Genomic DNA, 70172 nt, shown 5'->3' on the forward strand with positions numbered 1-70172 from the left:
CAGAGAGGGTGAAACCTGGGTCTGGGACCACCCTGTGAGTGAGTCACAAAGGTTGTGTGTTGGAGGGCGAGCCCATCCTTGGGGACTCCAGAAAAGGGGCAAGAAACCCAACAGGTTGAATTTCTGAAAAATGAACCAGGATCGAAAATATTTTCTCAGCCATCTAGAGTGCGGTTTTAAATGGAAAACACCAGCCACCAGGGCAGAAGCATGTTTAGATGAAGAGAGTCCCTCCCTCCCCCACTCGTCTGGGAGCTTTCTTTTTGCAAAGGCAAACATATGATTATATTTATTTTGCAGGCCTTTGAGGCCCGATGGTTACCCCTGCCCTTCTCCCAGCTGGGAGGGAACACAGAGCTGGGCTTTACCACCAGCGGTTTCTTCTTCCAGGAGGTTAGGGGTGGCGGAGAGCTGCTGGGCTCAGAGAGGAGGATCAGAGTTCCAGCATCTGCTTTGGATGCCCTGGAGAAACTAAGCAAACTCAGTTTTCTCCATCTGTAAAGTGGAGGTGATTCGCTCTTCTCCTGTGGTCACCAGCCTGCAATATGGTGGGCAATAAACTTGGCCTCCTGGAATTCGTTCTCTGTGATCCTTCCCACATTGCATAGGGCTCATGTCTGTAACCCAGTAGAATACTGCAGAAACAACCGTGTGAGATGTCATAAAGGATTTGGCTTTCTCCTCCTTGATAACCTGCTTTACGGGAAACCAGCTGCTATGCTGTAAGGACATGTGAGCAGTCCTGTGGGGAGGCCCACGTGCTGAGGAACTGAAACCTCCAACCAACAGCCAGCCGGGCAAGTGAGCCATCTTAGAAGGGGCTCCTCTACCCCTGTCAAGCCTTCAGATGACTGCAGCCCCAGGTGACACCTGACTGCAACTTCTCCAGAGACCTCTAGCCAGAACCACCCAACTAAGCTGTTCCCAGATTCCCAACCCACAGAAACTATGTGAGTTAATAAATGGTTGTAATTGGTTTTGATCTCCAAATGTTGGGGGTAATCTGTTATGCAGCAATAGATAACTAGTATACTCCAATAGTCCCTAATCCTTCTGGCCTGGACCATGCCAGCAGCTGCTCCCTTATCTGTGGGCCTTGGGTTCCTCTCTATCCCATTTGTGCCACCCACTACACGCCAGAACCAGCCTTCTTTACCTTTTCTCATCTGCTGGTGGTTCCCAAACTTGTCTGAGCTTAACAATCACTGGAAAACCTTGTTAAAAATCTATAATCCCTCTAGAGGGTCTGAGTCACCCCAGCAAGTTTAGTAATCCAGCAACTCTGGAAAACTCTAACGTATGTAGAAGCTTCTTATGTGATAGTTATTCAATAACATTTTTCCCCAAAAGCTCCATTTTCACCCTTATCTTCTTAAAGGATGCCACATAATGAAGACACATGCCACAGGCCAGAAGGTGCTAAGCATTAGCCTATTAACTCTCACTACTGGTTAGGTGTGGTGGGGCACACCTGTAGTCTCAGCACTTTGTGAGGCCAAGGCAGGAGGATTGCTTGAGCTCAAAAGTTCAAGACCAGCCTGGGCCACATGGCAAAACCCCTTCTCTGCAAAAAATACAAAAAAAATTAGCCAGGCATGGTGGCATGCGCCTGTAGTCCCAGCTAATCAGGAGGCTGAGGTGAGAGGATCACTTGAGCCTGTGAGGTCAAGGCTGCAGTGATCTGTGATCATGTCACTGGGCAACAGAGTGAGACCCTGTATTAGTCTGTTCTCACATTGCTATAAAAAACAATCTGAGACTGGGTAAATTACAAAGAAGAGAGGTTTAATTGACTCACAGTTCCACTGGCTGGGAGGCATGGCTGGGGAGGCCTCAGGAAACTTACAATCATGGCGGAAGATAAAGGGGCAGCAAGCATGTTTTCACATGGCAGCAGACAGAGAGAGGTGGGGAGGTGCGACACTTTTTAAACAAGCAGATCTTGGGAGAATTCTGTTACAAGACAATGCTAGGAGAATGGTGCTATACCGTTAGAACCCACCCCCATGATCCAGTCACCTCCCACCAGGCCCCACCTCCAACACTGGGAATTACAGTTCAACTTGAGATGTGAGTGGGGACGCACAGTGAAACCATATCAGACCCTGTCAAAAAAAAAAAAAATCTCACTCCTACCCTGAGGTGGTTTGTGCCAGAAAGCTGTGGAGCCAGGACTTGAAACTAACTCCTTTCCCTTCACAGACAATTTTTTTTTTTTTTTTTTTTTGAGACGGAGTTTCACTCTTGTTACCCAGGCTGGAGTGCAATGGCGCGATCTCGGCTCACCGCAACCTCTGCCTCCCGGGTTCAGGCAATTCTTCTGCCTCAGCCTCCTGAGTAGCTGGGATTACCGGCATGCGCCACCATGTCCAGCTAATTTTTTGTATTTTTAGTAGAGACGGGGTTTCACCATGTTGACCAGGATGGTCTCGATCTCTTGATCTCGTGATCCACCCGCCTTGGCCTCCCAAAGTGCTGGGATTACAGGCGTGAGCCACCGCGCCCGGCCTTTTTTTTTCTTTTTTGAGGCAGAGTTTCACTCTTCTTGACCAGGCTGGAATGCAATGGCGTGATCTAGGCTTACTGCAACCTCCGCCACCCAGGTTCAAGCAATTCTCCTGCCTCAGCCTCTCAAGTAGCTGGCAGGCATGCACCACCACACCCGGCGAATTATATATTTTTAGTAGAGATGGGGTTTCATGTTGGCCAGGCTGATCTTAAACTCCCAACCTCAGGTGATCTGCCCGCCTCGGCCTCCCAAAGTGCTGGGATGACAGGCATGAGCCACCATGCCCGGTCCACAGTCTACTCTTAACCACTGCCCCATACCACCTCCCATAGGCACCACCCCTGTCCACTGGCTGGTGTCCCCCTGAGGGCTGCCTTCACATCCTTCTCTCATTTTGTCCCTGGCTCATCCCGCTTTGGTCTAGTTTGATCTAACTCACACTCTGGCATCTTCCCTGTGCCAGATGAGCTCTCCCTGTCCCCTAATCAACCCCTTCACTAACTTTCCCACCAGCTCTTTCCTGCCTGCACCCCTCCTCTGCCAGGTGGCCTGCCTGGGCTGCCCTCTTCGTTCTCACGCCTCCTTCTCTGTGCCTGGGTCTAGGCTAGGGGCCTCCGTGCATCAGTCTGGCCACCCTGTCCCCCACTCCTGGCTCAGTCTCAAGACTCCACAAGGGTCAGAAACTCTGAAAGGGGGTTGCTCAGGTCAGAGGCAGCCTGGCAGCAGCTGTGTGATTTGGGTTCAGTAACCTGATTTCTCTGAGTCATCTCAGTTTCCTTATTCCTACAAGGGGCACCTAAATCCTGCCTCCCATGGCTTGTGGTAAGGGCTCAATGAGACTGCAACTTTGAAAAGCACCTTACAGGCCAGGCACGGTGGCTCACGCCTGTAATCCCAGCACTTTGGGAGGCTGAGGAGGGTGAATCACCTGAGGTCAGGAGTTTGTGATCAGCCTGACCAACATGGTGAGACCCCATCTCTACAAAAATTAGCTGGGTGTGGTGGCATGTGCCTGTAATCCCAGCTACTTGGGAGGCTGAGGCACAAGAATCACTTGAATCCAGGAAGCGGAGGTTGCAGTAAGCCGAGATTGCATCACTACATTCCAGTCTGGGCAACAAGAGCAAAACTCCATCTCAAGAAAATAAAATAAAAAAAGAAGGCTAGACATGGTGGCTCATGCCTGCAATCCCAGCACTTTGGGAGGCTGAGGGGGGTGAATCACCTGAGGTCAGGAGTTTGTGATCAGCCTGACCAACATGGTGAGACCCCATCTCTACTAAGAATACAAAAATTAGCTGGGCGTGGTGGCTCATGCCTGCAATCCCAGCACTTTGGGAGGTCGAGGCAGGCGGATCATGAGGTCAGGAGATTGAGACCATCCTGGCCAACATGGTGAAATGCCATCTACTAAAAATACAAAAATTAGCCTGGCATGGTGGTGGGTGCTTGTAATCCCAGCTACTCGGGAGGCTGAGGCAGGAGAATCACTTGAACCCGGAGGAGGAGGTTGCAATGAGCTGAGATCGCAACACTGCACTCCAGCCTGGTGACAGGGAGACTCCGTCTAAAAAAATAAAGAAAAGCACCCTACAGGTTGCAAAGTGCTGTATAAATGTGAAGGGTTAGTATATATGAATTTTCAACACTGCCTTTCCTCTACCACACGCACACACCCTCTGCTGCAGTCCAGGGGTTACTTTAGTGCTCCCCAAAGCACCCCAAGTCTTTGTTCATGCCGCTTCCACTGCCCAGAAGCTCTTCCCTTTCCTCTTTGCCTGGCTTGCCTTATTCATCCTTCTCATTCCAGCTCATGTGTCACTGCCTCCATGAAGCCCTCCACTTCTTCTCCTGGCACAATTGATGCCTTCCATCTTCTGCAAGGGTGCCTTTACTGCCCTCATCATCCTACTTGTGTTAGCTTATACAGCTACCTCCCCAGTGGGCCATCTTATTCACCTCTGTTTGTGTGCACGCAGCAGGCACTCAGTATATGCCAATTAGTTCTACTTTCCCTGCTATACATTCCGGTCTTACTTAACCATAGTTTGCTGCTTCTCTTTGCTCTCCATAAACATTTCCTCATTCAAATAGGTCTTCAGGATTCACTCCTTTCCCCGCTGAAAAAAATCGCCATTCATTACCTGCCCTCTGCAAAAAGAACCAAAGTGAGGCATGACTGTGGTCTGGCACTCAGCCTCTCTCCTAGGATCTGGGACAGACAAGAAAGGCATTGGGAGGGTGCAGGCGGGTGGAAGGTTCTATCACTCCACCCCCACCCAAGGGGAATTGGCTTCGGCTCCACTGTTGTGGGGATGGGGGTGGGGGGTCAGTGTTTGGTTCTCTGGCATTTCATTTATGCCTTGGAAGTTGGCTTGGGCTGTCAGGGGAACCGGGAGGGAAGCCTGGCTGGTGGCAGGGGGTGTCTCTATGAGTAGTCTCTGACATCTCATTGGCTTTCTCCCTATGCCGAGGGCAAGATCAAACATCAAAAGCACGGCCTGGCTGGTGCCTGCGCTAATGGAACCCGGCAAGCCTCTTCCAGATGTCTGCAGCTGTTTTCTCCCGCTCCCCATCCAGAATCTTGGGCTTGGAGACTCATGTGAGCTGCTCAGTGGGTCACAGGTCCCCAGGTTTGGGGCTGAGGCTGCCTTCCCCTTCTCCCACCCATGACCCCAGTTCTCTTCTGGTGGAGACTCTCTCACCTCCCCCACTTCCCCTCCTTCTAGCCAAGGATTCTTTTAATGCACCCTCTACTGGGAAGTCCTTCTTGCTATAGAACTTGCTACTTTGCTGCTGCAACAGTGTATCTCCTGGGACTAGAGGAGGGAGAGGAGGAGAAATGCTCAGGCAGAGAGGAAGGAAAGAGGGATGCTTGGGATCATTTGACATGGGGAAATGTGGGGAGATAATGAAATATGTGGAGCTCAAGTTAATTTGAAAATGGGAGCACTCCACTTCCAGGCACTCAGCCTCTCTGATATCCTCAGAGAGGATATCAGCCTCTTAGCTGCCCAAATCCCTCTTCCCAAATGCTATAAGCTTCTAATAAGGATGTAACACAATTGAATTTATTACAAACTTAATTGTTTATAGAAATTTACCCAGCTGCAGACAGGACTGGGAGGACGGATCCAGTGGGAGGATGGGAGAGCTGGAGAAACAGATGAGGAGAAGGGAGAGGAATGGAGGAGGGATGGGAAGACAGAAAGGGAAAGAGAAAGGAGGAGAGGAACACAATGGAGAGAAGCAAGGGGGAGGGGTGTCCGGAGAGGGAATCAGAGGGGAAGAGGATGGGATGGAGAGAAGCAGCTAAAGACAGACTGGGGGAGAGTCAAGAGGAAGTACAAAGGAAGAGGATCCAAGGAGGAAGAAAGGAGAGGAGAGAAGGCAGAGACGGGGAGATAGAAGGCAGGAAGGAGAGAGGAACCCTGCAGATAGTGTGGGGCCTTGCTGCCCGGAGAGGATGGTCTCTGTCAGGGGAGGAGACCCAGACCACTGGTGCTCAGCCATACTCAGAGGACGGGGATGGTGGAAGACGGGGTCACTGGGAGAATTAGCCTGGAGGATTGCTGCCAGAGGGAGAGGAAAGAGTGTCCTCTGTAGGTGGGAGAGCGGGACGATTAACTACGGATCAGTTTCCTCCGAGGTGGCATCCCCAGGTCAGGATGGTCAGAAGACGAGGCTTTGAGTGCTGCAGAATCTGTGCAAAGGGGCTACAACCAGCTGCCTCCATCCCTTTCAGCCTGCATCTGTGAGATGGGGAGGGTCACTCTGTCCTCGTATCTCCCAGGAATGGTGTAGGATTTAGTGCCGCTCAGTTTTCAGATGGAGACCCGAGGCTTAGGGAGAGGGTAGTGATGCTTCCAAGGTTGGCTTTGGACGGTGGCAGGGTTGAAATTAGAACTCGGGTCATCTTAACTGCCAGTCAAGAGCTTAGTCTGCAAAGACTAAGTCATCGAAGGATTTTGGTGCTGATTTCTAAAGTGGCAGGAGAGCCAGGGGAAGGGTGGAGAGTTTCCGCTTGCCTGTGGCCCGGCTCTCAGTCCATGATGCCCTGCTGCCACGGCTCTGAAGAGTCCCCAACCCATGCTGGTGAGAGTGCTCTGTGTGAAGAACGGGCCCCATCAGCCTGAGAGGGAGAGGCAACATTGAGCCCTCACACAAATCCATGCAGTGGCCAGGTGGGACGCTACGTGTGGGCCTTGGAGAAGGGAAGAACTTCCAGAGACCACCTTCCAGGACTGGTGCTGAGTCAGGGATGCCTGTGTTGCAGATGTGAGGAAGGCATCCACCTGCGGAGACATCTGCTCTTATTCGATTGATCAGGGCAGTGGGCCGGCTTTTCTGGCTGAGCCCTGGCTGGATCTCGAACCTTCCAGGACCCTCTCCTCTGCTATGGGTGCTATGTCGAACTGTCTTTCTCCTTGGCTGTCCACTCCCTCATCCCAACACACATAAGCATACAGAGAAATGCACACTCTTTCATTCATTCAATAAACACACAGGAAATTAGCACATGTTAGGCACTACCCTAGGCACTGGGGACTAACCAGCACGGCGCCCATTATCCAAGAACGTACAGTCTAAGAGGCAGAGGCAGACATACTCTGGGACGATTCTACAATAGGAGGAACACGGAGCCTGGCATGGAGGAGGTGACCAATGAACTTCATTCTCACCCAGGCTGGAATGCAGTGGTGCAATCACAGCTCCCTGCAGCTTCAACCTCCTGGGTTCAAGGGATCCTCCTGCCTCAGCCTCCCAAGTAGCTGAGATTACAGGTATGAACACCACAGCACTGAATGTTTCTATTATTTTCGTAGAGGTGGGGTCTCCTTGTGTTGCTCAGGCTGGTTTCAAACTCCTGGCTGCAAGTGATCCACTCGCCTCAGTCTCCTAAAATGTTGGAATTACAGGCATGAGCCACCACACCTGGCAATACTTGTTGACTAAAGAGTGTGACCTGCCGGGCATGGTGGCTCACGCCTGTAATCCCAGCACTTTGGGAGGCGGAGGCGGGCGGATCACGGGGTCAAGAGATCAAGACCATCCTGGGCAACATGGTGAAACCCTGTCTCTACTAAAAATACAAAAATTAGCTGGGCGTGGTGGCGCGTGCCTGTAATCCCAGCTACTCGGGAGGCTGAGGCAGGAGAATTGCTTGAACCAGGGAGGCGGAGGTTGCAGTGAGCCGAGATTGCGCCACTGCACTCTAGCCTGGTGCCTGGCGATGGAGTGAGACTCTGTCTCAAAAAAAAAGGTGTGAACCTAGTGCTGGGAAGCAGAGGAGAGAGGGGGCTCACTGTCTGTGGGAGCTGGCCAAGTAGTCACAGAGGAGCAGCATTTGGAAAAGGCTTAGCAGACTCCAAGCTCCTTGAAGGCAGGAGCTGTGCCCCAGTCATCCTCGGATTCCACCACCCTCTGTAGTCTGGCAGAGAACAGGAGCGCAGTGTTTGACAAAGGAATCATGCGTTAGTCAGGAACCTTTGGGTTGTCAGTAACAGAAGTCCATCTAAGACCTGCTCAAGAAAAAAAGAGACTTTATGGCTCAACATAACTTAAATTTACTGCAGTAGGGTTAGGGTTGAGGTCCAGCTAAAGTTAGGTGCAGGGTTAAGTGTCGCCACTGACCATCTCTTGGCTCTGCTTTTTCCATGTATGGGCTTTATTCTCAATCAAGCTCTCCCAGGGAGTGGCGCCCCCACCACAAAGAAAGCACTTCTTTCCGTGTAGCCCCAAAGAAAGTCCAGGGCTGACTCTCAGTGGAGACAGTGATGTTCCTATCCCCTAACCATTTGGATGGTCGGGGATACTGTATGCAAATTTGCCCTGCTTTGGTCAGGCGGTCACACCCAGAGTGGGCAGAGGGGTGAAGTAAATTTCTCTCCATGAAAGAGTTGGAAAGCAGAGGTTTCCAAAAACAAAAAGGCAAAGTGATGCAAAGAAACAGATGTTCGTGACAAATGAATACACAAATGATTGGTTACGTGAATTGGGCCTCAAAGGGTGAATAGGAGTTTGCCAGGTAGAGAAAATAGCAAGGATCCCCTTATATGCATGTGTATACACACAGAGTCTGATTTCAATTCTGTTTTATTCTCATCCCTGGCTGTCCATTCGTGTCTGTCCGCATCTGTGTGTCTGGATCATCCTGGAAGCCCCAGAGGGCAGGGACATGTCTGCCACACTCCATCTGGGCACTGCCCAGGCCTGTCCATTTAGACACTTAATCAAGGCTGTTTTGACTCTGCAGCTGCCCTTCCCTGCAAGCAGGGTGTTCTCTCTCTTCCCCAGCAGACCTGGGCTGGGCCAGGCCACTGTCCGGTGCCAGGGGAGGGGCTGGAAGCAGTAAGGAGCCAGAGACGTGAGAACAGAATGATGGGAGCCCCTTGCCCGCAATCTCTCCTGTTCATCTGGGAATTCCTCCCTGCCCTCACTGGCATCAGCAAGGCCTTAAAATGTCACTTGTGAATTGTAAACATAACAATGTGACATTAACAGAGGGTTTTTTAAGAGGAAAAAAACACATACAATAGCGCCCTTCTGTTTTGTTTTGTTTTTTTTTTGAGACGGAGTCTCACTCTGTCGCCAGGCTGGAGTGCAGTGGCGCGATCTCAGCACACGGCAACCTCTGCCTCCTGGGTTCAAGTGATTCTCCTGCCTCAGCCTCCCAAGTAGCTGGGACTACAGGCACCCGCCACCATGCCCAGCTAATTTTTGTATTTTTAGTAGAGACAGGGTGTCACCATGTTGGTCAGGATGGTCTCAATCTCCTGACCTCGTGATCTGCCCGCCTCAGCCTCCCAAAGTGCTGGGATTACAGGCGTGAGCCACCATGCCCGACCCCCTTCTGGTCTTTGAGCACATGTCCCAAGGAGTTTAGCTGGAGCTGTGATTTCCGTTCTTTCTACCTGGTACTCTCCCTGTGCTGTGCCTTGCCTCCCAATCACAGTTTTTAATGGCTACATAAAGTTCATGGAGGGGCTTTCTTTTACATCCCTGCTCCTCTACCAGTGGCTGTTTAAGCTGTTGCTGGTTATCTGTTCCTCCCTTCACTCCTTTATCAGACATTCATTCATCCACAGTTATTGAGTATCTGCTATACAGGCTTGCTCTAGGCAAAGAGGACACTTGGATAAAAGAGGCAAACCCTCCCCAAGGGACTCAGCACCCGATGGAAGGAGTGGGAAGGAAAGCGCCAGCCACACCACAGAGTGCTGGTGACAGGCAGGGAAGCGCAGGGTGCCTGAAGTCCATATCAGTCACCCAGGCTGTAGTGAAATGGAGGGCTTCCTGGAAGAGGTGATGCCTGTGCTGGGATGAGTAGAAGGGAGTAAGACAGTCCCTAAGAGGGACATGGTAAGGTGATGAGGCTGGAGAAAGAGGAGTGATGAGTTGTTGGCCTGCAGCTTTTTCTGCAGCTGAGTTCCCTCCCCTCCCCTGCTGCCATGTCTTCATTCATTAGTTTGCTTGACTGTTCATGCAGCTCATTCATCCTAACCTGCCTTCCTCAGTGCCAGGCACAGGCTGGGCACTGTGGAGCCCAACAGGGACCTTCTGTTGGAGCCCAGTGGAGCAGTCAGCAGCCCTGTCGCAGACTCTGGGGGTGCATGCTGGAAGTGGGAAGCGGCAGGCAGCCTTCTGCCCCCTAAGATCCAGAGTTGGGCTGAGATTGAGGGTCACACCATAGGTCCTCCCAATAAAGCTTGGGTGACCCCATTGCTGGCCTGCTGGAGGAGGGGCCTCCAAGAAGGACTGGGTTGGGAGAGGGGGACCTCAAAAGGCAGAGGAAGGAGAGAAAATTCGCCAGGGAAATTAGTTTCTGAAGCTGCCTGGGCTGCAGTAATGAGAACCAGAGAAGGGGCTAATGGAGATCAGATTGCCCGGGGGCCACCTCCCAGCAGCCCCCTCCCCAGCATGCTGAAAGGAGAGGCCTGGGGACAGGATAGAGATGGGAAAGGGCCACTTTCTTCCCACCAGGTCCATCCCTTAATCTCAGCTGGAGTTGAGGGAGTTGAAGCTAGAGGAGGAGGGCCAGATGGACTGTATCCTACTAGAGGTGGTCAGAGACGGAGACGACAGGGAGAGCGTGTAGAAGCTGGCTGGCTAGTCAGCCCCAGGCCTTGGGCTCCACAGGTGGCCACTCTGTCATGCATGGGACTCTCTGGGCATGAAGGGCTGGAGTGGGGCACTCACAGGAAGAAAACCTAGGCTGCACCACTAGGAAGATTCCCCACCTGATGGAGGGGACACACTCCAGAAAGCCCTGACCTGGGATGCAGGCCATCCCTGGCCTCAGGGAGCCCCTATCTGGTGAGAGAGGTGGCTGGTGCAAAGATCTGCCTGGCTGGGAGAGGTAATAGTGCTGCCCCCTGGAAGCCACGCACGACAAGGGGATGAGACAAGGAAGTCAAAACTAGTACCGCGTCTAGGATTAGTACTGCTAGTGATAATAACAACAGCAGTCTTGAACTGAGCATTCATTTTGCGCCAGACCCCGGTTTTGCACCCATTTATCCTCATTTAATCCCCATTACCATCATTCTGCAGATGGAGAAGGCAAAGCTCAGAGAGGGGAAGTCACTTGCCCAAGGTCACAGACCTCAGAAGCCCCCTGAGCACTGGCCTTCCTCGCTTGATCTCCAGCTGGCCCTGTGACCTGGACACCGCGGGACCAGGAGCCCGTGAGCCCAAGCCGTGGCTCTCCACTGTCCTTTCTCCATGTCTGCCTCAGTCTCTTTCTCTTCTTCTCTCTTCTTAGCCATCTCAGTTCCTCCTTCTCTCTCTGCTTGTCTCTACCTCCTTTCTTCTGCTTTAATTCTGTCTCTGTTCCCCTACTTCCCTCCCTCAAGCGCAGCCAAGCAGGTCACTTGGTCCAGGAAGGTGCTAAGCAAATGCCACGGTGGGAGGTGGGGTGGGGGAGGTTCCCTGCGCTTGACCTGGGTCCCTTCCCCCAAGGCTGGGAGCCAGGAGCCAGGGCCTGCCTGCTGGGGGCTGTGAGGATGGGAATGGGGCACACAGGCCACATGACCTCTTGAAGGATGCCGACAGCCCCGGGAGAGGAGACAGGAGGATCTGGGCATGAGGCAGCTGGACTCCAGGTGGGACAGCCTGGGAGCTGCTCACTGGGTCTCCGGGCCAGGGTCATGGTGCAAGGTGGGGACAAAAATCCTCCTCCCTCCTCCTCCTTTCAATCCCTCTTTTCTCTTCCGGCCCTTCTGTTTCTTCTCGCTGCCTCCTTTCTCCTTCTCTCGTTCTTTCTTCTCACGCCTTCTCGTTTTCTCCTCCTCCCTGCATTTATCCTCGGGCTTGCATTTTCTCTCTTTCTTTTGCTCTCTCTTTCCTCCGTCCCCATCCCTCCTCCCCTTCTATCGATTAGTCTCCCCAGCTCTAGCCAACACGGAGGCCTTGGACGGTACTCACAGTCTTGCTTTAAAATTTATTGCCCAGTGAACGAGGCGGCAGATGGAAGTCTCCACCACCCCACCCCCACCTTCTCTGTCGCTTCATCCCAACAAAAGCCAATCTAGACAAGAGCGTCGTCCATCAAATCCACCAATATGGGGTTATTTATAGGCTACCCACTTCCAAGAAAGCAGAATGCTTTTTCCTCCTCTCTCTCTTTTCTCTTTGAGTGTTCACAGCTTAGGAGCAAGAGGGACGGTGGGATTCGATATTCAAGAAACTGCACGATGAGGTTCCCATCCGTCAGTTTCTAGGGTAGGGGGGCGTAGAAGTGCCTTGATTGGAAATGAATTAATTAGAAGTGAGGCTCTTCAAGTCTCCAAGTTGGGTTATTTATAGTGTTCGGTTAATTTTGATAATTAACACCGGGGAAGAATAGTGAGTTCCGGGCAAGGCTGTGCCCCCCAATGGAGACACGCTTCCCGCCCCGTCGCTGCTCCTCCCCACTTGCTCCATTTGGACTCTGTCAAAATAGGCTATTCCCTGCGGCTGAGGCCCTGGTTTTTCTAAAAGTAGAATGAAGGTGGGAAGGCCAAAGGCGTGGGGGCTGCGGTAGGGGACTCAGGCTGTCGGAGGTCCAACGCTCTAGCGCCAGGGCAGTGCCCCTCTCTGTTCCTGGCCAGATGGCCTTCCTGGAGAAGCAGGAGCCAGCTGCCGGTCCGGGTGGGATCTGCAGTGTAGCTCACGGCACTGGGAGAGCGGGAGAGGCTGCACCCAAGGTCTGGGCTTAGATGTTCATTCTACCAAAGCAACCAGGAGGAGAGAGGCCGGACCAACCAGGGTGACAGCCAGATAGCTGCCAGGTTTGGAAGGAAGGAGGAGAATGGGGAGAGCTTCTCGGAGAAGCAGGAGGTTTTGACCTGGAGCATGCTTGCCTGCCTGTGGGTGGGAAGGGCATTTCAAGGAGAGGCAGTGATCACCACCTACCAGGAAAGGGGCCTTCAGAATTTGCCAGCTACCCCCAATCTCTGTGCTGCCCCAGCCCCAAACTGATAGCTCAGCATCACCATTCCCACCACTTAATTTTGCAAGCAGCCCCTCACCCCCGCCCAGAGTGCCCTGCCTTCTCCCCTGCGAGGGTCTACCACGGTTCAAGGCTAACTCTTGTGTTGCCTCCTCTGAGCCCGGCTGAGTTGGTGGCTTCCTGCCTCCAGGGTCCTCCTCACTTTGTTTAGTGGGATTCTCAGTGGTGGCAGGGAGGGCTGGCGGTAAAGACAGGGCTCGAAAGATATAGAGGCTGGATTCTGAAGGATCCTGGATGCCCCCCTAGAGTCTGCCCCCTTCCCTGGAAGTGATGGGGAAATTTCTTGCCTGGAAGCTAGGCAGTGGGCTGGCCCGGACACTGGGGTGGTTTGGCAGGCAGAGATCACCAGAGATCACTTTCCTTCCTGGATTAAGGACCAACTCCCCCCACCAGTGCAGGGGGCAGGGGGACCACCCCAGCACAGGTACAGGAAGTGGTGGGAGGCCTTTCCCTCTGGGCCCCAGCAGCCGTTTCTGTAGTCTGCTGTCCCACCGGAGTGCAGAGGCGGGTCGGAACACGAAGAGGAGCTTCAAATGCAACCATCCAGCCTTATGCTTCTAGGGAAGCACCACTCCAAGGCCTGCCAAGGGCTGGGGCCAGACCGGAAACGAGATCATCTTCGATGGAGGGGGGCCGTGGGCTCTGCTGGTTCCTGCTGCCTGTGCCAGCTCCCCCGCCCTCCCCTCCTCCCGCTGCGGATGTTCTCAGGTGTCTCATCCAAATCCCTTCCCTTGCCACTCCCCTCTCCTCTCTTCCCTCTTGCTCTGTGATGGAAGGAGGGAACAGGGAAGGGGAGAGTCCTCCTCCTGGTGGCTTCTGCCTGCTCCCCATCTCCCTATCTTTATATGGATGCAAGCTTTACCTCTCTGCTGGCATCCGACATCCCCTGAGGGAAGCCTGCAGAGGCTGATCCCGCTGCCTCCTGTGTGCATCCACGTTCTTCAGTCTCTGCGCTCTGGACAGAGGGGCACTGGACCACCCCTGGGCTTGCCCCAGGCTGCCTGGCTGTTACTGATCCATGCTCTCGCCTGAATTCTCTGTGGCAGATGGCAGTCCTCCTTGAGGACAGTGACTTGGTCCCTCACTCCTCAGGCTGGGGGCTCCCAGTAGTGTGGAAATGAAGTATCTCTGCTCCTCACCCCACCCCACTCCAGGTCCAGCCTTCCCACCCACCACCCGTGTCCTCGCCCTGTCCCCAGTGCCCACCAGCCTCCAGGCCCTGCTGCCCTCTCCGCCAGGGCCTGTGGCACTGGCAGCTCCAGGCCAGGCCCCTGACCTCAGGCCCCACAGGCCAGCCCCCAGACACCTCTGAGTGTTTTTGCCTCGATTTTCAGCCCAGGAGCCTTTGGGGAGCCGCAATTTCGTCTCCAGCTTCCTCTGAAAGGAGAGCACATTTTTAATTAAAGTGGAAAAAGAGCTGAAAATCTGTTCCCATTTAATCATCTTGACGACCTTTTTGCTTAAGAGTTTCCAGCTGAGGTGGTGGGGAGCGTATTGGGGGTGGGCAAAGGCATTTCTCAAGACCGGACCTGGGTCGGGAAGGAGGAGGGAGAGCCTGTACAGGGATGAATAATGGAACAGGAGCGGAGGTAGCCGGGGCTCTGAGTGCCGACTCAGCACTTCCCCGCTGGCTCCTTCAGGAGGTGCCCCCACCCCGCCTCCCTCCCCTCTCCTGGGCACCCTGTACGCCGGGCTGGGCTGGACAAGAACCTGGACTCAGACTCCCCAGGGAGCAGGAGTAGGGGCCACATGGGAAGAACAGTTCCCCTGTCACAGGCAGGGGACACAGGTATGGAGAGGCACCTCTAGCGGCTTCCAGACACAGAGAATTGGGGCAATGCTGAGGGCCTAGCCCAGGCCCTCTCCACAGCACCTGCTGAAATTCTCTATAATCCCCTTCTCTGCAACTGCCTTACAGAGTGACTCAGAACATATGGCACATGTCTGTGGGCCTTAGTTTCCCCAACTGTTGATGGCCTCTGGGCTACCTTCCACTTCTGAAATCCGTCTTCCAGCCTAGAATGTGTAGCTGAGAACACTTGTGTTCCTGCCCAGGTATGACACGGTCCTGTTTGATCTGGGAACTCCTTAGACATCCCAAAGGCAGTGAGCTGTGTATCTCCCCATCCTCGCCCCCTCCCCCGCACCACCAGCCCCAGAGCCTGGGAGACGAGTTTGCATTGACGCTCCCCTCCGAGTTCCAGATCCACCTCTGTCCTCCCAAGAGCCTACGGACTGTGTCTCCCTCCTCAGAGTAGGGGGACTTTCAGGCCTTGAACTCTGGCTCCTCCTGAGCCTGGAGCTTCCTCTAGGGCGGGGCTGCATTTCTCCCTCCTCCTTCCTTGGAGGAAGGCACTGAGTTGGCATGTGGCATTGGTGGCACTGAAAGAGCTGGTGCAGGAAGAGCTGGTGACTCGGTCTTCTGTTTTTAAATTTCCAGCCCTGTCTCAGGGGTCCCCTGGCCCGGCCAAGCAGGCCTTGCAGTGGCAGGACTGGGAAGTGATCCTCCTTCAGCTCCTCCCCTTGTTGAGCCCTCCAATGGTTCTTCCCTTGAAGGGGAGGCGGGACCTAGTCCAGTCTGTGCATCTATTTGCCCTTTGCCCTCCCCCACTGGAAACCAACCCAGACAATTGCACTTGACCCCACTTACCAGACAAGTCCAAGTGAAGATAAGCTGGAGCCTGGGACGGCTCCTACTCCAGCGATTCCCGTGGGAATCTGCTGGAGCTGGAGGCCTGTCACAGCTCTGGCTCTTATCTATAGCAGGAAGGACCCCGGGCCTTGGTCTCCAGTGCTGAAATGTCATCTCACCCCTCATCCGGCCTCCAGCCCGCAGGCACCATCAGCAGCAGCATCAAACAGAACAAGACTAATTGCCATCGCTCCAGCTCATCTGACTTTCAAAGCACACTCACACTCAATACAGTACTTCCTTGACTTCTCAAAGTCATTTGGTGAGACTGGTATCTTATGCTGACTTTACAAATGAGGAAACTGAGGCTCGGAGCAAGGAAGGAACTGTTACAAGGCCACACCGTAGATAAATGATAGACTGGCACCTGAGTCTCTCAATGCCTCTTCCTCTTATCTTCCCATCGTTGACTTCATGCTGTTCCAGCCATGGTGTAGCCCATTTAGTCTCTCTTTAAAACATCCTAGCCGGTGCCATGGATCATGCCTGTAATCCTAGCACTTTGGGAGGCCAAGATGGGTGGATTGTTTGGGCCCAGGGGTTCGAGACCAGCCTGGGGAACATGGCATAATCTCATCTTTACAAAAAATATGATAACTAGCTTGGCCTGGAGCCCGTAGTCCCAGCTACTCATGGGGGCTGAGGTGGGAGGATCACTTGAGAATGGGAGTTTGAGTCTGCAGTGAGCTGTGATCGCACCACTGCACTCCAACCTGGGCAACAGAACAAGACCCTGTCTCAAAAAAACCCCCAGCAAACCAACCAACCAAACAAACAAAGCAACAAACTAACAAGCAAAACAAACAAAAAACTATCCTACCTGTCCTCGGCTGCAAAACAAAGAGCAAAAAAGATGACTGGGTCCCTCGGAACCGCCGGGTAGCCCTGCAGTGCTTCAGGGCTGGGGAGAATCCAAGTTGAGAGCTGGGAGGAGCTTCCTAGGGGAAGGTTCCCGGAGGAGGACTGTGTGCTGCAGAGGTGACGAGAGAGGCAGGACCAGAAGGTGGAGGTGAGGGGCTGGCTCCTCGACTCAGGGAGATGGCTGCCCTGGGGCATGGGGTACCCTCCGTGCCCTTCCCATTCAAGCACTTGGGTATAGCATTGCCCAGTCTGGGTACCGCTTCTCCAAGACACAAAGCCTGAGGAAGATGAAATCCCCACCACCTAGGTTGGAATGAAGTGACCGGATCTTGTGACCTTGACAGGAAGGTATGGGTGCCACATGGGGGAGGGGTGGGAGGGAGGGTGGCCCGGAAGGAAGATGACTGCAGATGGGAAGAAGGAAGCCTTTGACCAATTCTCCTGTCATATCAGAAGAGAGAAGATAGGCCAGGGCATGGATGTGGGAGAAGCTGATGAATGTGGGTCAGATGTGGCTCCTTGCAGGATAGGGTGGAGGCGCACCAGCCTCTGAGCCTGGAGCAGACGGTGGCGGAGGGCACTGTGCAACTGGCCCACTTTGATGCTCAAGTTAATCTAACTGGACTCCAACATGGATAATTCCTCCCACCCCTCTCGCTACTAATTTAGCTCCAGAATCAAAACTCGCTGACCCCAGACCAGTCCCCAGGCCCCACCCTGTTCCCTCATTGGACAGAACCTTCTTGCAGCCCAGTAGGAGTCAGCTTGGAGGTAAGCACTGCATCATGCTTCAAAGCCACTAAGCAAGCTCTGAATGGGGGGCAGCAGGTTTCACTTACCTTGCCTGGCCGCCTGCCCGGGGCAGATGGGATGCAGCTGGGGGAGGGCCCCACCTTGTCCCTTGCTCTCTCCCTGACTCTCTGCCTTGGAGATGGTTGTCTCCTTGCCCACCTCACTTCACCCCTTCTCTGTTTGGACATTGGAATTGAAAGATACAGGAAGTGATTCCCCCAAAGCAGGAAAAGTGAGAACTGGCGAAGATCACTCCCCTGGCTGACCTCCACCCCTCCTCTCCTGCCCCCTTAGCCTAAATTCTGTAAATGCATGTCAGGAGAGTCTGAGTGGTAGCTGGAGGGCAGAGTTCACTCCTCTGAGATGGAAATTCTATCTCCCCAATCCATGGGGTGGCTGCTGGTCTAGCTGAGATGAAGGCTGGAGGGGCTGGGATGGATGGGAGAAGTGACCGGGGAAGGTGACTGTGGAGGGCCTGGTGCAGAACAGTGGCCACGTAAGGTACCACTGCTTCCTTCTGGAGATCCTCGGACAAGTGGCTTAACCTCTTCAAGCCTCAGTCTCTTCTGTAAAATAGTGATCCCAATACTGTACTTCCTTCATGGGACTGAAGTGGGGATTAAGGGGGTCAGGCAGTCCCAATCAGTGTGAGTTCTCATTGTCTGCATTCCCATTTCTGCTTGGAAGTTGGTTGGAGGTGACTGCTGGGGACATGAGGCACAGGGAGCTGTGAGTCGTGCTTTGTTGAGGGGCTGAGATGAGGGACTGGAGAGGAATGGGAGGACAGGGAGGACACTGTGTGTTAGGGAGGCTGCCTTCTTGGAGGGACAGGGTGATGGTGAGGTGGTGAGAATATAGAGAAGGAGTTGCCCCTCCCATGTGATTCTTAAAGATGAGTTTGACACAACTACCACTCCCAGCTCCATGCAGAATTGCACTGATGTTCTCCGCCCTTTTTCCTTAATCACTATTGGACCAGGAAGCCTGGGGGTGGGGGAGCGGGGGTGGGAAGAGGAGTCCTCTCTAAGGGCACTCTATGGAGATGGTTCTGAGGGACGCTTCAGGAACACTGCTGCTCTCTTGGTGCCCCCTGTGGGATCCCACCTGCTGGTCAGCTCCTAAGAGCCCTCTCTCCATGCCATATCCCACAGCTGTGGCTGCAAGTGCTGAGGATTAAGAGAGAAGGGGCTGGGAAGACAGTGTGGCTTGTCAAGCAGGGAGAAACTTGGAGGCCACTCGTGTTCGGGGCCAGGAGTCATGAACACTAGAGAGTTACACTCAGGCAGGCAGTGGCTCCATGAGGCCACTGATACTGTTCCTAGGAAAAGGAAGGGCCGGTGCATCCTGCCCTCATTAGGAACCTCTGCTGCTCGTGGTGGTGCAGATGTAGGAAGGTAGGTGTTGGGGACCAAGGCTTTGGCAGTCGTGGCGGTGGTGACTATGGGGATCATAGTGATGGTGATAACTGTGGCCATGGGAGTCATGGTGGTGATAGTTGTGATTCTGGTAGCAGCGCTGATGGCGGTGGCATCATGATGTGGTCATAGTGGTGCTGGTGTTGTTAGAAGTGGTGGTGGCAGTGGTGGTGAAGGTGATGGTGATGGTGGTGATGATGGTGATGGTCATGGTGCTGGTCATGACGATGTGGTCATAGTGGTGCTGGTGATGTTAGAAGTGATGGTGATGGTGGTGATGGTGGTGATGGTGGTGATGGTGGTGATGGTGGTGATGGTGGTGATGGTGGTGATGATGATGATGGTGGTGATGGTGGTGATGGTGGTGATGGTGGTGATGATGATGCTGGTGATGGTGGTGATGGTGGTGATGGTGGTGATGCCAGTGATGGTGGTGATGGTGGTGATGATGATGGTGGTGGTGATGCTGGTGATGGTGGTGATGGTGGTGATGGTGGTGATGATGATGGTGGTGATGCTGGTGATGGTGGTGATGGTGGTGATGATGGTGGTGGTGCTGGTCATGATGATGTGGTCATAGTGGTGCTGGTGTTGTTAGAAGTGATGGCAGCAGTGGTGGTGACGATGGTGATGGTGGTGATGGTGGTGGTGCTGGTCATGATGATGTGGTCATAGTGGTGCTGGTGTTGTTAGTAGTGATGGCAGCAGTGGTGGGGATGGTGGTGATGGTGGTGATGATGGTGATGGTGGTGGTGCTGGTCATGATGATGTGGTCATAGTGGTGCTGGTGTTGTTAGAAGTGATGGCAGCAGTGGTGGTGATGATGGTGATGGTGGTGATGGTGATGGTGGTGATGATGGTGATGGTGGTGGTGCTGGTCATGATGATGTGGTTATAGCGGTGTTGGTGTTGTTACTAGTGATGGCAGCAGTGGTGGTGATGATGGTGATGGTGGTGATGGTGATGGTGGTGATGATGGTGATGGTGGTGGTGCTGGTCATGATGATGTGGTTATAGTGGTGTTGGTGTTGTTACTAGTGATGGCAGCAGTAGTGGTGATGATGGTGATGGTGGTGATGGTGGTGGTGATGATGGTGATGGTTGTGGTGCTGGTCATGATGATGTGGTCATAGTGGTGCTGGTGTTTTTAGAAGTGATGGCGGCAGTGGTGGTGACGGTGGTGTTAATGGTGATGGTGGTGGTACTGGTCATGATGATGTGGTCATAGTGGTGCTGGTGTTACTAGTGATGGCAGCAGTGGTGGTGATGATGGTGATGGTGGTGATGATGGTGATGGTGGTGGTGGTGGCATGATGACGTGGTCATAGTGGTGCTGGTGTTGTTAGAAGTGATGGCGGCAGTGGCGGTGATGATGGTGATGGTGGTGGTGATGGTGATGGTGGTGGTGGTGGCACGATGACGTGGTCATAGTGGTGCTGGTGTTGTTAGAAGTGATGGCGGCAGTGTGATGATGATGGTGATGGTGGTGGTGATCGTGGTGGTGGTGGCACGATGACGTGGTCATAATGGTGCTGGTGTTGTTAGTAGTGATGGCGGCAGTGGCGGTGATGATGGTGATGGTGGTGGTGATGGTGATGGTGGTGGTGGTGGCACGATGACGTGGTCATAGTGGTGCTGGTGTTGTTAGAAGTGATGGCGGCAGTGTGATGATGATGGTGATGGTGGTGGTGGTGGTGGTGCTGGTCATGATGATGGTGGTCATAGTGGTGCTGGTTTTGGTATAGACGCTTGTGGTTATAGTCATGATGGGAGACTCAGCAAAGGAATATCTTGATCATATCCGTACTATCTACAGTATGGTCAGTCAAGCCAAGGCGTCACATTATAAACTAACTGTTCCTATCAAATAACTAACACAATAAAACATCAGCTCCATAAGAAGCTGCATGAATCCCCAAGGCCTGCAGAATCCCCAAGGCGGCCTAGAACAGTGTGTGGCATATAGCAGATGCTCAATAAATACATGTTGAATGAATAAAAGGGAAATGAGTTCCTTCTTGTGATGAACACTATGCACTTCATTTGATCCTCACCACACCCTTTCAAAATTCCCATTTTAGAGATGAGAAAACTGAGGCCAAAAGAGGCGATTTAACCTGCCTAAGACCACACAGGAGTCAGCGCTGGGGAAGAGGGAGGGAGGAATAACACCCAGGCCGGTCCCACTTCCCATGCAGTGCTCTTTCCTCTACACACTTTGCAGCTACTCTCCCCGCCAGCACTCAGCATTACATAGTGGTCTTGCGCTTGGGTTTAATCATAGAAATACTGCTAATAATAGTAACAACTGCTGTTTGTAATTGTTCGAGTAAGGCTTAAATGATCAGGACGATGGAAATTATTAATAACCCAGGCCCAGCCATAGTAGTGTGGGTCATATTAAATTGTGTTGAGATGGATAACGTTAGCAATAATAGTAACTGAGATCATAAATTAATAACAGGAGTATTTAAATTAATGCCACACTGTCGATACCTTAGTTGTAAGCAGCTCGATGCTGCTGTTAGTACTAATGTTCCCCCTTTCTGCCTTTTATGAATTCAGCTGAGAGGAAGGGAGGTCTAGAAAAGCAGCAGGAGGAGGAGACATCTTAGATGCAGTCCCTGACTGGAAGGAGTGAGTGAATCCTTCGTGATTTCTGAAGAGGTGCTCACTGCCTGGCCTCTCATGCCCAGCCATGGAGGTGGTGGCTCACCAGCATTCGTGCTCAAAGCCACCATGATATCTACCTGTCTTATCCAGGTCAGAACTGTCCCCTGGACTTTATGGTTTACACAGGAAGGAAATTCACAGGACAGATTTTTTTCCTCCATGAATGAATGAATTAGCTTCAGCCAATCTTGGAAGTCACGTATGGACTGCCAGTATGCCCTCTTCACAAGGAGTCTTTTTTTTTTTTTTTTTTTAAGATGGCGTTTTTGTTCTGTTGCCCAGGCTGGAGTGCAATGGTAAGATTTCAGCTCACTGCAACCTCCACCTCCTGAGTTCAAGTGATTCTCCTGCCTCAGTCTCCCGAGTAGCTGGGACTACAGCCATGAGCCACCATGCCCAACTAATTTTCATATTTTTAGTAGAGATGAGGTTTCACTACGTTGGTCAGTCTGGTCTTGAACTCTTGACCTCAGCTGATCCACCCACCTTGGCCTCCCAAAGTGCTGAGATTACAGGCGTGAGCCACCGTGCCCGGCCCATAGGTGCTCCTGATCTCCCTTTTGTTTCCATAACTAGGAGGGTAGTGAGATTTTTTTTTCAAGGAGGAAACTGAAATCCGAACATGGCCAAGATCTGGGTGCTAGGATGGGCTTTGCAGACACCTCCAACCACCAACTCTGTGCTCCAGGGTCTTGATGTCTGGGAATAAAGAAATGGAGGGAACAGGCAAGGGGTAAGCAGGGGGATAGGTGGCATACTTTTTGGGTTGGGAAGCATATTATTTGGACTTTCCAAGGTTTCTAGGGCAAGACAAGTTTGGTCCTAGTACATGGATGGGTACACAGATATGAGTCCATTTCACCACTCTTCTATTTATTACCTTCTACGGAACTTTCTTGAACTCTACTGTACACCAGGAATTCAGAGAAGAAACCATAATCCCTGCCTGCAGAGCTCATAAGCCCATGGAGCCACTCACAGTCTAGTGGTGTCTATATTGTTGAAGATGCAGCTGTTTGTTTATGAGTGTCAGTGTGTGTCTGTGCTCATGAATGTGTGTGTGCTTGTGTGACTGTATACATGTGAGGGCTTGTGCAGACATGACTACCTGCATACATGCATACCTGCATACGTGCATGTGTGAATGTGTAGGTATGCACGTTTGCATGTCTGAGTCACATATGTGCGTGTGCATGCCTGCAGAGATGCATGTGTAAGACAGGTCAGCACGAGTGAATGGAGAACAGTGTGGGCACACGTAAGTGCACGAGCACACCTACAGGTGAGCCTGAGAATGTGTATTCCTATGCGCTGTGTGCACACCTGCGACCCCTTCAAACCCCTCATTTGAGAATCAAATGTCGAAATGGACTCCACCTTGAATGTCCATGGCCGAAGTCAGGCCGCCAGCGCCCTTCCCCTCCCCCTAGGACTCTGCCCAGGGACCTTCTTCACTAGGAAGTGGAGAGGTGGGCACAGGGGTGGAGATGGGGTGATGGACAGAGATGAAGGGCAGGGAGGGCAAGCGGGCATTCTTACTGATAGGGGCCAGGTAGGGAGCGAGGCTCCAGGGAGAAGGTGAAGCCAGAGGCGGAGGCAGATGGGTAAGAGAGTGAACCCTGCGGCGGGCCGCAGCCGGAGAGAACGGGAACCGCAGTGGGGACGCCCTGGTCCCTGGGCCCACAGCATCCGGGACGGACGCGCAGTAGCGCGGGCCAGGAACTGGGTACCAGGGCGGGATGGGTGAGAGGTTCTAAGGAACAGGGCGGGGAGAAGTGGCAGCGGGGTGCGGGGAACCGCACGCCCTCCCTTTGCCTCCGCTCCCCACCCCGAGGCGGCGGGGCGGGCGGGCGCGGTTCCGGGGGTGGGCGCGCTGGGCGGGGCGGAGGCGGGGCCGCCGCACTGGCTTCACCCAGCCCCTCCCGCCCGCAGCCAGAGCGAGCCGAGCCGCGGCCAGCTCCGGCGGGCGCGGGGTGCGCTGGAGCAAGGCGCAGCGCAGCCCCATCCGTCCGCAGAGCGGACTGAGCTGGAAGCCTAGCGCTGCCGCGAGAGGCGAGCAATGGGGGCAGGTGCCACCGGCCGCGCCATGGACGGGCCGCGCCTGCTGCTGTTGCTGCTTCTGGGGGTGAGTGTTAGCCCGAGGGGGCCCGCTCCCTTTCCCGGGATCAGAACTCCGAGGGGAGCGGGGCGCCGCCACCCAGGAAACAGAACAGAGCGTTGGGGTCCCAGATGCTGAGGGTGGGTGGTGGGAGAGGCGCTCTGATGCCGGGACCACGAAGGAGGGTCTAGGGTTCTCGGAGCGCAGAGGCGACCCTGAGTCCTAGGGTGGAGATGCGGGCAAGACCGGAGCACGGATGCCGGTCCTCAAGTACCGTGGGGGGCGGTGAGGGAGCTGGGAGGGGTCTTTCAGGAGGGGGGCATGGGGCTCTCGGATGCCCGGGTTCTTCAGAAGAGGACACTCCAGTGCCGGGATCCTGGACGGACTTTCCCCTCAGCATCTCTGTCTCTGGAGAGTCGCGGGATGGAACCTAGGCGAGAAAAGGAGGGAGAACGGGAAGCGGACTAGAGATGTGAGGGGCGAGCTCGGCTGCGGCGGGGAGCCCGGGACCAGGGGATGGAACAATGGAGGAGGTCGGAGGGACTGGAGGCAGGGGGGACCCGGCAAGGACAATGGGGACTGGCCAGACAATGGGGGGGAGGGGTGTCGGAGGGAGAGGTTGGGGAGCGGGAGAGCGGTGGACGAGAAGTGGGTTAGAGAGGGCAGAAGAGGGGCGACAGCCAGGGCTGCAGAGAGATGGAAGCAAAAGGAAAGCGGACGGAGCGGGGCGCGCACCCTAAAGTGATCGGGGCCCATTGAGGGACAGTAAGACGAGGAGACCGGAGGCTTGGACATTTCCCGCGCCTGTCCCCGCGCTCCTGCTCGTGGACTCGCCCAGTCCCGGAATTGTGGCTGGGATCTAAGGCTGGGAGGGGAGCACCCACTTCGCCAGGTCGAACCCTCTCCCCAGGTTCCCCCACGGCCGGCGGGCTCCTCCGACGCGCGTGTTCTCATGGCTTGAAGCAGCGCGGCGGATCGCGAGGGATGGAGCGGGTGTGCCCGGACCCCGGCTGGCGGCGGCTACGTCTCAGGGTGCGGAGCGCCCGGGCGCACTAGGCGGGGACGCGTCCCGGCAGCGCGCAGCTCTGGCCGCGCAGGAGGGAGGCAGCCGGCAGGGGGCGCTGCGGGGAGAGGCAAGTGCCGTCTGCTGCAGCCTGCGAGTCTGGGGCTGCGCTCCACCCACCGAGATGCGCGACCCGAGCGCCGCGCCCACCGCGCTCCGTGGGCTCCCGCGCCTCGAAGGGTCAGGATCGTGTCTGCGCCTCGCCTGGCTCTCGGTGCAAGCCGCTGGGTACCTAACGAGATGGGGGCGCCGGGACGCCTCGGATTCTGTCGCGCGGTGTCCTGAGCCACCAACTCGGCCAAGGTCGGCGGGTCCTCCGGGCAGTCCGACGAGATTGTCAGGTGTGGCCTGCTGTGTGGCTATGAACCGAATGCCCTGGAAGGTCCGGCCATGGAGCAGGCGTCTTCACTCTCCTTGCCAGCATCTTTCATCTGAGCACTGCGCCCCAAATCCCAGTTTTACAGATAGGGAGACTGAGGCTCTGAGAGTTTAAACGACTTGGCCAAGATCTCACAGCAAGTTGGGCCAGAGTCGTGGCTAGACTTCCCAGACCTGGTTCCCAGCTCGGCACTCCCCCACCTCTTCAGGGGGCAGCCGCTGTCCCAGCTCGGGGTCAAGGCTGCGTTTCCCAGCAGGGGCGGGGTTGACACCTTCCCCAGAGTCAGGCGGCAGTGGAGCCTGCTGGTAGGGTGGGCAGAGACCCTGTCCGGGCGCGGGCCCCACCCCAAAAGCTCAGCCCCGGTTCTTTGGAGCTGTCGGGACATGTGGCCGCGTCCAGGGATTTGGGAGTGACCGCGGGCAGTCTGCTGACTAACGCTGCCGGTTAGAGACATCGCTCAGATGCGGGTGGGCCAGCGTGGACCAGGAGGGCGGGAAGGAGGGACGGGGTGGTCTCTAGTCCGGATCCCGGAGGGACGACGACGTGGTCTCCCAGTCTGAGCAGGAGCGAGGGTCCCCGCGCGAAGACGCCAGGAAGGAGGGGAGCTGGGCGTGGAGAGCCTGGGCGCTGGAGAAGGTGGACCCGGACCGGAACCTGCCGTCTGCAGCCCCAGCGGCTCCCGCCTCCGCCTCTGCGAGCGGCTGCTCCGTCTGGGCGAGCTGTACACGGTCCGAGTTTCTTCCTGGGCCGCGGCGAGAGAGACAGCGCTGAAACCAGAGCGCGTCCCGGCGGGTCGGCTGGCGGGCCGCGCCGGTAATGGAGGCACTTTGTCATTCAGACGTCTGTAACCAGAGCCGCCGGGCTGGCTAATGCGCCTAATAGGGATGGAGCGAGGGCAGCAAATGGGCGTGCGTGAGCCGCCGGGCTGGGGTGGATGGTGGTTGGGGAGGCAGCTCCGGGGGTGATGGGCCCCCACCCCACTGTACCAGCCCAGTCTGGCTCAAGCGCCTCACTTCCTCCCTGGGGGCCCGGGTGGGGAGGCGGGAATAATCGAATGTGCTGAGTCCCTACTACGTGCTCGCACTGCCCTGGTACTTTCTCTTGAGTTATTTAATACTTATAAAGTCCTAGCAAAGTGAATTTAGTTATTGCCACCTCATAGTTGAGGAAACAGAACCTTCCAGACTTTCAGGCCCGAGACCAGACTCCCCCAGTGAGTCGGTGGTGGCGCCTTTATTGAAAGCCAGGATGCTTAACCTGGGATGTTCTCTTCCTTCCATGTGCCAGGCTCCCTCCTCCCCTACCTTCCAGATCGTGGAAGGAGTCAAGGTGCTAAACTGTCATTAGTCTGAGAGATTAAATCGTGCGCTCTGTCTTTGGCCCCACGCATTTAGAGCCCAGCCCCTGCCAGCTCTCAAGTCTCCAGGCTGCATTGTCTCAGGTCATTAGCTCCTTTTCTCGAAACTCCTCCCCCACCCCACCCCACCCCCGCCCCGTCCGAAGGGAGTGAGGGGTATGTGCTGGTGCCTCCCCTGGGTTTGCATCAACCTCAAAGGTCTTTTGACCTCCAGGTATTTGAAAACCTCTCCCATCCTCATCCCATGGCGGTCACCATGGTCCCATTCACTTACGGAGTCCTTTGCTGAATCTATTGTGAATGGTCAGGGCTGATTACACTGAAACATTCATATGGTTTCAAATACTTTCAACTGTTTTGCTGTTTCTCTCTTTCTTCTAAAAAAACGAAGATTTTTTTTTTTTTTGAGACAGAGTCTCACCCTGTCGCCCAGGCTGGAGTGCAATGGCATGATCTCAGCTCACTGCAACCTCCACTTCCCAGGTTCAAGTGATTCTCCTGCCTCAGCCCCCCAAGTAGCTGGGATTACAGGTGTCTGTCACCACGCCCAGCTAATTTTTTGTATTTTTAGTAGAGATGGGGTTTCATCATGTTGGCCAGGCTGGTCTCGAACTCCTGACTTTGTGATCCTCCCACCTCGGCCTCCCAAAGTGCTGGGATTACAGGCGCGAGTCACTGCACCTGGCCCAAAAATGAAGATACTTAAAAGTCAATTCATCTAAGAATCCTTTCGCCTTAGTTCCTTGTAAGCCTTGAAATGGCCAAAACAAAAACATTACAAAGGTTCTTAAAAATGGGATGAAATCATTCTATCAAATGTGAAATGACTAAGTGTGACACATACAAATTTCAGGCAAATGTGTCTATCATTCCCGTAAATTAATCCTTTTGGATCTGATTTTGGAGCAATTAGTCTGAACGCTAGTCACCCTTCCCTACTTGGCTAAACTCTCCCTTCCTCCCTGGGGTCTCCCTAAGACAAAACACTTCTTTGATAACTAACATTTATTAAATTCCTACTATAGACCAGACATATTTGCATAAATTATTTCACTTAATTCTCCCAGCAATCTGGGCAGTAGACATTACCAACCCAATGTTTTAGGTGAGAAAAACTGAGGTTTAGGGAGATTAAGTAATTTACCCAAAGTAACATACTATTAAAAAGCAGATCTAGGATTTTGCAACATAGGGAACACAAAACAAGCACAGGAAATGCATGGTTACTAATTATCTGACCCCTACTCCAAATGCAAGTTTTAAGAGAGGAGAGAGGACCTCAGGCTGCGGCAGAGAGAACAGGCTTCTTGGCAGGGGCGTTTGCACAAAGCCCCTACACCACCCAAGACCACTGTAGACACACCCCCTCAGCCATCCAGAGCCCAGGTCTCTGCTGACCTCAACTAACTGGAACACAGCCAATGGCCACAAAGTAGACCTTGGAGGACAGAAAAGAAGGGTCCCAAAGTACCTAAGCACCTTACGCACTCGTGTAATACGGCAATCCTATGATGCAGGTACTATCATGATTATCTAATTATGAGGAAACTGAGGCACAGAGCTCCAAACCTGACCCAGGTCGAGTGAGGAGCCAGGATTCAGACTGGCGCGAGAGCTCACACATTGTACTCAGAGGTCTGCCTCCTGGTCTCCTGGTTCGGATCCTATTTACATACCTTTTTACCAAGGCGAGTTCCACTGTTTCTTTCTTCTTTATTTTTTTTTCCACAACATCTGCCTCCCGGGTTCAAGTGATTCTCCTGCCTCAGCCTCCCAAGTAGCTGAGATTACAGGCATGCGCCACCACACCCAGTTAATTTTGTATTTTTAGTAGAGATGGGGTTTCTCCATGTTGGTCAGGCTGGTCTCGAACGCCTAACCTCAGAGAACGCCACCTGCCTTGGCCTCCCAAAGTGCTGAGATTACAGGCGTGAGCCACTGCACCAGCCAAGTTCCAGTTTCTGATGATTCAATTAGACCTTAAATAAATTAGAATGGTGGGGGAAGGGCTGCTTCAGGTCACACTCTGGTAGCAGCAAGAAGTGACAACTGATACCTTGACAGGAAGACAGGAGACAGAAAAACTATATTTAAAAAAAAAAAAAAGCTGATGGGAGAACGCAGAAAGACGAAGGTATCGTAATTTGGGAAAAGAACACAAGAGTTTCCCTGCATTGCAGACCAGAATAAGCGATGGTGTAAATACAGAGTCCCTGAGTCATGGGAAGCCATGAAGGTTTGCTCCAGAGACAGGGAAGGGTGCAGCCACCATGGTGAAAAGGAAAAATGATTAGAGCAGCAAAGCCTTGGCAGTTGGGAATCTCGGCTATCCGACAGTTGCTCTCCCAGAGTTCTGGTTAATTGAGGTCATACAGTATTTTCATGTATTTCAATTCCACATGTGCATGCATTGGGTCCCTACTGTGTGCCAGATCCTGCATCAGGCCCTGGGGCAATCCAGCTCCCCCTCAGGGAGCTGACAGTCCAGTGAGGGAGTCTATACAGTTCAGGCCAGACAAGAGCAGAGAGAACTGGAGAACAGGCTGGATGTGTAACATGGCAGCCCCACCTAATCTGCGGGCGCTGGGTGCAACAGGACCACTTCCTCGAGGAAGTGACACTGAAGCAGAGCCCTAAAGGATGAAAAGAAATCAGAACAGGCCCTTCTGGAATGCTGCCTCTTGAGGCAAAGCCTGCATCTGGGACCCCGAGGCTCCTGGTCTGCAGATGTTCCCAGCACTGAGTGCTGCTGCCGCCTGGGAGGAGGGGCAGCAGCACCAAGGTTCTCAGCCCCACACCTTAACCGCCCCCACCCCCGCCTGCAGCCTGTGCCTGTCCTGCTGGTCTCATGGGGACCACAGGCTCCCGCCTGGGTTGATCCAACCTGTCTATCCCCCTGCCTCCTCTGTTTCCTTCCCCACCAAACCTTGGTGAGACCACAGGTTATTTTAACAGACTGGAGGGAAAGGAGTGTCTTGGCCATAATCTGGCCAATGTGGAAGATGCAGAATGCCCACAACAAGCTTGTAAAGCTTCCCTCTGGTCCCACCACCCCAGAGCCATACTTCTCTGCATCAAATGAGGGCTACTTGGTCTGGAGCCAGCAAAGCAGGCTTTGGAGTTTTATTAGACATTAAGTTTTTTTTTAAGGAACAGAAATATAAAGCAAGCCTCCAGCAGCCCCTCCCCCTCCCCCCCCCGGGAATCTGGTGTTAAATTGTTCCATCCATGAGCAAAGATGCTTCAGTGGCAGGAACCTGATTCCCCTTTCCCTTGGTTTCAGCGCTGTTCCCAGTGGCCACATAGGGGAGGGGGAGGGCTGGTTGCTGGAAATCAAACCCCAGAAGGGCAGGGCTGCTGGGTAGTGAGAGCAGCCACCATCACATCATTGATAACTGTTCTGTTTCTCCTCATCCTGGTGCCAGACTCTTTGCCAAACAGCTGGTCCTTAGCCCTGGCACCAGGCTGTCGCCATTGCTGTAGAGAGATGAAGACTCAGAGGGAAGTTGGGCAGGCAAGACCCCCAGTGCAGAGTCAGGATTCGAACACAAGACCCTAGCCCTCTGCTTTCTGCTCTTGGGCATGGACACCTCGCATTTATTATTTAACATGTGAAATTAAGGACCTGGAGGAGGGCCCTGCTGGCCTTTGTTCGAGAAAGGCCCTCCTCTGGGTAGATGCGGCCCTGCAGGTGCAAAGCTTAGCGAATGGAGTTTGGGTAGGTTTCAGCTCTGCTTGCCCCGTTGGCTGGGAGCCCTGTGCAAGCTGCGGCCTGTCCAACCATTCACGACATCCCTGCTGGAAGGCCCTCTGCTGGGCCTCAGGCCGCCTTCCCATGTGGTGTATCCTTGGGATTCCAGGAGTTGCTGTCACCCAAGATGAACTTTGCAGAAGGTCAGCAGCCAAAGCTCTGACCTCACACCCGCAGCAGCCTGCATGGGCACACTGTCCCTCATTTGCCTTTCTCCCTGTCAGCTTTGATGTGCCTAATGCCTCCCTGGTGAGCTCATCCCAGCCCAGGTGGTTCTAATAGAAGGCAGTAGGAGGGGGGTGTTTGATTCCCCGGAAGAACCCTCCCCTTTCTCTTGCCAGTCTGACCCTCTGATCTCCCTCCATCCAGGTGTCCCTTGGAGGTGCCAAGGAGACATGCCCCACAGGCCTGTACACACACGGCGGTGAGTGCTGCAAAGCCTGCAACCTGGGCGAGGGTGTGGCCCAGCCTTGTGGAGCCAACCAGACCGTGTGTGAGCCCTGCCTGGACAGTGAGTAGAGGGTAGCGGGCAGGAAGAGGGGAGAAAAATGGGAGGGAGGAGAGGGGAGAAGAGGAAGGGGTCTGGGGAGGAGCATGCCCAGCAGAGGCCTTATTAGTGGGCAGGCTCCCCTGCCCACCACTGTAAGGTCACTGGAAGTGGGTCTGACCCAGTATAGGAGGCAGATGGGAGAAGCTGAGAATGGAGAAGGGAAGTGTGCAGAGGGAGGAGGGGAACCCCATGGGGGATCTCCAGGGGGTGCCCATTCCCAGCTCTGAATTAGCCAGAGACCTGGTAGAAGAGTGTGGCCAGGCAGGGAGGAGTAGCTGATGCTAGGACCAGCTAAAAATATCATCTGCACTGCAAAATCAATGGCTGCCACTTACTCTCGCTGTGTTTGGGGGAAGGGAGAGGAGGATCAAATCCTGGCTGCCCTGGAGACTGACCTTGGGGGATCCTGGGGCTGTGGCTTCTCCTTCCTACAAGGCCAACACTTCTCCAGCTTTGACCAGGAAGCAGAATTTTCCTGAAGCAATAGGGATGGGGATCAGGGCGCTATGAGGATGTCCGTACTGTGGGGTGACAGAGGGGAGTGGAGGGGAGACAGGGAGCTGTGCCCATTCCTGCCTGGGATTTCTTTCTTTCTTTCTTTTTTGAGAGGGAGTCTTGCTCTGTTGCCCAGGTCGGGAGTGCAGTGGCATGACCTGGACTCACTGCAACCTCCACCTCCTGGGTTCAAGCGATTCTCATCCCTCAGCCTCCTGAGTAGCTGGGACTACAGGTGCACACCACCACCCCTGGCTAATTTTTGTATTTTTCGTAGAGATGGGGTTTTATCATGTGGACCAAGCTGGTCTTGAACTCCTGGCCTCAAGTGATCCACCTGCCTGGGCCTCCCAAAGTGGTGGGATTAGAGGCGTAAGCCACCATGCTCAACTCTGCCTGGGATTTTTTTCCGAAAGGGAGAGAATCTCATCTTCCAGGGCTAGTGGGTCTGGGCCCCTTGGCCCCAGTCTTGTCCAGGGTCTGAATCTCCTCGTGCTTTTGAGTCAGTCCCCCAAGTTCTAGTTGCTGCCTTTGGGCTGTGGGCTCCCTGCCCTTTTCCTGATGCCTGCCAGTCATATTTTGCCTTCTACCTGGCACTCAATGCCCACCTGGAGGGCTCAAGGGAACCATACTCAGATTATTCTTTAATCCTTGGGAATAAGGGGATAGCCACCTGCATCCCTCGTGTTTCCTCTGGATGCCCCCCGAGTCCATCTGTCCTTCAGGCAACCCCAACTCTTGGTGTGCGCCAGACACGCTGTTTTCCCATCTCTGTGATTGTGGATCTTGTAACCCCATTCCCCAGTCAAGAGATGCCTGGGCGTGTGTGTGGAGGGGGACATTCTCCAATGCCTTTGCCATCTTGCTGTCTGGCCACCTGCTCTGGTCCTGGCCTAACAGAGTTTCCATTCTAGGGCAGGGGTGGCCAACCATCAGCTATCCTAGAACCTCCAAATCTGCCTCTCTCGCTTCTGAGACTCCAGCTGGGGGCTCTTCTCCTGGGACCTAAATGATGGGAACCCTCTCCCTTCAGTCAAAGGATCTTCAGCAGGAATTGGGGTGAAGGAGACCAGGAGAGGAAGTTCCAGAATCTCTGGAAGAGAAGGGAGGCAGGCAGAGAGGTGGCTTTGAGAATCCTCCCTCCCACTTCCTCCTCTCCCCTCCCTTTTCCCCATCCTTCCCTATCTCCCCCTCCTCCATCTCCAGCTGCGTTAACAGGCTGCCTTTACAAGCCCACTTTATGGGATGGAGACCCCAGTGGACTTTCCCTCTATCCTTAAAACGTTTCCACAAGGAAACCTATTAAGCCTCTGCCTTCATTCTCTGCCAAAAAAGACCACACTTTTCACACTGCCTAAAACCCTCTCCCAGGAGTTTTCTGCTAATTTTCTGTGTTTTGCCATGAGCAGGGTTCTCCTCTTCCCCTCCTGTGTGACTAGGCCCGCCCTCTGTCACACGCCAGCCAGCTAAGACCCTCTTGTTTGTATAGATCAGACGCCCTGCCTTGGCTGTTTGTGTTTCTTTCTGCTGTCTGACCGTGTTCCTACCACCAAAGTTCACTGTCCTGATCGCTGCCCACCCCCACGGGGCCCAATCTTTATATGATCCCAACTATGTGCCAAGGCTTTATGGCTGAATTTCATTTATTCCTCAGAACCCTGTGACTGCAGATATTTCTCCTTATTTTTACAGAGAAAGAAAAAGCTCAGAGAGGTTAAGTAAAACACCCAAAGACACACAGCTAATAAGTAATGGAAGTGGATTTTGAATCCAGATCTGCCTGCTCCTAGGAAAAGAGATTTTCTGTGTTTTGCCATGAGCAGGCTTCTCCACTTCCCCTTCTGTGTGACTAGAAGGGGAATTCTTGGCAGGGTTCCTCTGTCAGAACGGATTTGAAACTAAAGTATCTCTCCAGGCCCTTCTTCCTGGGTCTTTTCGTCTCTCCTCTACCCCCATTTCTTGTTTCTTTTCTTCTTCTTCTTCATTTTTGAGCCAGTGTCTCGCTCTGTTGCCCAGGCTGGAGTCCCAGTGGTGCAATCTTGGCTCACTGTAACCTCTCCCAAGTAGCTGGGATTACCAGCGTGCACCACCATGCCCAGCTAATTTTTGTATTTTTTGTAGAGATGGAGTTTCACCATGTTGGCCAGGCTGGTCTTGAACTCCTGGCCTCAAGCAATCTGCCCACCTTGGCCTCCCAGAGTGCTTGGATTAAAGACGTGAGCCACCATGCACAGCCTCTGTCCCCAATTCTACCTCTTTCGCTTCTCTCTGGCTTCTCCTTCTTTGTCTCCCCTTCCCCCGGCCACAACCCCCAAGCCAGTGAACCCTTGCTCTGTCTTGTCTCTGATGCCTTTGAATAGTGTTGAGACCCCCGCAGGCCTCGGTTCCCCCCAATGGCACTTTAGCCTTTCTGCTTCTACTTCCACATTCTGAACAATCTATCCTCCCCTGGTTCTCAGGTTCCTAAATCTATGCTCTTCCTGTCCTTGGAGCAAGGATAGGTCCTGCCAGATCCAGGTTGGCACAGAGTTTTCCACCCAAGGCTGGAAGGGGCAAAGAAGATCTGGCCCTGCTCCTTCCCCTCCCTGAAAAAGGAGGCGAGGACCCTGGCATGCTCCCCTCCTTCTCCTTATTCTGGAGTGCACATCCACTAATCAGAAAACATAAGTGAAGAATGAGCTTGGACATCTCCCTTGCATGCTGGCCGAAGGGGCAGAGGACTGCATGTGCAGATCTCAAAAGGGTTATCATGTACAGTTGTGCAGTTTGTGTACTGATCAACAATATCCATCTGAGAGAGCAAATGTGGGGCTAGGAGGCAGCTCCCTAGCTTCAGTGGCTCCTGCCTTACCTGAACCCTCTTGCCTACAGATCCGTCCCCACCCTCAGGAGCCAAGCCCTTCAGCAGCGCGTGGGTAGCGCCATGGGTGGGAAATTCTTCTGTCTAACCCTGGTCACTCCCATTCAGGCCGCACCTTAGCCCACACCTATGTGGAGAGGATCTGAAGGCAGATGATGCGCCAGAGGCTCCCTAGGGGAAGGCCTACCTTGCCTGGACTGGGTTAGCAGCCCAGCTCTGGCTGGCGGGGAGGGCTGGGTGGGAACCACGTTCAGATTATTCCTTAATCATGCTGGGAACACAAACAGGCCTGGGATTTCTCAAAGAGAATTTGCTGAGAAACTTACCGGCACCAGCTCGGTTATCCCGGAAAGTCTCCGGGCTAGTGCTTCTGGGGCCTGGAGGATGGGGCTCCAGGCCTCCTCCCCCTTTCCCAGTTGGCTGCCACCAACTTTCACAGGCTGGGGGTCAGGGTCCATTGGAAGAGGGTGGGAGTCGATGAGAAGACCAGGCTGCAGGAAGGAAGTCAGCGTCCTGACAGGCCATGGGAGAGGGAGAGACTCCAGCTCCTGCGTCCGGGGCGCCCAGAGAGCAGACGACTAAATCTGGTGTCCGCTGCGCACAGGCGTGACGTTCTCCGACGTGGTGAGCGCGACTGAGCCGTGCAAGCCGTGCACCGAGTGCGTGGGGCTGCAGAGCATGTCGGCGCCTTGCGTGGAGGCCGACGATGCCGTGTGCCGCTGCGCCTACGGCTACTACCAGGACGAAACAACCGGGCGCTGCGAGGCTTGCCGCGTGTGCGAGGCGGGCTCCGGCCTCGTGTTCTCGTGCCAGGACAAGCAGAACACCGTGTGCGAGGAGTGCCCCGACGGCACGTACTCTGACGAGGCCAACCACGTGGACCCGTGCCTGCCCTGCACAGTGTGCGAGGACACCGAGCGCCAGCTGCGCGAGTGCACGCGCTGGGCTGACGCCGAGTGCGAGGGTGAGCGCGGCTCCGGGGCGGGGGTTGGGGGGCGCGGGGGTGGGCTGGGTGCATACGGAAGGGCACCTTCTGGGGGTCAACAAGGACCCCGCCTGGCCTGCTGGGGCAGCTCTGTGACCTTGAGGCAGCGTGCACCTTCCCTGAGCCTCAGGTCCTTCCTGAGGGAGAAAGTTGTTCCCGATTCTTTGTCTCACCAAAGAACCCTTCTCACTATTTCCTTCTTTGGGCTAAGTGTTTGGAAAGTGGGCGTTCTTAGCGTCCCAGGCCTCGGGTACTACATTGTAACTCATCCTCCGGGGCTCATTTCTCTGTGGCTGCCAGCTAGTGATTAGATGGACAGCAAGCAACTTGAAGATGGCCACTGCCCCCAGGGCACAGAACAGGAGGGGTCTGATCCTTGAGGCAGCCTTTCTGAACTGGAAGGGCAGCCTGAGGACCCTCAGGAGCTGGGACCCTTTGACTCTGAGCCCTGGTCTAGGTCCATGGTGGGTTTTGGCTGTGGGACCTGAGGTGGAACTCACCCTGTCCTTATCTGATGCTAGGGAGTCCACTCCTGTCTCTGGGCCGCAGTTTCCTCACTGGTCATGCGGTTACCAGGGTTGGTGTGGGTTAGGGAACACACAGTAGGGCTGGCCCACTTGAACTTGCTCTGTCTAGGGGAGTGGTCAGCAGTGTTCTGCAGTTTAGTGAAGGACGAGGAGGCGCAGGGAACACTAAGGGTGGCAGGCCTGGGGCTCAAAAGCTTGAGGACAAGGCAGAATATGCTTGGGGCTGTCAGCTCCAGGGGTGATGGGAGCCAGGTGTGCCCATCTTAGCCAGACACAGGCCCCAAGGAGATGGGGTGGTTCTTGGGATGAGAGAAGGAAGCCCCATGGGAGCCAGGGCAGACCTATTTTTGTCTCTGGTTGGTGATGTCCGTCTCGGGGGAGACAGGTGGGCTTTTCCACTATGGGAGAGGCTGGCAGTGCCTTTACATCCTACCCATCATCCTGTGGCCATGCACACACTGAGTTATTTCCCTTTGAGACCTAACCTTCATCCTCAGGTTGCCTTTACCCTGAGCAGGCAGCACAGCACCTCCTGCAGTGAGCCCCTAGTTTGATGGGAGAGACAGCCTTTGCCCCAGTCTAATGAGAGAGATGGTCCCAGCACTTGGTTTCCAGCTGAAGGAGAGGCAGCCCTCACTTTAGAGATTCCCCATCCTGATGGGGGCAGCAGAGCTTCTGCCTCAGTCAGTACCCAGATCTCCTGCCCCTGGGGACCCTCCAGTCTGACAGTGGCTCCAGCAACCCACACCTACCTTCCAAGTCCGGCGATCTCTGGCTCTAGGAGCTCAGGATGGGGAGGGCTATTATGCTGGGCATTGAGCTTGGCCAGGTTGAGCATGAAGCTTCCTGCCTTGGGGAAGGGGGTGGAGAAAGAATGAGGAGTAGGATGTGGTGGTTCTGGTGGCAATTGCCATGGGCCAGGAGACAGGCAAGTGGCATCAGGCACCAGGCAGAGCACAGGGAGGGTTTTAGCAGCCAGGTAGCAGGCAAGCAGGCAGCACATTTCTGTGGGCAAGTCCAGGCCAGCCAGCGGAGGGGTTGGGGGGACCCAGGGGTGCGGCTAGAGCAAAGAAAGGTGGTGGCTGGGGGAGGAGCAGGCTCTGCCTTTTGGGGCATTCACAGATTCCTCCCAGATACCAGCTCACTTTCCCAGCCACCCTGAAGGAGGAGGGTGCTCCTGAGGGCGTGTTCGTCCAGGACCCTGTTCCCCTTTCAGCTTCAGGCTCTGAAGGGTTAAATGTCAGCTCTGGGACAACCGACCATTTCAGGAAATGGAATTTGATCCTTGGTTTGGTTGCCCCCTCACCTCCAGCATACCATACTGTCCCGCATGTACGTTTCAGGTGTCAACATGGTGACTCACCCACCCTCAGGGCAGAAGGGCTCCCCCCAGCCCCAGTGAAATTCAGGTTGGGTAGGGGTAACCTGGTCCCTCCTTCCAGCCCGGAAATGACTGTCAGGACCTGCTAAGGGCTTAGTGGGTTGGAATGCTAGTGGACACGGCCACATCTGGATCTCATCCCCCCACCCCGGTCAGAGGGGGTTGGAGAGATGAGGGCAGCTCCCTGAGAGTCAGTGCCGCCTCTGGTCTGGCCACGCCTTGCCACCCTCCCAGCCCTCCCCTACCATGCTCTGATCTAGGTGATGGTCTCATTCACCGGCACCCAACCATGCACACTCCTTCAGCCTCTGGCTTGGGGTCGGTCTGAGCTGAGCTGTGTCTCCAGCCTCTGGGCTTGGGCTGCCCCCCAGCTTGCTCAGTCCCCTGGCAGAGCAAGAGAAGACCCTCCCCAGTCCAGCACTCCACCTGGGGCTGCCAGAAGACAGGGCTCCGTCTCCTTCACTCCCTCCACCCCTCCCAGGACTGAGACGGGAAGGGTGGGATGGGGTGGCAGATGGCAACCCCTCACCGCTGGCATCCAGATGGATTCCAGATTCATATCTGGGGGATTTGCCCCTCAGAAGGTGCTGAAAATCGGCCTTTGAAGCATTTTCATCTTGAGTGGAAGAGGTCAGAAGATGGGTGGGCAGCTTCCACTCCTGCTTGGGTGGGCAAGTGGGGGTTGGGTGGGCAGAGCTGGGAGCAAGGTACCCTCCCCTTCACCCCACTGGCATGTCCTGTCTGCTTTCCCTCCCTGCCTCAGGCATGGGAAGCGAGGAGGGACGGGGCAGGGAACTTTGCCCAGACAAGTATCCCCAGGCTGTCCAGAGCCCACAACCCCTAGCACTGCCCCTGGCTGTGTGGCAGAATGGAAAATCCCACCCACCAGTGCCAGGAAGGGCTGGGTCCCCTGCCAGGGAGGCTGGCAATGCCCACTTAGCATGAGAGGTTCTAGGTGGGTGGCAAGTCACAGTCAGCCTCCTGCTGAGGCAGTGAGCTGGACCTGCCTCATGGGCCCCCTCTCCACACTCTCTCTGCTTTCTGACCAAGGAGGGTTGGGGCTACTTGATGCTGTCTTCTCTGGGTGGGAGGATCAGGCTGGGTGGGAGGTTCAGGCTAGGTGGGAGCCAGGCGAGACAGGACACAGAGGCTGGCCACTGTCCAAGGGCTGACTGGAGGGAGGCAATGCAGCTGCCCCACACCCCTCCTCTCCACCCAAGCCTAGAGCCTAGGATGTGAGAGTGGAAAAGTTGGGGAGGGAGAGCTGAGGTGCAGCTCCCAGGGAGGTGGTGTGGGGGAAGCACTTCTCTGACCAGACCTGAATACCCTCTTCTTTCCTTAGGACAGGAGTGACTAGGGTCATCTAGGATAAGCTGGGGCCACAGACACATTTGCCGGAGTGATTCCAGCTCGAGGCCTCTCTGTGGCCAGGCTTCTTTGTGTGTTTGCTCCCATCCAGGCCTCTGGGTACCCAGGGAGATGGAATAGAATTCCAGGACCACAGCCCCAGATGGAAGGGAGCTTTGAGACGGTCTCTTTTAATAGCCCCATTAGATAGATGAGGACACTGAGGTCCTGAGAGAAAAGGGGGCTGGGCCAGAGTCACCCAGCAAGTCAGTGATGGAGCTGAAGCGGATACAGCTCTGTGCGCTTACAGGCCTTGCTCTTCAGCGTCATGACGTCAGACACACAATCCCAGCCCCAACTCTGTGCATAACAGCTGGGCATAAGAGACCTGGAGCCAGGGCGGGGACACGGGAAGAAGGCTGCCCTAGGTCAGACCTAAAAGGGAGGGGCGGGGAAAGTGGGTCCTCACTCCTGTGGCCTTTTCTCCCAGAGATCCCTGGCCGTTGGATTACACGGTCCGTACCCCCCGAGGGCTCAGACATCACAGCCCCCAGCACCCAGGAGCCTGAGGCACCTCCAGAACAAGACATCATAGCCAGCACGGTGGCAGATGCAGTGACCACAGTGATGGGCAGCTCCCAGCCTGTGGTGACACGAGGCACCTCTGACAACCTCATCCCCGTCTATTGCTCCATCCTGGCTGCTGTGGTTGTGGGCCTTGTGGCCTACATAGCCTTCAAGAGGTGAGAGAGGGCATGGTGGGAACGGAGAAGGGAGATGTTTGCCCTCAAGGAAGACTTTGCCTTGACCTTGACCTGAAAACACACACACTCTTTTTTTTTTCTCTTCTTTTCTCTCTTTCTCTTCTCTCTTCGTTTTTTTTTTTTTTTTTTCTTTTTTCTTTTTTTTTTTTTTGAGATGGAGTTTCGCTCTTATTACCCAGGCTGGAGTGCAATGGCGCGATCTCGGCTCACCGCAACCTCTGCCTCCTGGGTTCAGGCAATTCTCCTGCCTCAGCCTCCTGAGTAGCTGGGATTACAGGCACGCGCCTGCATGCCCAGCTAATTTTTTGTATTTTTAGTAGAGACGGGGTTTCACCATGTTGACCAGGATGGTCTCGATCTCTTGACCTCGTGATCCACCCGCCTCGGCCTCCCAAAGTGCTGGGATTACAGGCGTCAGCGACCTCGCCCGGCCCACACACACTCTTTTAACTCAACCCCAAACCAAACTCATCTTCACTCATCATCTGCCGCCCCACTCCAGGGTGCAGCAGCTCAGCAGGAAGTGAGGGGAGAGGACCCACCCTGTCCTGTCCTGTCCTGCCTCCAGCCCCTCCCACTCCTACGCCACACCACTCCCTGACTCCCAACCCCCCACTGCTTATGTCCTCATCCCCCAACCTCCTTCACCCCACCATCACCTGTGTGTGCGTGTGTCTCTTCCCCATCCCTTGTCACACTTGGAATCCAGGAATTTGGGAGGTGCAGGAACTCCCAGAAAGCATTTTAAAGCTTTAAATGCATTTTCCATTTTTACTAAAAAAAAAAAAAATCAAAGTAACACATGCATGTTTAGGAAAATGCACACAAGACCAATATCTTTCAAACAAAAAGTAAAAGTCCCCTTCTATCTCTTCAAATCCTACTCCCCTCCTTACTGGAATCTGTTTGGAATGGATCCTTCCCATTGCCAACTACTTTCTGCGTGTCTTTTACAAACATGTATATAAACCTTTTATAATGACATGTAAACACAGAGGGCTTTTTAGGTATCAGTGGGATCACATTGTACATATTCCATAGCTTACTTTTTCCACTCAGTCTCCCTCAGGAGACCTTTCCTCAGGAATGTAGATTAGCTGATCGTTTGTAACCACTCATTCAATAGTATGGATGGATGGTAATTTATTTAGCCAGTGCCCTATTGATGGACATTTGTTTTTTTTCCAGTTTTTTGTTATTGCTTATAATTGCAGAGGAAATCTTTGTATGTATTACTGCCCACATGTGGGAGTATTTTAGAAGGGTAGATGGGGAGAAGTGGAGTTCCTCAGCACTGCTCATTTCAGGAACATTTACTGAACACTTACAGAGGCCCCCTCTGCCCTCATGGAGCTTTCAGGGTAGGCGGGGGCGGGAGGGGGGGTGAGGGGGTGTTGGGGGGTAGATATGTAAAGAGGAGCCTTAGATGCTGAGGTGGCGGTTAATAGTTGGGCACCTGCCATGCCCCTGGCCCTAGCGTGGCAGAGCGCAGATACCTCAGCTGCATCGGCCATTACAGCCCCTCTCCCCGTGATACCCGGCCTGTCCTCTGCCTCTGCCTCCAGGTGGAACAGCTGCAAACAGAACAAGCAAGGAGCCAACAGCCGGCCGGTGAACCAGACGCCCCCACCAGAGGGAGAAAAACTCCACAGCGACAGCGGCATCTCTGTGGACAGCCAGAGCCTGCATGACCAGCAGCCCCACACGCAGACGGCCTCAGGCCAGAGTGAGCAGGGGCCTGCTGGGGAGCTGAGGCTGAGGAAACAGAAGCGATTAAGATTAGACTCTAGGAAGGACTGGGGGGGGGCGGTGCGCTGGCTCAGCGGTGCCCCTGTAGATGGATGGAGAGGTTGACTGAGGGGCATGGGAGGGAGAGGTCCACTCCAGGGGAGGGACTTGGAAAATGGAGGCTTTTACAAGTTGGAGCATCTAGACTCATCAAGCTAATTGTCCCCCCTGGGGGCTAATTACTGCTAAAGTAGCTGCAATTAGCCTCCTGCCCTGGACTTCTGGGGAACAAGTAGTTAAGTGTGTACCCTAATTAGTGGCCCACAGCCCAGCTCCCGGACCCTTGCTGCAGTTGTCTGGAACTGAGAAGTCCTGTCTCCTCCTTTGCCTCGATTAATTGCTGGTGGGGAAGGGAGGAGGGTTGCGGGTAAGAATTGGGCTGGAGTGACAGGAAGAAGGGACAATGAGTCCCCCCAGGTGCCCCAGCCAGGACCTCGTCTTGGCCCTAGACCTCCAGATGGGGAGGAGCACTGCCTCGGCCCTTCTTGGGCCTTACCCTCATGCCCACTATTGGGGAAAGGGGTTCAGGGGTAGGACCTGACTCTCTTCTGGGTTTTCTGCAGCCCTCAAGGGTGACGGAGGCCTCTACAGCAGCTTGCCCCCAGCCAAGCGGGAAGAGGTGGAGAAGCTTCTCAACGGCTCTGCGGGGGACACTTGGCGGCACCTGGCGGGCGAGCTGGGCTACCAGCCTGAGCACATAGACTCCTTTACCCACGAGGCCTGCCCCGTCCGCGCCTTGCTCACCAGCTGGGCCGCCCAGGACAGCGCCACACTGGACGCCCTCCTGGCCGCCCTGCGCCGCATTCAGCGAGCTGACCTTGTGGAGAGCCTGTGCAGCGAGTCCACTGCCACATCCCCTGTGTGAGCCCAGCTGGGGAGCCCCCGCCCCGCCCCACATTCCGACAAGCGATGCTCCAGCCAATCCCCGTGGAGCCCGCAGCCCCACCCCTGGGGGAGGCCCACCTGGCAGAACTGAGCTCCTCTGGGCAGGACCTCGGAGTCCAGGCCCCCAAACCGCAGCCCTGTCGGTGCAGCCCGTGTGGCCCCCTCACTTCTGACCACAATCCCTGTCTAGCGAGAGACGTGCCCCTGCTGCCCCCCTAGCCCTGCCCCGCCCCCTCACCGTCTCAGGCCACCTGCCCCCTTCTCCCACACTGCTAGGTGGGCCAGTCCCTCCCACTGAAGCAGGTGTCATATCTGGGGGGCTGACACCAGAGATGGTATTGGGGGAAGTGACAAGGCCCCAGAGACTCAGAGGGAGGAACTAAGGAACCAGAGCCATGGACTCTACACTGTGAACTTGGGGAGCAAGGGAGCATCCCAGTGCCCTCAGCCCTCCCTCAGTCCCCCTTACCCCCCACCCCAGCCTAAGATGAAGAGGATCAGAGGCCTGTCAGAGCTGGGAGAGGATTTCAAAGCTCAGCCCACCCCCCTCATATAGATCAGTGAGGCCCAGAGAGAGGCCATGACTCGCCCAAAGCTGCACAGCAATGGGAAGGCCTCTCTAAATGAGGGGCCTCAGGTTTGCCTGACGCCGGGGGGAAGGTGGCAGGTGACCCTCTGGGAAATGGCTCGAAGCCAAGTCAGCTTTGCCTGCCACGTCTCCAGACCCCTGTCTTTCCCCGCTGCCTGCGCACCTGTGGAGATGAGATGCTTGCCTAGGGCCTGGTCAATGATGGAATCAGGTTTGGGGTTTGTGGAAAGGGTGCTGCTTCCCTCTGCCTGTCCCTCTCAGGCATGCCTGTGTGACATCTGTGGCATGGCTCCTGTCTGCTGCCCTCCATCCTGGCACAGCCCCAGAGCCAACACTGGCCTCTAGAATCAGCCTAGGGGTCAGGGACTAAGGACTCCTCACCTTGCAACACAGACGGATGTACACACACACAGGAGGAGAAACCTCATTTTTCTCCATGAGTTCCTTCTCTTGGGCTGAGACCGGATCCTGCCTGGGGCAGCTGCCAGAGAAGCTTCGGAGGGAATTGAGGTCTGCTGGGCTGTCTTCACTCGCCCCCGGGTTTGGCGGGCCAAGGACTGCCGAGGCCAGAGCTGGCGTTTGTTTTTGAGGGCCTGCACGTGGAGGAATGCTCCCCCACCCCCCTTCCCTGCAAGTACGGGGTTGGCTGGGCCCAGAAGGTTGCGATGAAGAAACGTGGGCCAGTGTGGGAATGTGGCAAGAAGGAATTGACTTCAACTGTGACCCGTGGGGATTTCTCCCAGCTCTAGAGGACTCTGCGAAGGACTGTTTTTTCCTGAGCTTGGCCAGAACGGGGCTGTGAGGCCTCGGTGGCCTTTCCACCCACTCCCTGTCCTGTTCTGTTTTGCCTGATGTTGGAATGAGTGTGGCTCCCCTGTATTTAGCATGACAAGCCCCAAGCAGACTGCGCACTGACAGCCACCCCTCCCCAGCCCAGGGTTCCCCCAGCCCTGTGGATGGGACTAGGAGCAATGTAGTAGATGGCAAGTCTTTGACCTCAATCTGTGATGAGGGGAGGAAACTCACCTGTTGGCCCCTCACCTGGGCACCTGGGGAGCAGGGCAGAGTCAGCGTATTTATTTTCCTCCCCAGCAGGTGGGGAGGATATTTGGGGGTTTGCAAGTATGTTTCAGCATGTGTTTCGTTCTGGGGCCCCTTTTTTCTCCCTTTGGGCTGAGATGGAACCCTTCTGGCCCCTCAGCTGGAAACCATGAGCTCCAGACCCCCAGGAACCCTCCTGTTACCTCCCTTCCTTGCCTCCTGTGTAATCATTTCTTGGGCCCTCCTGAAACTTACACATAAAACATAAGTGATGAACATTAAATAGCAAAGAAAGAAAAATAGTGCAAAGAGATTTTCTGGAAGTACACATGGTTTGAGTTGTTTGGGATTGGGTGTGTGGCAGGGACCCAGGTATAATTTCCAATTCGGTCAGTTCCTGCCCTCTTTTCCCCCACACCAAATGGGGAAGTTTTAACAGAAATCCAGCAAGTTCCCATGTGTTGCTACAGAGTTAATTTAAGTGGGGTGGGGAAGGAGTAGGGGCCTTTTGCTCCCAGATCTTGGAGAGGGAAAGTGAAAATGGCCATGCAGGAAGCTGGCCAGCTGTGAAGTTGACCAGATGTCAGAAGTGAAACTGACCACAGGGGAGTCAGAGACTTGCCAGGAGGGCCAGGTCACAACCCCACAGCTCCCAGCCACCCACATGGCCTGAGACACACACACACACACACACACACACACACACACACACACACACACACAGGAGTCAGAGGCTTGCCAGGAGGGCCAGGTCACAACCCCACAGCTCCCAGCCACCCACATGGCCTGGGAGACACACACACACACACACACACACACACGAGATCTGGCTCCAGATTGCTTGGCGGGAGACTGGCTGGCCTGGCCTGGAGTTAGGCAGGCAGGCCCCTCCCTTGCAACTCTCGTGGGCAAGGTCCTGCCAGACTGGCTTCGGGCCCCTCCTGGCCCAGGCCTGGGAGCTCCTAGGGCTGCAGGGCTCCTGGCCCCAGGCCTGTGCCGTCTCTGAGGCTGGCCGGGCAGATGGTCAGAGCTGCTCAGCCCCTGCTGGTTACTTGGCCAACTCCTCTGGCAGGACTGGCTTGTGGTCACTGAAGAAGGCAAAGGGAGGCTTGCTCTTCCAGTGAAAACAGCAAACAAGCCTGCTTGACCTCCAAATCCAGGGAGAAAGGGCCAGCCAGGCCCAGCCAGAATCAGACATGGGTGGAGGGGAGGTTCTCTGTCTTCCATTCCCCTTCTGCACCCCCAGACTGTGAGGGGCTCAAGGAAGATGGAAGGTGTTGCGGGAGATTCAGAGTAGGTAAGAGAAATAATCCTGGTACTTGGAAAATCAGTATGATGGGGAAGATCATCTCTGTCTTGAGCGAGGCTCCCACCGAAAGGAGGAGACAGTCCCAGAATTGAGGATATTCTAACCTGATGAAGGAGGCACACCTCCTGTCCTAAGGGTGCCCCCAGGCTGATGGGGAAATATACTGTTCGTAAGAGTATATCTCCACTCTGCCCAGTCTCTCGTCTGATAGGGGAGAACCCGATGCTGTCCTGTGAAATAAGGGGGACTCGGATCCCTGCCTTCACTGGCCTTACATTCTTGAGGGAGATAGAGCAGACAGGCCCTATACTGTGTGCACTGCTATACTAGCCGGGGATCCCAAGCAAGACTCACCGATGCCAGGGGTCAGGGAAGGTTTGCCAGAGAAGGGATATGGAAGGCGAATCTTTAAGGATGAGTGGAGTTAAGAAATCAGAGGAGAGTGCTTCTGGCAGAGGAACCAGCTCAGCAAAGGGCCCCGGAGGGCACCAGCGTACAGCACAGGGGCCCTAGGGAGGCTCCAGGGCCTGGATCCCAGAAAGTGAGTGGGAAGGTGATCAGTGGTGCCCATGGGGAAGGGCTTGTGAAGAGACACACTAGGGGGTCTGGACTATATTCTTGGAACACCAGGGAGCCATTGGGGATTTTAAGTATAGGAGTGCCATACACAGACTTGTACATTATTATTTTTTATTTTTTAAAAATTTAAGACAGGGTCTCACTCTGTCACCCAGGCTGGAGTTCAGCGATGCAGTCTCAGCTCACTGCAGCCTCAACTTCCCGGGCTCAAGTGACACTCTCACCTCAGCCTCCGGAGTAGCTGGGACAACAGGCACGCACCACCACACCTGGCTAATTATTTCATATTTCTTGTACGGATGGGGTTTCGCCATGTTGCCCCGGCTGCTTTTGAACTCCTGAGCTCAGGCCATCCTCCTGCCTTGGCCTCCCAAAGTGCTGGGATTACAGGTGTGAGCCACCACACCCAGTCCAGACTTGCACTTTAGAAAGCGCTAGCTCCAGCTGCAAAGTGGAGGGTGCTGGGTGGGACACGGTGGGCTGAGAGGCGGGAGTCGGTGGCAGCCTGAAATCAAGGAGGGAGCATGGGGGTGGTGAGAAGAGGGGCTTTTAAAGAGCTCCTCAGAGCAAGGGGCATGCGGTGGCGGGTAGGCAAGGGACTGACACTGACACCAACACCGGCCAGGCTTGTAGGAGTGGGAGGGCTAAGAACCTTCCAGACATTTGGTGCACTTTGGCTCTGCGTCCTCACCTACATCTCATCTCCTTGTAATCCCATGTGCTGAGGGAGGAACCTGGTGGGGGTTGATTGGGTCATGAGGGTGGTTTCCCCCAGGCTGTTCCTGTGACTGAGTTCTCACAAAATCTGACAGTTTAAAAGTGTGTGGGCTGAGTGCGGTGGCTCACCCCTGTAATCCCAGTACTTTGGGAGGCAGAGGCAGGTGGATCACCTGAGGTCAAGAGTTCGATACCAGCCTGGGCAACCTGATGAAACCCCGTCTCTACTAAAATACAAAAATGATGGCCTGTGCCTCTAATCCCAGCTATTCTGGAGGCTGAGGCAGAAGAATTGCTTGTGCCTGGGAGGCGGAAGTTGCAGTGAGCCGAGATGGAGCCGCTGCACTTCAGTCTGGGTGACAGAGCTAGACTCTACCTCCAAAAAAAAAAAAAAAAAAAAACAACCAAAAAGATGTGAGGGAGGTGCCTGCTTGCCTTCACCTTACCCCATGATTGTAAGTCTCCTGGGGCCTCCCCAGCCATGCGGAACTGTGAGTCAATTAAACCTTTTTCTTGGCCAGGCGCAGTGGCTCATGCCTGTAATCCCAGCACTTCAGGAGGCCAAGGAAAGTGGATCACTTGAGGTCAGGAGTTTGAGACCAGCCTGGCCATGGTCTCAACCCTGTCTCTACTAAAAATAAAAAAAATTAGCCAGGCATGGTGGCACATGCCTGTAATCCCAGCTACCCGGGAGGCGGAGGTGAGAGAATCGCTTGAACCCAGGAGGTGGAGGTTGCAGTGAGCCGAGATTGCACCATTGCACGCCAGTCTGGGTGACAGAGCAAGACTCTGCTTCAAAAAAATAAACCTTTCTCTTTATAAATTACCTAGTCTCAGGTAGTTTTTTTTTTTTTTTTGAGACGAAGTTTTACTCTTGTCACCTAGGTTGGAGTGCAGTGACGTGATCTCAGCTCACTGCAACCTCTGCTTCCTGGGTCCACGCGATTCTTCTGCCTCAGCCTCCCAATTAGCTGGGACTACAGGCACATGCCACCATGCCCGGCTAATCGTTGGCCAGGCTGGTCTCGAACCCCTGACCTCAGGTGATCCGCCTGCCTCAGTCTCCCAAAGTGTTGAGATTACAGGTGTGAGCCACCACACCTGGCCAGGTAGTTCTTTATAACAGTGTAAAAATGAACTAATAAAACATGGTACTCAAGATTCCCTCCACAGCACCCCCATCACATTGTAGAGAAACCCTCTTTGCCTCCTTCCATTTTCCCTCTCTCTTTCCCTCTCAACAGCTAAAATGCTTCACCAGCTTTCAGCTTACCAACCTTTTTTATGTTTTAAAGAGATGGGAGTGTCCCTATGTTGACCAGGCTGGTCTCAAAGTCCTGGCCTCAAGCAATCCTCCCATCTTGGCCTCCCAAAGTGGTGGAATTACAGGCGTGAGCCACTACACCCAGCCTGTTTACCAACCTTAATGTGGCCTTGGAGGCTATGTGGAAGCTGAGTCCTTGAGGATGAGTGGCGTTAACAAACCAGGGGAGGAGAGCGCTTCTGGCAGAGGACCCAGCTCAGCAAAGGCCCTGGAGGGTGGGAGCACAGAGCACAGGGGCTCCCCCAGACTCACTGCCTTGCTGCAGCCATCCTCCCTCTCCTCCTCACTCCCCCAAGCCAGCCCTCTTATAATTCTTCAAGCGTTGCTGGTCCCTCTGGCCACAGGGCCTTTGCACATGCTATCCCTTCTGCCTGGAAGGACACTCTTTCCCCTTTTCCCCAAGTTTCCTCAGCTCAGTACTCTCTTCGGGCAGCCCTCACTGAACTCTGGGCCCAAATCAGGTTTCAGAGAACACCACGTTCACTGCCTTTCTTTAGACCACTTCATTTCTCTTTGTAATTAGGCACCCATCTGAGTGATTATTTGATTACTGTAAACTCCAGAAAACCAGAGACGGGGTCTGGTTTTGCTCATCTTCTAATCCTTAGCACCTTGCCTGGCATATAGTTGGCACTCATAAAATTATGTTGAATAAATGAATGAGTGTGGTCTGAGGCAGCTCCATCCAATAAAAATATAATGCAAGTGACATATATGTAATTTAAAATTTTTAGTAGCCACACTACACAAGTGAAAAGAAACAGGTGAACTTAATAATATATTTCATTTAGCACAATGAATCCAAAATGTTATTTCAACATAATTATATACATAATATGTTGAAATCTTATATATATATGATTTAAAATATTAAAATATATAAATATATAATAATTAAAATACATAAGATATATAAATTATATATATACAATTTTTTTTGTAGAGTTGGGGTCTTGCCTTGTTATCTGGGCTGGTCTTGAACTCCTGGCCTCTAGGGATCCTCCTGCCTAGGCCTCCCAAAGTGCTGAAATTATAGGTGTGAGCCACCCACCGCTGGCCCGATATTTAAAAACTATTAATAAAAAATTTTACATTTTTGTCCTACCAAGTTTTCAAAATCCAGTGTGTATTTTATTCTTACAGCACATCTCCATTTGGACTAGCCCCATTTCTTTCTTTCTTTCTTTCTTTCGTTCTTTTTTGTGACAGAGTCTCACTCTGTTGCCAGGCTAGATTGCAGTGGTGCAATCTCAACTCACTGCAACCTCTGCCTCCCGGGTTCAAGCAATTCTCCCGCCTCAGCCTCCCGACTAGCTGGACTACAGGCATGCGCCACCACGCCCAGCTAATTTTTGTAGTTTTAGTAGAGATGTGTTTCACCATGTTGGCCAGGATGGTCTCGATCTCTTGACCTTGTGATCCACCCACCTTGGCCTCCTGAAGTGCTGGGATTACAGGCGTGAGCCACCGCGCCCGGCCAGGACTAGTCCCATTTCAAGGCACCATCCTGGGCAGCTCAGTTCGTGCCTCCCAGAGCAGGGACACATGCTGAGCCCTCAGTGGGCTCTGTGGCAGATGATGGATACTCTCTTGCTTCTTCCTGTGTCATCCGTCTCCTTGGACTTGAACCCTAAAGTTCTCCCCTCCCCCTCTCCACTGCTACCCCAAAGCCTCTCTCCTCTGGGCTCAGGCCTGGAGGCTCTCTTTGTCTCTCTCACCCTCCAGGAGGGAGGATGAGAGCCTTCATCTCTGCCGGCCTCGGGCAATGAGGCAGCAGTGAGACATGGAGCGATGTGAAAGGCCTCTTCATCCAGCGGGGAGGGGCGTGGGGGCCACTGAGCATGTAGCCCTGTGCTCCGGGGGGAAGAAAGGGCTGGGCCAGCTCTGGGGTCAAGAGAAGACGTTTCCCATGATGCCCAGGCTGGGGGTCTGCTGACCATATGCCTGGGGGAGGCTGCTCCTCTGATAATGCAAAGCAGATTCCTCCCAGCTCTGTGGCAGCTGGTGGGCAGAAGGCCAGGAGACAAGGCTGGGCCCCCAGGCATCTGGATACAGAAGAGCTGAGGCAAGGAGGTCTCCTTCATCAGCCTCCTGCCCCCCACCCACACTCTTCCCAACACCCCTGCACCCACACTGACCCTTCCCAGCTACATCAGGCTCCCCTCCACAGTCTTCCTGCCCTGAGCCATGCCTGGGCTCCAGATCACTGTCTAGCTCCCTTGAAGTTGGGGGTCGGCATTCTCAGCACACACCCTTAGGGTCTCCGGCACAACATCTCCATTCAGACCCGGAGCGGCAGTCATCATGCCCACATACAGGGCGGTTCCTCCCAGGCTCAACTGGAAGTCAGGGTTTTCCACAATAATCCCCATTCCCCATTTCCCATGATACTCCAGCTGGGGCATTTACCTATTCCAGCCTCCCAACCCTCCAGGGTTGAGTCCAAGAACAATTCCCAAAGGCTCCATCATGCAAGAACATTCAGCAACATCCAGCTCTCACCCCCCATTCCTCACAGGGCACTCAGTCCTGGCCTCTTCCCACAGTATCCGGGAACCTCCCCATCCCTTCACTCCCTTCCTGGCAATCCTGCTCCAGCCATTTCCGGCAACGTTCCCAAAGGGCTTCTGGGAGAGGTGGATTTGGGTCTCCTCCCTGGGCTGGGACTGCTCCCTTTGGAAAAGGTTGGGAATGTTCCCATCCCCCCTTTATATTCTAGAGACTCAAAGAAATTAGGGGTCCTTCTGACTCACCCTGAGAAGCCCTCGGTGTCCACATTCCGGAGTCCCAGTCCCAACCCAGGCCCTAAGGCTTCCACCAGCAGTCCAGACGGTTCACCTTCTACCCTGCGGACCTTGGGATGCCTGAAGTCTGCACAGGACGTGCGGGCCAAGGGCACAGACCCGCCTGGCTCTCATTCATCAGTGTTAGAGGCCACATCACCACCTCTGGGAAGATGACGTTGAGAACCCCGATGCGGCCACCTAGGAGCTCCTCTCTCCTCACCCTTGACACCAGCTAGGATTCTTTGTGTTGCAAGAGGGAGAAAACCCCACCCAGGCTGTGAGACAGAACTTACTGTCCATCAGAAGTGAAAAGGGAGTAGGTCTGGCTCTAGGCACAGCTTGATTCAGAGGTTCAAACAGCACCCCAGAACCCGGTCGCTCTCTTTCCACCTCTTGCCTCTATTTTCTCAGATAGGCTCTCTCCTTGTGGGGGCTCTCTCTTTTGTGGCCGCAAAGCTTCAGGTTCAGGGTGGTGGGGAAGAGACCACCTCAGTCTTAATAATCCTGGCAAAGGTCTCCTCTCCAGATGCCCCTGGTTCTGACCGCCCCATCCCTGTGGCTTGGAAATGTGATCACCAGTTGGCTAAGGTGGAGGTCCCGTGCTCTGTCCCTGTGGCAGGGATATCATCCTACCTGAAGCATGGGACTGAGAGTGGGGGAAACTGAGATACCATCCCCAAAAGCAGGCCCCTTGAAAACAGCAAATGTGGCCTCCAGGCTAGACTGACACTTGGGCTTCTTCTACAGACAGCCTGAGCAAGCTTCCTCCCTCAGACCAAAGTACGAATTTCGAGTAAGAATCGCTATGAAACAATAATATCTGATGGTGCAAGAGTGTCTGGAACACACCGGGGTTCCAAAGAGGGAGGAAGTTTTCTGGCTGCGGAGACCCAGGAAGAGTTCTGCAGGGGAGGCGTGTGAATTGAGCCTGGGGGGATGGGCAGGATCTGGGTTTCGGGGATGGAAAGGAGCTGGGGAGGAAATCTCAGGCAGAGGAAAGAGCCGGAGTAAAACCACAAGAATCGGGGCAGGAGATCAGTGCTTCATGTTCTGGGGAATCAGCCGCGAGGAGAAAAACAGGGAAGCAATTCAGGGAATTTTAAGGAGAGAGAATGACTAGCCTTGGCACCAGATCAAGTGGGAAGACAGTGAGGCAGAGAGGAGTCCAGATGACTCCCAGCCTCAAGCCTTGGCCATGGGCACGATGGAGCTGTTGATAGCGGGGAGCTTGGGGGAGGAGGAGGGTTTCCTGCAACGGCAAGAATCCCATGTGGAGTTGGAGAAGCCTGTGGAACATCGAGGGGGACGTCAGGGGACACTGGTTATACTCTAGTCTCCCTTATCTACTTCCCTTTCACTTTCCCTGATTGCAGTGACCTGTGGTCAACCACAGTTCGAAAATAGGAAATGGACAATTCCAGAAATAAACGGTCTGTACGTTTTAAATTGCACCTCGTTCTGAGTACTGTGATGAAAATCTCATGCTGTCTGGCTACCTTCCGCCGGGGACATGACCCCTCCTTTAGTCCAGCATACCCGTGCTGTGAACACCACACACCCACCAGTCACTTCGTCTCAGTTATCAGATCGAAAAAGCATAGGATGCACAGGATTCGGCGCTGTCCATGGGTTCAGGCATCCACTAGGGGTCTTGGGATGTTTCCCCCACGGATAAGGGAGTGGGGACAGCTGTACTTGTCATGAGCTTGGGGAAATTCCAGGGTTACAATGGAAGGTTTTTAAATCATCTACAAGCCACTAAATAGGGTCCCCATGAGTGAGGCCCTTGGATAGGCCTGCCGAGGTGACCAGAGGAGAGGAGGAGGCAGATAACTGAGAAGGGAGTGTCAGTGACGGGGGGCCTGGATCTTACCACATCAAGAAAGCCTAAGGTAGTAGCAAGTTTCCAGGAGGAGGCAGTGGGCAATCCCCAGAGCAGGGACTGCAGGGAGGCCCAGGAGGGAGAGGGCTGGACAGGCCACTGGACTGGCCTGGTAGAAGGCTGCAGAGTCAAATGTCAGTGGTCAGAGGAGAGGGCGGAGATGCCCCTGTTTAACTCTTCTTCTAAAGCTTTGCTGAGAAAGAAAGGACAGAGGCTTTCCCTGGGATGAGGAGGGGCTTTGTTATAGGGATAGAGAGGGAGGATGTGATCTTTGGGATCAGGGAGCTTTAGGTTTGAAAACTGGGCCTGGTTCAACCAGCTGAGCACCCCTGTATGAAATTCCACAGCTAGGGCTGTGTGAGGTGCTTTCTGCTTATAATCCCAGCACGTTGGGAGGCTGAGGCAGGCGGATCACTTGAGGCCAGGAGTTTGAGACCAGCCTGGCCAACAAAGTGAAACTTTGTCTCTGCTAAATACACAAAAAATTAGCCAGGCGCGGTAGCACATGCCTGTTATCCCAACTGCTCTTGAGGCTGACGCACAAGAATGGCCAGAACCCAGGAGGCAGGGGTTGCAGTGAGCCAAGATCACGCCACTGCACTCCAGCCTGGGTGTCAGAGTGAGACTCCAACTAAAAAAAAAAAAAATTGGGGGGTGTGGGTGTGGTGCTGGGTGCAGTGGCTCACACCTGTAATCCCAGCACTTTGGGAGGCTGAGGCGGGCAGATCACCTGAGGTCAGGAGTTTGAGACCAGCCTGGCCGACATGGTAAAACCCCGTCTCTACTAAAAATACACAAATTAGCCGGACGTGGAGGTGGGTGCCTGTAATCCACACCCCACCTTGGCCTGCTTCAGTTCCCTCCCAACCATCATACGCCACTGGTACAGGGGACTAATTATCAGGGACTCAAATGCCAGACAGGAACCAGTGCCTTGTCTCAAGGAGCTCAAAGTTCAGATAAAACGAAGAGAGAAATAGTCTAAAAATCAAAATGGGATTGGGCTCTGCCAGGGAACCACAACCTAGATCTCCAGTCCAAATGCTGCCTCTCTGATGCCTTAGTGAGCAGCCATTAGGCTCTGCGAGTGTGACCCCCATGCCATCCCTTCCAGGGCAATGACTGGCTGAAAGCCAGGGCAGGACAGAAGAAGCTGCCAGAATCACATCACATTAGGTTCATACAAAAGCCACCTCAGCAGCTCTGGGCACCCAGTCCCGCCTTCCTGGGCTAACACATGGGCTGGGCACGTGCCCAGAGAGTGCCACATGCCTGTCAGGCTGGGACCTGCCTCACGCCTCTCCAGGGAGGCTGCCAGAAGCCCGGAGCTGGGCAAACCCCAACAGTGACTCAGGTGAGGGGTGGGGGCTGGGGCAGGAAGGCTGCAGCCCAGGCCAGATTGTGGCCCCCCTCCCCCCACCCGGTGTCTGGTGAGCCAAGGGACAGGGCAGGAGTGTGGCAGGCTGGCAGTGGCAGAGAGAGGCTGGGTGCCCTGTCTGGGAGCACGTCAATGCCCACTTTCTCAGGAGGAGAGTCTGCTTGGCAGACTGGCATAGACACCGCCTTGGGCAGATGCAAACTCAGAGAGGATGCCTGACGCTAGCCAGGCAGCCCTCCATCAAAAAAATCCTCCATCCAGGGCAAAGGTGCAGCCACTGCCCAGGCCAGGGCGGGACCTGCCCTCTCAGTTTGCAGCAAGGAGCAGGTAGAGGGATTCACAGCCTGGTTCCCTGGGCTTTGGGTGCAGAGCCTGGGAGAAGAGGCCCTGGACACCCTAGGGGAATCGAGGGGGCTGGGAGCCAACCAGAGTCACTAAGCTGCTGAACCAAGCAACACAGCTGCCTGTTCCCTGGGGCCTCCTGAGACAGCAGATGACATTTGCCCAGCATTTGAAAGTTTACAAAGCACTTTCACAGCCATAATTCCATGTGATCAATTCATTAGTTCTGCCAGAGAGGTATTATAGGACCCATTTTATAGATGAAACAACTAAAACCCAGAGGTTTGCCCAAGGCTACCTGAGGGTAAGAGGCTGAGCCAACCTGGGACCACATCTGCCACTCTAGTGCCCTGGTCTCGTTTCCCCCATGCCAGGCTGACTGTCGCCAACAGCGGGGTAGAGGTAGAGGTGGTTGCACTGGGTACGGGTGGAGATGAGGGGTGAGGGCAAGGGTGGGCTTCTGGAGAGGTGGAAAGCCTGGAGTGGGACTGGAATTCAATTCAGAGAGGAGGATGCAGGGTGAAGAGAAACGGACCCCATTTCAATGTTGCCAAAGGCTCATCCCCCTCCCAACATCGCCTGCCCACTCCCACAAAGAGTGACAGGAACAGCTGGAACCCACAAGGGAGAGAAGAAAGGGGATCTCAGTTCAGAGCCTGGCGTCTTAACCTTGATGCTGCCACTGGCACCCCCCCCCCACTCCCGGCCCCTCACCCCAGGCTGCAGGAGGCTGGTGCTGCTGGGAGCCTGGCACAGGGCCACATAGGCTAGGCCTGGTGGAGAGGGGCAGACTAGCATGGCCATTCCTACCCGGGGTCCTGCCTGGACCCCTCGGCCCATCCCCAGGTGCCCCCCACTCTGCCTATCCGTGGAGGTTCCCCAGAGCCTGGGGCCTCAGTTCGGGATTCGGAAGAGTCTGCCTTTTCAAGACACCCCACTCTTCCCAACTTTGGGCTCTGCTCTTCTGGATCCCACTGCCTAGCCCCTCAGGTACCCTCCCCGGGTCCCCGAAGTGACATCTCCTGGGCCCACCTTCTAGAACACTCTTCCCATCTTTGCTGCTGGCTATTTTGGCTTCATCCCCCAAGGAACATGAGTGGAAAGAATGTGAGCTTGGCCGGGAGCGGTGGCTCACGCCTGTAATCCCAGGACTTTGGGAGGCTGAGGCGGGTGGATCACCTGAGCACAGGAGTTCGAGACTAGCCTAACCAACATGGCAAAACCCCATTTTCTACTAAAAATACAAAAACTTAGCTGGGTATGATGGCACATGCCTGTGGTCCCAGCTAATTGGGAGGCTGAGGTGGGAGGATTGCTTGAGCCTGGGAGGCAGAGGTTGCAAGGAGCCAACATCGAACCACTACATTCCAGTCTGGGCAACAGAGTGAGACCCTGTCTCAAAAAACAAAAACAAAAGAATGTGGTTTTTAGTCACACAGTTTTGGGCTCAAACCCGGGCTCGGCCCCTTACCAGCCCTGGGACGTTGGACAAGGCAGCCCCAGATCCTCTCCGAGCCTTTGGTTCCCCAGCTGTGAAATTCGGATCAATAGCAGGCACTTCAGAAATTTGCTGCAAACCTGAAAGCTAACGTGTGATGTTGGATCTAACACAACCCTGGGTCACAGTGGATACCTGAGTCATCGTCACCTCCACCCTGGCACCAGAAGCCCCCACAGGAACCCCAGCCTCCAGTCCAGCGTGTCTCCCTCCCTGCCGCCAGTGTGGGCAACTCATGTCCCCTGAGGCCGGCCTACACATTTCCATTTGGAGGCTTCGCTGCAGAGCCTGTTGCCTGTGGGGCCGTCTCCACAGACCTATCTGTAGCCACATTCCTTTGACACCTCTTCCTGGAAGCCTTTCCAGATTTCTCTTACATCGCCTCCAGGACTTTCTTGGCACTTTGTACAGCAAGGGCTCTGCTCTTCTTTGGGTCTTTACATCTTGTATTAAACTATAAGCGGATTCATCTCTGCAGCCCCTCCGTACCCCCCACCCTCCCCCAGGGCTCTGTGCTCTGACTTCGGTCCTCTTCCATGACATCAAGGTCAGCCCACCTCCGTCCTGCCCACTCAGATCCACTTCCTCACGGAGGCTTCATACCACGTGGCTGGTCAGCGAGGGAGGACAGAGCACGGCCGTCCAGGAGAACCTGGAACCCAACTGTGCGCAGATAGACAGACGAAGAACACACAAAAGCAGAGAGAGGCAAATGAACGGGGCCGGCCCTGTGACTTAATCCAGCCTGACACGGTTTGGCAAAAGCCACTCAAGGTCGTCCCTGAGGCTGAAGCCAGGCCAGCAGCTTGCGCCTTCCCCCATTCTTGGCTCATGGTGATGTGGAGAAGGAAAAGCCACCCACAGGCACTGATTTGTGAGAAAGACGCAGCCTGGGCCTCTAGGCAGGAGCCAGAGGAGGACGGTGGGGTGCGGGGAAGGATGGCTGAGCTTGGTTGCGCCTGACACGGGTCTGGAGACGAGCCTGTCTGCCCTCTGGTCTGCTCTCCCGTACACTCGCTGCCCCAGCCCTGCTTAGATTGTTAGTACAGTCCCTTCATTTCCCCTGAACTGCAACCTCTTTGAGGACGAGGGACTGGCTCCTATTCATTAATTCTCCCTCCCCAGTGCTGTGCCCAATGGACAGTTACCAGTACAATCACCCCACTGTACAGATAAGTAAATTGAGGCTCAGAGAGGCACAGTGAGTCTCCCAAGATCACACCGTGGATGCACAGCAGAGACAGAAACCCACTGGAGACCTGGACTTTTCCCATAATCCCCGTAGGAAAGGTTTCACAGCAAGATACCCTCTGCAAACTCCTAAACCTTGCTGGTTGTGAAGGAATTGGTAGCGGAAAGCAAGCTCCTTCCTTCCCTCCCATGGACCCTCAGGGCTCCTAGCTTAGAAGGCCCTGAGCAAAGCCGCTCAGCTACTGACCAGGCAGTTTTACTACAAACCCCTGCCTCTCCCCGCTTTCCTTTGCTGCCCTGGTGCTACAGAGGAGGAACCGAGGCCGTGGAGGTTCGGTGAGTCTGCCAGCAAAGCCACCCTGAAGGCCGCTCAGGGCTCTGGCTCCCAGGTTCCAGTCTGTCCTGCGCTCTGAGCCATCTTTGTGAAAATAACAAAGCTCTCCCCTCTCCCGTCTTCCTGCCTTAGGTTCAACCTCAGTGCCCTCTGCTACTTACAGCAGATAAGAGTTGCTTGCTGCAACCTTTAAGAAGCCCCCCAGACTGATGGGAAAGACGTGTTTTTGGTCTCCGGTCAGTTCCCAGTCTGATGGTGGAAACAGGTCACACATGGAGAATTGGAGAGAGACAAAGAGCAATGGGCGTTGGTGCAGGCAGGGGGCTGGGGGCAGAGGGAAGGTGACATGAAAGGGCAGGGTGGATGGGGAAGAGTTTTTGGCCCGGTGAGAGGCCTGGGGGAGAAGAGGAGGCTTGTGTGGGTGAGGGATGGAGGCTGCCTGCCAGGACTAGCCCAAGGACCCAGGGGGCCGGAGGGGGGCGCGGTTAGGTCAGGACCCTGGTGCTGGAGGCCCCAGATCCTGGACCCAGCTCCAACAGAGAAACCTTAGCCTGTGGGCCCTCCCCCTTCTCAATCCCCCAGTGCTAAAAAGCCCACGACATTTACGACTTCAGGAGGGTAAAGAGCCTGAGAAAGAATCGAGGACCATATGGATTTGTTTCCTGGGTTTAGAAAAAAATCCCTCTAATTAGGCCGGGAAAAGCCATTGGCCTCTGCCTGTCTTGAGGCCCCTGGATTCAATTACTGTCCAACCTCCCCACTTGTGGCCTGGCCCTCCCAGCAGGGGGGTCAGGGGTGGGTCCCTGATAAGGGGTGGCCTGAGGGAAGAGGGGAAGGGGGACCAGGAGGTAGAAAGGAGCTGTGGGGACAACCTTTTTCTTTATTTCTGACAGATTCCTTACGAGATCCCGTTGCCACTGGGTCCTCAGCGCCCAGCCCGCAGCCCACCCGCCCCGTCTACTCTTCCCAAGGCAGACCAAGGTCCTGGGACGAGACCTCCTTGGATTTTCTTCCTCTCTCCGCCAGGAAAACTTCTTGACATCAGAAGAAAACTGAACCCTTGAGCAGATGGAGAGATGAAATTATGAAATTCAAAAGAGATGAAAGAATTTTCATTTTATTTTCTTTCTTTCTTAGGAATTAATGTCATACTTTTTCTGTGATAAATTGAAGCAACCCATGAAAAAGTCCCTCATTCCTCCCACCTGTGCTCGGGGCTCTGGGCTGTCTCTGAAGACTCCGTCCCTTGGTCTATAAACACTCTCCCACCTCCTCCGTCCTATAAACACCTTCCCCGAGCCCTGCCACCCTCTCACACTTCTCATGCCTTCCCTGCAGAACTCCAGATTGTGGGGAGAAGGTCCACCCCCTCATCCCTCCCACGGGCAACCAACAGCATCCCACTCCCCACCAATTCCTTACCTCCTCCCACTGCAAGCTGGCCTCCCTCCCTGTGGGACCCAAGCCTCACCTTCCCAGACTACCTGCAGCCTGGGCCCTGAGGCTGCACCTTCCTTAAGCTGCACGGACACGGAATTACCTCTCCATCCAATCCTCTGCCCACTGCCTGGAGGCCAGAGCTGCTTCTGCATCCCATTCTTGGCCTCTTATTCTCTCTCTCTCTTTTTTTTTTTTTTTTTTTTTTGAGTCTTGTTCCATCATTCAGGCTGGAGTGGTGCCATCTTGGCTCACTACAACCTCCACCTCTTGGGTTCAAGCAATTCTCCTGCCTCCGCCTCCCAAGTAGCTGGGTTCACAGGCGTGCGCCACCACACCCAACTAATTTTTGTACTTTTAGTAGAGACGGGGTTTTGCCATGTTGGCCAGGCTGGTCTCGAACTCCTGACCTCAGGTAATCCACCCACCTTGGCCTCCCAAAGTGTTGGGACTACAGGCGTGAGCCAGCCTTTTCCTCTCTCTAGGTCGTATTGCCTTCCTGCGTAAGATACCCCACTGCCATGGTGGCTCCCATCCCACTCTAAATGCCTCCCAAATCTGTTGACTGGGTACCATCTCTCTCCTAGACCTGGTTTTCTGGTTGCCTGTTGGTTACTGCCTTTTGTGTGTTCTGCCAATACCCCAAACCCGACATGCTCAAGATGCAATGAGAATTCATTCTCTATCCGAATCACCCCTCCAAAAACAAAGCAATTATCAACATTCCTTCCTCAATGCTCTGCTGCTGTCGTTTCTTAATAAACTTTAATTTTTTTTAGGGACAGGGTCATTCTCTGTCACCCAGGCTGGAGTGCAGTAGCACAGTTATAGCTCATTGCAGCCTTGAACTCCCGGGCTCAAGCAATCCTCCTGCCTCAGCTTCTCAAGTAGTTAGGAGGCCTGGCTAATTTTTTTTTTATTTTTAGTAGAAATGAGGTCTCATTTTGTTGACCAGACTGATCTCAAACTCCCGGCCTTAAGCAATCCCCCCACCTCTATCTTCAGAGTTTACAGGCGTGAGCCACTGAGCCCATCCCTAAACTTTAATTTTTTAGAGCAGTTTTAGATTAACAGCAAAATTGAGCAGAAAGTACAGAGTTCCCACATACTGCCTCTGCTCCCCGCACCCATGCACACACACAGGCTTTCCCACTGTTGACATTCTGTACCACAGGGATACATTTGTTCCAATCAACGAACCTCCATTGACGTATCATTATCCTCTAAAGTGCAGAGTTGACATTAGTGTTCACTCTAGGTACTGTACATTTTATGGATTTTGACAAATGTGTAATGAGTTCCATCTCCCATTGCAGTATCATATAGAACAACTTCACTGCCCTAAAAATCCTCTGTGTCCTACCTACTCATCCTCCCCTCCGCCAGCCCCCAGGCAATCGCTGGTCCTTTACTGTCTCCATAGCTTGCCATTTCTATGATGTCATATAGTTGCAATATATGGTGTGTAGCTTCTTCAGACTGGCTTTTTTCACTTTAGTAATATGCATTTAGGTTTCCTCCAGGTTTTTCTTCACAGTTAATTTCATTTTAGCAGTGAATAATGCTCCATTGTCTGGATGTCCCATAGTTTATCTATCTATTCGCCTCCTGAAAATATCGTGGTTACTTCCAAGTTTTAGCAACTATGAAAAAAAAAAGGCTGCTATAAATATCCATGTGCAGGTTTGTGGACATGAGTTTTCCATTCATTTGGGTAAATACCAAGTAGGACAATTGCTGGATAGTATGGTGAGCGTATGCTTAGTTCTGTAAGAAACTGCCAAGCTGTCTTCCAAGGTGGCTGTATCATTTTGCATTCCCATCGGCAGTGAATGAGAGTTCCTGCTGTTCCACGTCCTCAGCAGTGCTGGCGTTGTCGGTGTTTTGGATTTTGGCCATTCTCATAGGTATGCAGTGGTATGTCATTGTCATGTTGCTTTGCAATTCCCCAAGGACACATTCTGTGAAATATCTTTTCATATGCTCACTTGCCATTGTATACCTTCTTTGGTGAGGTGTCTATTGAGGTCTTTTATTCATTTTTAATTGGGTTGTTGATTTTCTTGAGTTGTAAGAGTTCCTCAGGTATTTTTGGTAACAGTCCTTTATCAGGTGTATCTTTTGCAGATAGTTTCTCCCCACTTGTTGCTTGTGTCCTTATTCTCTTGACATTGTCTTTTGCAGAGTGGAAGTTTTTCCTCTTGATGAAGTCCAGCTTATCAGTTATTTCTTTCATTGATCATGCCTTCTGTGTTATAGCTAAAAATTCTCTGCCATATCCAAGGTCAATTTGGTTTTCTCCTGTGTTATCATCTAAAAGTCTTGTAGTTTTGTGGTTTATATTTAAGTTTATGATTATTTTTGTCTTGTTTTGTTTTGTTTTTGACAGTCTCACTCTGTCGCCCAGGCTGGAGTGCAGTGGCATGATCACAGCTCATTGCAACCTCCACCTCTTGGGTTCAAGCAATTCTTCTGCCTCAGCCTCTTAAGTAGCTGGGATTACAGGCGGGCACCAACATGCCCAGCTAATTGTTTTTGCATTTTTAGTAGAGATGGGGTTTCAACATGTTGGCCAGGCTGGTCTTGAACTCCTGGCCTCAAGTGATCCACCTGCCTTGGCCTCCCAAAGTGCTGGGATTCCAGGCATAAGTCACTGCACCCAGCCTAAGTTTATGGTTGAGTCTGAGTTAATTTTGTGAAGGATGTAAGGTCCTTGCCTAGATTCATTTTTTGCACGTGAATGTCCAATTGCTTCAGCACTAGTTGTTGAAAAGAGTAATTTGCTCTATTGTATTCCTTGTTTCTTTGTCAAAACATTCATGTGGGTCTTTTTCTAGGCTCTGTATTCTGTTCCACCGACCTATTTGTCTACTCTTTTACCACTACCAGGGCTGTCTTTACCTCACACACATGCACTGCTGCAGCAGGTGACCTGGGCTCCTCTTTGAGAGGCCCCGAGCTTCATGCGATCGGCATCTTTCCCCCAAAGAGCCACTGGGGAGGTGGAGGGCCAATAGTCTCAGCACTCTGAGAACCTCCCAGTCAGGGTCCCAGTGGGAGTCCAGGGCCTGGGGAGAGAACGGCAAGCAGGTGGGGGAGGGGGGCCTCGGTAGGCAGGCAGAGGCGAGCCTGGTGAAGGGGGAGCTGTCGGCACCCCTTTAAAGTTCTCTGTGCCCTGAGCTCCTTCCCATCCCAGATCTTATCTCTGAGTGCCTGTCCCTAGATAGAGCTTCCCCAGGGCACCCCAGGACCCCCCGGGGAGGGAGGAGGGGGCAGATCAAAGGGCAGGCGCCCAGACAAGGGAACCTGAGATGCGGTCTTTGTCTGCATCCTGGAGAGGCCCGGGGGAGACAGGATGGATGGGAGCCCTGGGCCAGAGTGGGGTGGGGGGGTCAGCAGAGAAACCAAATCCTGGTGTATTCACTATGGACAAAAGGAAGGGGTTGGAGAGGGGGTCAGGCTCCTCTCACCAGCTGCTCTGGTAGAGGCTTCCGGCAAGGTCTTGGGACATCTGGGTCAGGTTCTCTTCAGGGACAGGAATGACCCAAAGGAGGTGGCAGTTTGGGGACCCAGATCCACTTATCAAGACCCCCTTTTAACTGATTCCAAATTATCCACACCCAGAAGGGGGACTAGGAGCAGAACTGGGGGTGAGGGTACAGTAGAAAAGTAGCCCACTCCCCAGATGCCCCATTCCCAGACACGCCCACCCCTCCCAGGAAAGCAGAACAGCCACTTGGGTGTAACCCCATCCCTGGGCTTGGGCTCCCTCACATCTGGAGCCCCAGCTGCTGCCCGCCACGGAGGCTGTGAACTCTTCCCTCGCCCGGCTGCTCACAGCAACAGGAGAAGAGCCGAGGGGGCGGCAGCTGTCTGCTCGAGGCTGTCTGGCCACAGGCAGACGCCGGGGCTCTGGAGGGGGTGACGAGAGTGGGGATCCGTGTTTCACCTGCCTCTATGGTCATTTGGGGGCTTACAGTCAGAGCTAGGGCTGGGGGTGTGTTTGGGATAGGATTAGCGTTATCCCGTCTTTGGTCAGAATTCAAGGAGACCCCGAGACTGAGACCCCCAAACCTTGTACTCCTTACAAGTCAACCACGGAGGCCAATTGGATTCCGCATGGGCTCACTGAGCCAAGCGCCCAATACTCCAGGCTCGCCCACTCTGGTGAGCTGGGTGGAGGCGGGGCTGGGTAAACCTCGGGGCAGGTGGGAGTGTGAATACATGATGAAATCCTCCTGTTCTCCAAGGCTCTGACACGGAGCGACCCTTCCCTCCATCACCGCTGAGGCCGGTTGTTCTAAACCCACCTGTACCTGTTGCTGTCTCTGTTACCAAACATTCAGCAGCTTAAAACAGCACACAGCCTCTCACAGTTTCCACGGGCCAGGAGTCCGGGTGCAGGTCCTCTGCCCAAGGTCTCACCGTCCAGGTGTTGGCTAGGCTACATTTCTTTCCGGAGTTCACGGGCCTCTTCCAAGCTCACACGATTGTTGGCAGCCTTCAGTTCTTGTGGCCCTAGGGCTGAGTTTCCAGTTTTCCAACTGGCAGCCAGTGACTGCTCTCAGCTCGAGGCTGCCCACAGTTCCTGCCGCTGGCCCTCACCCAGGCCCTCTCAGTGCAGGGCAGGGCATGTCTTCAAGGCCATCAGGAGGCTCTCTCTGACCTCAGGGAGGGCCTCAGTCTCTCTTTTAAGAACTTTCACCTGGGCTGGACGTAGTGGCTCATGCCTGTAATCCTAGCATTTTGGGAGGCCGAGACAGGTGGATCCCGAGGTCAGGAGATCGAGACCATCCTGGACAACATGGTAAAACCCCGTCTCTACTAAAAATACAAAAATTAGCTTGGCATGGTGACTGTGCCTGTAATCCCAGCTACTCGTGAAGCTGAGGCAGGAGAATTGCTTAAACCAGGGAGTTGAAGGTTGCAGTGAGCCAAAATCATGCCACTGCACTCCAGCCTGATGACAAAGTGAGACTCCGTCTCAAAAGAAAAGAAAAGAGCTTTCACCTGATTACATCAGGCCCACCCAAGGTAATCTCCCTTTTGATAAAATCAACCAATTTGGGACCTTAATTATATCTGTAAAGCCCTTCACCTGCGCCAGGTTCATTGGCTGAAAGCAGGTTTCCGATCCTGCTTGCACTCAGGGGAGGGGATTCGCCCCGAGAGCATGACTCCCTGGTTGCCTCTGCCACCGTCCCACCGAGGCTCTTCTCACATCACTACATCTCCGCCTTCTGCAGACCTCTGCCAGGTCTCCGTGACTCGGCAAGCCTGCCAATAGCCAGGGAGGGGCCAGGTGGGAGCCCTTTCTTTCTTCAACTTTGACTCCACAAAGGGCTGTGGAAGGTGCACCAGGCATGCGAGGGGTGTGCAGGCCTGAGACCCCCATCCTAATCAGGGAGGTTAACTCCACATAAAGAAGCCACTTAAGATCCTTAGAGGAGTGCAGGCAAGTGTCTAAGCGGAAGGGTACTTTGAGCCAGGGCTGGTGGCAATCTGCAGACAGCCAGGGGTGAGGGTGGGGAGAGGAAAGGACCGTTCCTGCTAAGGGGCGGCTTAAGCAAAGTGGATTTGGGGAACAATGTGGTTGTTGACTGCAGGGCTTTAGAGAGACAGATCAGGCTCACAGGCAGGCAGCTGGGGGAGGGCTGGGAATGGCAGGCTGGGGGCAATGGGAGCCGCGTATGCCCTCGGGTGGGGGACATGATAACATCTTGTCATGGACGCCTCCTGAGAATCCCGTTTCCTTCTCTAGATTGAGCCCCCACTATAAGCTAGACACTGTGTTTGGGGCTACGAATGCAGTACTGAATCAGCAGAGAGGGACCTCGGGGATTTTAGAGACGAGTCGGGACAGAACACCCGAGTCATCAATTACATCTGCAATGTGAACTAGGAGAGGACGGGGTATTGTAAGAGCAAAGAACCAGGGATCTGACCTAGTCTGGCAAGTCCACAGAGGCCCGGATGGGAGGGGGTGTGACGGAAGGAGGCAGCCAAGCCGTGGTGGTGACCGATATATCACATCGCCCCACGCACCATGGCAGAGAAAACAGAACAGGGGAGTGCCTCCTGGCCCTCACACATGAAAACAAGGTGTAGAAACAACCTCCTTGTCCCTAATTCTTATCCTCTCTCAAAACAAATGCCACCCACACTCCTGTGTGCCCAAGTCCAACCTGGCACCTTCCCCCGACTTTGCACACCATAAAGGAAAAGCCCCTGAATCCTGAACCCCTGCACAGACTCAGAGGCGCAGCCAGCCAGAGGGGCACTGCTGTGTTTCCGCAGACTGTGGGCACTCCCCAGGGTGGGTCACCCCTCTGTGCCCACCTCAGTAGGCCCAGGGGCCCCCTTCCCACTGCCTCACTGTTCTGCACACCCAGCCCAGATGTTCTCACGCCCCATCGCCCCAGACACGGCCCCAGACAGCTGCACAGCTGGCCGCCTGGCCGGTGGGACAGTGGGCCTGCCAATAGCCCCGGGAAGGAGGGCAAACAGGGGACACTTCAGACAAACAGATCTGCCGCCCTGAGCCAAAGCATACACCGGGCAGGGGTCTGAGCAAGCAGGCCAGCCAGGGGGTGGGCTTAACCCTTTCTCTTCCAGCATGGCCCCAAGGAGTCCCTGGGTAGCTCATCCCTGCTGTTCCTCTCCTCCAGCCTCATGCTCCCCTTCCTTGCTTCCTGGAGAACACGTTCATTCATTCCCTCATTTTTACAGACACGGGTAAGACACAGGCTCTGCACTCAAGGGGCCAGGCTCTGAAAGTTCTTCCTGTTGTCTGACCTTGCTCCCACTCGGACATGGTCACTGCTGTCCATCCGCTGTGGCAGCTGCTAACTACCCTACTCTGGCCAGCAGCTCCTTCCCTCGGATGTGCAGTTCCCCTCAGCCTCCAGGCAGGCCAACAGGAAATAGGTGTAGGAATAGTAGGAGCAGGAGACATGGCCGTCACCGGGTCTGCAGGGAGCTCCAGCACCTCCATGTCCCCAGGGCATTGCCTCTGCTCTGGAGGCAGCTCAGAGCCATGGGCGAAGCCTGGTCACAGGTCCCCACCCACTGACCAAGCCTGGACAAGTCTCTGAGTCCCTGCTTCCCCATCTGCAGGCTGGCAGTGAGCACAGGAGCCCCACAGGGGACCAGAGGAGGCCATGCCTGCCGCACTATCTTTATGACAATCGCAGGTACTGAGCACGCTTTGGGGGTGACAACGTCCGAGCCATCTTAAACTCCGGCTCTTGTGCAGGAGGCAGACATTGAACCCATAGGCAAATCAGCAAAACACAGTCATCCCAGATGTGACAAGTGAGGGAAGGAAATCAAAAGGGGGCTGAGCAGGGGCCTGGGGGGACCACAAGTGATCCACCAGCCTCGACCTCCCAAAGTGCTGGGATTACAGGTATAAGCCAACGTGCCCAGCCTATTTTTTTTTTTTTTTTAAGCTTGGAGATCAGAAACTCTTGAAAGCTTTTCTGACTCCCGACCCCCACTCCCCCACCACCAAACCTACAGCGATAGTCCCTGAGTTGTTTTTTTTAAATCATATGCCTTCCTCACTAGACTGTGAGCTACATGAGGGCAGGAATCTAGCTCACCTTTTTTTTTTTTTTTTTTTTAATGAGAGAAAGAAAGAAAGAGAAAGAAAAAGGGGGAGAGAGAACAGGATTCTTGCTCTATTGCCGGGCTGGAATGCAATCTAAAAATAGGTATTAAAAACCTCTTTTATGCCGATAATTGTGGCTAACAGCGGAGACAGGAAGGAATAAGGGAAGAAAATAACAAACAAACAGCCAACCAATATTTCATTTAAGTCTGTGAAATGTTGTGCAAATGCTGAAAAGTGATTTACTTCCAATTATATAGTCACTTTCAAAATAGGTGTAATATGATACTGAGAAAAATGTATGTTCTGTGGACCTGGGGTGGAGAAATCTATAAATATTCACTAAGTTTACTTATTCCAGGTCTAAGTTCAAATCATAGATGTCCCTATTAATTTTCTATGTCGTTGATCAGTCGAATATTAACAATGTGATGTCAAAATCTCCCGCTATTATTGTGCGGGAGTCCAGATCTCTTTATAAGTCATTAAGAACTTGTCTTATGTATCTGGGTGCTCCTGTATCGGGTGCATATATATTTATAATCATTAACTCCTGTTGTTGCATTGATCCTTTTACCATTATATAATGTCCTTTGTTTCTTTTAGTCTTTGTTACTATTAAAGTCTATTTTGTGAGAGACGAAAGTTACAACTCCTGTTTTTTGTTTTTTTTTTTTTTTTTGCTCTCCATTTAATTGGTGAATCTTCCTCCATCCCTTTGTTTTGAGTCTTTGTATGTCGTTGCTTGTGAAATAGATCTGGATACAGTGTACCGATGGGTTTTGACTTTTTATTCAATTTACCTGTCTGTGTCTTTGATTGGGGCATTTAATCCATTTAAATTTAGAATTAATATTAATATTTGTGAGTTCAATATTGTGATTTAATGCTAGCTGGCTATTTTGCCCATTAGTTGATGTAGATTCTTCATTATAGAGATACTCTTTACGTTTTGGTAGGTTTTTGGGATGACTGATACTTGTTGTTCCTTTCTGTATGTAATGCTTCTTTCAGAAGCTCTTGTAAAGCAGGCCTGGTGGTGATGAAATCTCTGAGTGCTTGCTTGTTCGCGAAAAATTTTATTTTTCCTTTGATTATGAAGCTTAGTTTGGCGGGATATGAGATTCTGAGTTGAAAATTCTTTTCTTTGAGGATATTGAATATTAACATCCACTCTCTTCTAGTTTGTAGCGTTTTTGGTAAGAGGTCTACTGTGAGTCTGATAGGCTTCCCTTTATGGGTAATGTGACCTTTCTCTCTAACTGCCCTTAGAATTTTCTCCTTTATTTCAACCCTAGTGAATCTAGCGATTATGTGTCTTTGAGTTGCTCTACTTGAGGAATATGTTTGTGGTGTTCTCTGGATTAGCTGGAGTTGAGTATTGTCCTGCCTTACTAGATTAGGAAGGTTTTCCTGAAGAATATCCTGAAGAATATTTTCCAACTTGGATTCATTCTCTTCATGACATTCAGGTACACCTATCAATTGTAAATCAGGTCTTTTCACGTAGTCCCGGATCTCTTGGAGACTTTGCTCATTCCTTTTTACTCTTTCTTCTCTAATCTTGTCTTCTCATTTCATTTCATTAAGTTAGTCTTCGACCTCTGATATCCTTTCTTCTGCTTGATCAATTCGACTGTTAAAACCTGTGCATACTTCGTGAAGTTCTCGTGTTGTGTTCTTCAGTTCCATTAATTCACTTATATTCCTCTCTAAGTTGTCTATTCTCGTTAGCATTTCGTCAAACCTTTTTTCAGCGTTCTTAGTTTCTTTACATTGGGCTAGAACATGCTCTTTTAGGTCACTAAAGTTCCTTATTATCCACTTTCTGAAGCCTAAATCTGTTAATGGAACGCACTCGTTCTCCATCAGGCCTCGTTCTCTTGTTGATGAGGAACTGTGATCCCCTGTAGAAGGAGAGGCATTCTGATCTTGGGTATTCTCAGCCTTTTTACGCTGGTTTCTTCCCATCATTGTGAGTTCATCCACCTGTCGTCTTTGTAATTGCCTACTTTCAAATTAGGTCTCTGAGTGGACGTCCAACTTGATTCCCAGCGCCGAAATCTGAGCAACCCACTGCACCAGCCAAAACAGCGGCACCAAGATGCGTGGTGCTTTTCTGCCCAGGAATCTCCTGTCTGGCTTCCCTCTTGAGTCCCTTCTTCAATCAGGCAAATGGGCGACTCTGCCTTCCCGGAGCTCCAAATGTCAACCCAGTCCCGGTTACTCTGCACCAAGAACCGCCACGCCAAGGCGCCGGTAAAACCGCCACGCCGGCCACAAAAGTTGCCCTGGCGACCCGTGGGGCTCCTCCGCTGGGAACCTTCCGGTCCATGGGTAACCTGTTTTTTAATTTCAATAGGGACTATACATCTTGGGAATTTGAAAGGTGAGGAATTATCCCATGTGAGAGCCTCACTAGGCAAAGGAGGGCAGCTGCAGTCAAGGCTGGGGTTTAGAGAGCAGCCGTTTGCCCATCTCTCAGGGTCTGGGTCCTGGTATGTGTCAGGAGACAGACCCAAAGGTGAATGGGCACCAGGCCCTGCCCCAAGACCTCCCAGCCCTGACAAATGCCAAGACACTCAGGGTTGCAGGAGCACGCAGAAGGGCCTTCATCGCCACGGCAGGCAGAGGGAGAGAGGGGCTCCAGGCTGTTGGAGAAAAAGTGAGGCTGGGGTGTGGCAGGGCAGCCCTGTGGGGCCGGGCGTGACAGACTCTGAGTGCCAGGCAAGGAGTTGGGGCATTCTCCTGGGGAACCATGGAAGGTTTGAGGCCAGGAAGTGATGTCTCAGATGTGGGTTTTGGAGAGCCACTCTGGCTGCTGTGAGAAGGAGGGTTTGGCAAGGCCGGCCCTCTGGCATGGTGGGGGTCTAAAGCCCAGTGGCCAGGGAGCCCAGGTAGGTGCCAAGTCTGTGTTTAGGAGGAAAATCGGTAGTTCCTGGTGACTGACTGGACCTGCAGAAGGGAAAGGAACTGGTCTCCCTGGGAGCATGACTGCAACTCACTCCTCTTTCAGTTCAGTGCTTCAGTGAGCATCTGTGACAGGCCAGGCTTGTGCCAGGTGCAGGGGACAGCCATGAATGGGCCAGATGAGGAATCTCACAGAGCTCCCAGCCCGGCGGGACAAGCAGGTGGTAAACACTTCGCAACAGGAGAGAGTGCTTATGAATACTTTTTGTTTTGTTTTTGTTTTTGTTTTTGTTTGAGGTGGAGTCTTGCTCTGTCACCCAGGCTGGAGTGCAGTGCTGTGATCTCGGCTCACTGTAACCTCTGCCTCCTGGGTTCAAGTGATTCTCCTGCCTCAGCCTCCCAAGTAGCTGGAATTACAGGCGTGTACCACCGTGCTCAGCTAATTTTTGTGTTTTTAGTAGAGTCAGAGTTTCTCCATGTTGACCAGGATGATCTCAAACCCCTGACCTCAAGTGATCCGCCCGGCTCGGCCTCCCAAAGTGCTGAGATTACAGGTGTGAGCCACTGCGTCCAGCCTATTTGTTGTTTTTTAACTTCAATAGGGACAATACATCTTGGGAAGTTGAAAGGTGAGGAATTGTCCCATGTGAGAGCCCTATGAGGCAAAGCCCCACTTCCCCCACCAGGGAAATGGCATAGCATGAGAGACTTGAGGCTGACACCCAGAAGGACTTCCTAGAAAGAAGTGTGTGAGCCGCTGGGCCGGCCCAAGTCGTTTCTCCCCAGCGCTCCATCTGGCTGGCCAGCAGGAGGGGCCTGGGGCCAAGGCAGTCTAGGGGGACACCTTTGCCTTTTGTAGCTGGACGACAGGGTTTCATCCTGGGCTGCTCTGGGCTGGGTTTCCCTTCCTGGCATGCGTGGAGTTTGACCTTTGGCCTTTGGTTAGGCGTCTGGCAAGGCTGTTTGTCCACTCACCCCAGGTCATTAGGACTGTGTAGAACCCAGGGCTGGGTTCTGAGAGGGGCTAGCAATCTGTCTGGTGGTCAGAGGCAGACACACCCCTGCCTTCAGGACAGTGGGGACAGTCACCACCGTCAGGGAGCTCAAATCCTCTGGGGGATACCTAGCTTCTGCCATCAGGGGCCCCACCCAGTCAAAGGAAGGAGTCCCAGGCTCTGTCTCAGGGAAGAGACCTGTCACATGAAGAGAGACTCAGGAGTCAGGCAAACACGAAGCCCCATCTCTGGAGGCAGCTGGACCCCCAACCACATGTGACTATGAAACTGATCGGAAGCTAGGGGAAGCAGAGATGGCCACCCACCCAGGAGAAAGTGTATTGTGTTGGGGGAGCAGGCATCGCCCTCTTCCCACGGCCTTTCTGGACACGTGCATAGGGGAAGAGGTATGGAGGAGAGAAAGTCCTGCTCAGGGCTGTGAGCACGTCCGTGGGCAGGTGTTCCGCACTAGGCCTGGAGGTTGGGCGTGCCTGGGTGCACAGTCCTCAATGCATGCGTGTAGACATTCTGCGGCCGGCCTAGGAGGGTGTGAGGTGTAGGCGTGTGCGCTGCTCGTGCAGCAC

At 53.8% G+C, this 70172-nt stretch overlaps 1 protein-coding gene across 1 annotated transcript; it reads left to right on the forward strand.

The window, feature by feature from the left end:
* The first annotated feature begins 23368 nt into the window (after positions 1–23368).
* Positions 23369–43653, forward strand: NGFR (nerve growth factor receptor). The gene is made up of 6 exons (XM_012451809.2): positions 23369–23559; positions 30452–30593; positions 34592–34951; positions 38718–38970; positions 40557–40717; positions 41343–43653. The coding sequence occupies exons 1-6, from the start codon at positions 23494–23496 to the stop codon at positions 41642–41644; spliced, it is 1284 nt and encodes a 427-aa protein (XP_012307232.1). The 5' UTR covers positions 23369–23493; the 3' UTR covers positions 41645–43653.
* The last annotated feature ends 26519 nt before the right edge of the window (positions 43654–70172 follow it).

This window comes from Aotus nancymaae, unplaced genomic scaffold, assembly GCF_030222135.1.
Source record: "Aotus nancymaae isolate 86718 unplaced genomic scaffold, 86718_ANA_hifiasm-v0.15.2.pri h1tg000072l, whole genome shotgun sequence".
In the NCBI taxonomy this organism is placed as follows: domain Eukaryota; kingdom Metazoa; phylum Chordata; class Mammalia; order Primates; family Aotidae; genus Aotus; species Aotus nancymaae.

Coding starts and splice junctions, on each gene's coding strand:
- NGFR (XM_012451809.2), top strand. CDS start 23,494: ATGGGGGCAGGTGCCACCGGCCGCGCCATGGACGGGCCGCGCCTGCTG. Junction 23,560..30,451: donor TGCTGTTGCTGCTTCTGGGG/GTGAGTGTTAGC, acceptor CCCTCCATCCAG/GTGTCCCTTGGAGGTGCCAA. Junction 40,718..41,342: donor GCAGACGGCCTCAGGCCAGA/GTGAGCAGGGGC, acceptor GGTTTTCTGCAG/CCCTCAAGGGTGACGGAGGC.